We start from the raw sequence: 61,733 nt of genomic DNA on the forward strand, positions 1-61,733 counted from the left end.
CTCGAGACTTGAGTGATCTTACTGGAGAAGGAAACATTGAGAGTATGCTTTCGGTTGAAATGGGATTGAGAGAGCTAGCTTCTTTGAAGGTTCCCTTCAGATTTCATTTATTGTTTCTAACCATGCATCCTGAGCGCATTTTGCCTACTTCTATTGTTTTTATAGTTTAAAGATCGATGCTTGGATTGCAACTGACAATCTCTAACCACCTTTTCAATATCAACAATGTTGTGTTGAGTTAAATCAACTTTATAGAACAAGCTAGATGTGTGATTTGCAACTCTGGCATTTTTTTTAATCTTTCGTCTGTGATGACTTTATTAGTACGAATGTTTTAACAATTACATGTTCTTGGCCCTTTTGGGTCATTTATTTTCACCTATGATATATATTTAGCTACTGATTATCTTTGGTGTGATTGAAATTTTAGGTTGAGGATGCTGTTGTACTTGCACAGTCTCAACATAGACGCCAGTTTTCACTTCGTCAGTCATCCATGGGTTGCCTTCTTTGTCTGCAACTTGTACAATCTTAATGCTCTTTCCCTCGATGCTTGTTGTTTTAGCTTCTTCTTCTTCTTTCTTTCAGATTCCAAGGCACCTGGTGAACCAAAGTTCCTGGAAGCATTTGGTAAGCAACATAGTGATGTTCTTTTTTCTGGTGATGATGACATATTTGTCAGGTGTACGGATGGCTTATAATAAATCCTTTTGTTTGGTAGAAAATTAATGACAATGGAGGTGGTTGAGAAGAAGCTCGTGGGGCTTAAATTTTTAGGCCATACATATATTTCTTCCGTTTTCTACCACAATTATTTTCCTATCTCCTAGCTTTTTTTCTGTACCAACAAACTTAGTATACAAGTAGAATTGTTCTTTCTTTTTTTGGTAACATCGCCTGATTCTAACAAAAAAAATAAAAAAAAATAACGAAATGGATTTTATGCCCAGTGAAAAATGAGGAACTTGGTGTAATTACATTAGAGAATTGAATGTGCATTTGTTATATCGTCCGAATCTGAAGGTGCAAGTTTTTAATGCAGAACTAGGTGAAGAGGAAGCAGAAGATGCACTTTTCAAAGAGGTGAAATGATAGTTGGTTTTGAGTTTCTGAATATGGGCACGTAGGATGTGATTTTTGATGTGTATTGGTTGGTGCTTAGGCGTGGCTTACTTACTTTTGGAGGAGAGCAAAAGAACACGGTGTGGAAGAGGATGTCGCAGAAGAGCGATTACAGTTTTGGATAAGCCGCATCGGACAAACCCCGACGTCACACGACGCCGTGGATGGTGAGTGATTAACACATCTCTGATGATGATCTCTATGATTATGATGATAATGGTCTCTGATCTCTAATGCAGTGGAGCGTGGTCTATTGGAGCTGAGGAAGCTCGGAATCGAACAACTACTTTGGGAAGCTTCTCGTAAGGAAATCGTCGACATTGCTAATCACAAACCTTTTACGGATTCTGAGATTTCTCCCTGATCCTTCTTCACTATCTCTCTCTCTCTCTGTCCATATATATTTATTCTTTTCTTATCTGTCATCGTTCATAAATTTATATATATACTGAGAGAATTCACAGGGTACATTTTATCATCGTCGAGTATCGGTTTGAATTGTAATTTTGATTGTAGATGATCCTTTTTGGTAGAGATTTTGTTTTTGTTTATGCATACAAGATGTACGGTAAAGATATATATAACTCGATTGTTCACATCTTTCATGGTACTCTGTAAAGTACGAGTGCAAGTGTATAACGGGACTTATGCATTGATCGTAAGGAAAGAGAAGTTGGTGACAACAGAGCCACCTACGGTAGACGTTACTCATGAGAAGACGAGAAGAAAAAATTAGAAGAGAATAAGGATGGTTTGGGTTAAACTTTATCTCATTTTGATTGGTAATTATTTGGTTGTGTAAATATATCTCAATGTGCTTTTTTTTTACCAAAACTACAGTACTCTATTTAACTACGTGTGTAAACAGAAGAAAAGTATGTAAAACACTTCGAAATGAGGAGATCGTCGAAACATAGAACATCAAGAGGTATAAAGGTCTACTTTTTCCAATATGGTACTTTGTTAATGTGACTAAGTTCTAACAAAGAGGAACTCAATTTGGGATGTTAAAAAAAAAAAAAAAAAAAAAAAAAACTGAACTTCACCACCGGTTTTTATAAATTGTCCATTCAGTATAAAACGGATTGCCTTTAAATGATCCGGTTCGATATTTTTGAGCAATCTAAAATTGTCTGATCTGGTTTTTGAAACCACTGTTTTTTTTTTCCTTCCATAATTCTCAGACATTAGAATATCTATTCATTTGAGTTTAACATCTTAATTGATAGAATGTTTGTGTTAATATTTGTTTAGATGATCTCTTAATAAACTTTTAAAAAAATTGTTTAACCGGACTTATCTAAAACGGTTTGGTCTGATTTCGTTTGTTTTCATAAAGGGTCCTGTCCAACCTCAATTTTTACAAATCATTTAAAATGATATGGTCCAGCCTCGCAATGCACCGATAACTCATCTTAATGATCGGGAATGCTCCAACACAATGATCTAGCCTTTATGGTCCGTCCTTTCTTAAGTATTACATGTACTCTTGAGCATTTTTTATGAGAACCTGAAAATAAATGTTTCTCTGAACTTGATTTTTATTAATATGGAACGTACATATATATAGAGATACAAGTATTGACTATACATAAAAGTAGCAACTAATGAAAAACTGATTTACGTAAATAAAGCAACAAACTAACAGTATAAGAAAGAGATATTCTAGCCACTGGATAATTTAAATATCCATAAATGCTGGTAGCTAAGATTACGGTTCCGTAATATGTTGGCGGTCAAGATTACGGTTCCGTAATATGAGGCTGATTGACTAGCGTGTTTTGAATGAGTCGTGCAGTCATCTAACACCCCCCGTCAAGTTGGAGCTGGGATTGAGAGATCAATTACACCCAACTTGCTAAGTATGCGACGAAAAACCTCTGCTCCAAGCGGTTTAGTAAAAATATCAGCTAGCTGGTCATGGGATCGTATGAAGGATGGAGTAATAAGACCTGATTGTATTTTTTCGCGAACGAAATGACAATCAAGCTCAATGTGCTTGGTACGCTCGTGAAATACCGGATTAGAAGCAATGTGTATAGCGGCTTGATTATCACAATGGACACAAATTGGATGTGAGTGGTCGATGCCAAGATCATGAAGAAGATAACGTAACCATTGCAATTCTGATGTTAAAGCAGCTAGAGACCTATATTCTGCCTCAGCGGAGGACCGAGATACAGTCGGTTGTTTCCGAGTTTTCCAAGAAACCGGACTAGAACCAAGCATGACAAAATAACCAGTTGTCGAACGTCGAGTTGTGGGACAACCAGCCCAATCGGAGTCAGAATAACCGACTAGAGAAAGAGACCCAGAAGACGGAAGGAAAAGTCCATGACCAATAGTACCTTTAAGGTAGCGGAGGACCCGATTAGCAACATCTTAATTGTGTTTGGTAGTTAACTCAAAAAGTTTTTTGTTTTCTGTTTTCTAATTTTTGTAGTTGTATTGAAAAACTGTTTTGTAGTTGTTTTCAAAAAGTTGTTTGGTACAGTTTTCATTTTTGTTTTTGAGAAAGTGAAAAAAGTGTTTGGTATAGTTTTCATTTTTGTTTTTGAAAGAATGAAAAGAGAAGATGAGGAGAAAGAGGAGACAAGAGAAGAAATTTTTTTTCAAAAACACATTTTATTTGTTTTCAGTTTTCTTTACTTTTTTCCAAAACAACTTCAAAATTTTTTGAAATTTTTTTCCGAAAACACTTTACCAAACATGTTTTCAATTTTTGTTTTCAATTTTTTCAACTCAAAAACTAAAAAACAGTTTTTGAGTTGCTTACCAAACATGCCAGTGTTTTGAATGAGGATTTTGCATAAATTGACTCAATGTATTGACTGAATATTGTATGTCAGGACGGGTGACCGTTAGATATAGGAGGCGGCCGACGAGACGACGATAAACGGCTGGGTCAGGGAGAGGAGTTTCATCAGCGGGGCGAAGTTGAAGGTTTTGCTCCATCGGAAAATTTGATGATCGAGAGCCAAGCGTACCTGAATCAGATAGGATATCAAGGACGTATTTCCTTTGACAAAGAAATATGCCGCGTTTTGATCTAGAGACTTCGATGCCTAAGAAATAACGAAAAGGCCCAAGATCCTTGATTGAAAAAGCAGTGGCTAAAAAATCTTTAACCTTTGAGATGGGAATATCATCATTACCAGTGATGATAATATCATCAACATAAACAAGGACAAATACATGAGTTTTCTTATGGATATAAGTAAAAAGACTATAGTCGGAGATAGATTGACGAAAGCCTTGACGAATGAGAGTAGATGAAAATTTTGAGAACCATTGACGAGAAGCTTGTTTGAGGCCATAAAGCGATTTGTGTAACTTGCAAACACGAGATTCTCCATTGGTTGAGAAGCCAGGAGGTAGTTTCATGTAGACATCTTCATCAAGATCACCTTGAAGAAATGCATTATTTACATCGAGTTGATGTAACGACCAACCTTTAATAGATGCAATAGAGAGAATGAGACGTACCGTGACAAGTTTGGCTACGGGTGCAAAAGTATCGTGATAATCAATACCTTCAATTTGATTATATCCTTTTGCAACTAAGCGTGCCTTATAACGCTCAATCGAACCATCAGACTGATATTTAATTTTATACACCCATTTACACCCAATGGGTGACTTATTTGGAGGAAGTGGACAAAGGGTCCAAGTTTTATTTGATTCAAGAGCTTTTATCTCATTTGACATAGCCTCACGCCAATCTGCAGATTTCATGGCTTGAGAGAAAGATTGAGGTTCTGATTGTGAAATGATTTTTGTAAGAAATGCTCTATGAGAGTGACTAAAACATGATAAAGAAAATGAACGACCAAGAGGAAAGTTGGTAGAATTAGAAACCTGATTACAAATATAATCTTGAAGACGGATCGGTGGTCGACGGTTTCGCGGAAGGCTGGTTGATACTACTGGAGTAGTAACTGTAGAAGAAGAAGATACATCAACAATGCTTTCTAGAATTGGAGAATTGTTTGAAGTTGGATCATGGACTATATTATTTTCAGCGGAAACAATATTGTTGGACAAATTATCCTCTTGAAGTATATTTTCAATTGGAATATGAGAATCATTAAGATCTGTGATGGAGATTGGTTGTAGTGATAATGTAGGACTGTGATCCTTGTAAGGAAAAATAGACTCGTGGAACAAAACATCACGTGATACGTATATTTTTCGTGAATCCAAATCATATACACGATACCCTTTTTGTCCAAAAGGATATCCGATGAATATTTCGGGCTTTGCACGTTGATCAAATTTGTGCTTAATGTGCATATTCTTGGCGAAACATAAACAGCCAAAAACACGTAGAGAGGAATAAGATGGAGCAGTGTTGAGCACTACCTCATGAGGTGATTTGTAATTAAGAAGTGGGGTTGGTAATTTATTTATGAGAAATGTAGCAGTAAGAATGCATTCACCCCAAAAAGAAAGCGGCAATCCCGGTTGAAATCGTAAGGCACGAGCGACGTCAAGTAAGTGACGGTGCTTCCGTTCCACTACCCCATTTTGTTGAGGTGTTGCTACACAACTTCCTTGATGAGAAATTCCATTATTATGCATCCAAAGTTGTATTTCTTTTGATAGAAATTCAGTTCCATTATCAGAACGAATTGTTTGAAGTTGTGGAAGAAAGACACCTCCATTTCCATAATTTATTTTTGAAATTTTCATGTTAAACTTGCGATTGGTATGGTTGAAAAAATGAGTTAACATGGAAAATGTGTCTGATTTATTTTTCATCAAATAGACCCAAGTGCATATTGAATAATCGTCCACAATGGTTAAAAAATAACGAGAGCCATCACATGATGGTGTAGAAAAAACACCCCAAATGTCAACATGGATTAATTCAAAACAATGAGAAGATTTAGACACACTGATTGGAAAAGGAAAGCGTGATTGTTTTGCTTGTGGACAGACCTCACAAACAAAAAATTTATTTGCATTAATGTTGGGAGATTTTTGCATAATAAAATTAAAACGAGATTTTGACGGATGTCCTAGGCGAGCATGCCAGACGTCAAACTTATTACATTGCTGGAAAGACAAAGCAGAAGAGAAAACATAATATTTTATTGGATGTGCATCAAGATAGTAGAGTCCATCCCGAGAACTACCCCGACGAATCATCTTCTTTGTTGGTTGGTCCTGAAAATAACAATAATCGTGTGAGAATATGACATCACAATGATTATATTTTGTTATTTGTGAAATAGATAAGAGATTGAATTTGAAAGAGGGAATATGAAAAACATTTGATAATTTTAATGTGTTTGAACAACACACTGTTCCTATGTGAGTGACATGAGCCTGTGAACCATCAGGTAATTGAACAAATATATTTTTAGTTACAGCCATATAGGAAGAAAAAAGTGAAAGAGATGTGCATATATGATTGGAAGCACCAGAATCAATAATCCACTTAAAAGAGAAACAAGTTAGTGTTGTACCAGCTAGATTGGCAGATAGGCTGGTGGATTCTTCTTTGGCAAGAAGTGTGAGCAGCTTCTTGTATTGATCTGAAGTCAGACCTGTTGAAGGAGCATTGGATGTTGACATATGCTTCTTCTCTTGCTTTGGAGGAAATCCATGGATCTGGAAACATGTTGCAAGTGTGTGGCCATGCTTATTGCAATGGTCACAGAATGGACACTGACGCTTTCCAGATGAGCGGGGAATATGCTTTGACGCCTGAAGTGCAGCGGAATCGATAGTCGGAGTCGAGCGGATATTTATTTCTTGCTGTTTTTCTTCTTGACAAACCAGATTATATATCCGTTGAACAGTTGGAAAGGGTTCCATCAGAAGAATTTGGCTTCGAATAGCCGAGAAATTATCATGGAGTCCTTGAAGAAATTCCATGGAACGATCTTGATTTTGTTGATCGATGATACTCTTGGCATTGGCACAGATACAAGGATGAATGGGAATAATAGAATTGAGCTCATCCCACAATGCTTTGAGCTGTGTGAAATAAGAAGACACAGACATACCCTCTTGCTTGAGAGCAGAGATGGATTGCTTCAATTGGTAAATCTTGGGTGCATTTGATTGAGAATATCTCTCCTTCAAGACTGACCAGATCTGTGCTGCAGTATCAGCGTACAGAATGCTAGGACGAATGTCCAGTGAAACAGAGTTGAGAATCCAACTTCCGACCAAGTCATTGCATCTTTCCCAATTAGAAATATCATTTTTATCAGAAGGAATCGTGATGCTTCCATCGACGAATCCGAGTTTGCTCTTGGCACAAAGAGCCATAGTGATGGCTCTTCTCCATGAGCCATAATTATCTCCAGATAGGAGAGGAGTGACAAGGGTGGATGAAGGACTATCGGAATGATGTATCAAGAACGGATCTGTTTTGGGTGAAAAGGAAGTTGGGTTTGTTTCTGAGACTGACGTGGTGTTGGTCATATTGAAGGAATTTTGAGAATTACCGTGAAGCTCTGATACCATGAAAATAAATGTTTCTTTGAACTTGATTTTTATTGATATGGAACGTACATATATATAGAGATACAAGTATTGACTATACATAAAAGTAGCAACTAATGAAAAACTGATTTACGTAAATAAAGCAACAAACTAACAGTATAAGAAAGAGATATTCTAGCCACTGGATAATTTAAATATCCATAAATGCTGGTAGCTGAGATTACGGTTCCGTAATATGTTGGCGGTCAAGATTACGGTTCCGTAATATGAGGCTGATTGACTAGCGTGTTTTGAATGAGTCGTGCAGTCATCTAACAGAACCATTAGATTAACAACACCTTTGAGCATTCTTAGGAATCTCTCAAAAGAATATAAAAATTAGTTGTGCATGTAGTATTTTGAACCAATCTGTATATGTTGTGCTTTGAATGTTGATCAAGAAAACAACATTATGCTTACACCTTACTAAGACAAGACATGCTTGTATATGTCAAGGTTTTAAATAGTAAGCATCGATTATGTTGGGTCCTTTGGTTTTGTTATGAATAAGTTTTGCAAAACAAATTTTAACAGTTGTTCAAGTCAAAGCTGCGAGAAATTGTTCAACTCGTTTCAAGACCCGAGTTACTTCAGTCACTTTCCTCCCGCGAGAATATATCTGGAATATTTTTCAGTTGCGATCTTTATGGACAGATAAGTATCGGATATTTTAATTATATTATGACTTATTAGATTTCGTGGGAGATTAGAAATTGTATCATACAAAACCCACATAGGGTTTGTTTCGATCAATTCACTTTTCTGTTTGGTCAAATTCACATCGACCTTAACCTAGAACCAATCTCTGCTAAGAGATCTTCATCGACAACTGGTTCAAGGAACTTGTTACTGCTGTGCTTTATTTGTACAGAGTTTTGTGAGTGCGTGTTTTCTGTTGATTCGCTAAGAAGATCTTCTTGAGAGGATCGTGCGATCTTCGGGAGAAAGAGTCGCGTGAAAAAAGAGAGGGAGTCTTCTGATCTAAGGGGAGGTTAGATTGTCATTCAGTCTAGACGTAAAAAAAGTTAAGCGTTTGAGAGTGAGTCTACAAACCTAAGTATTGTACATTTGATTATTGAGATAGTGAATTATTTTTCATCACCAGACGTATCAATTCTCCTAAGTAATTCTCCTTAGTAGGTGATTTATCACTTAACATTAATATTTGCTTCATGTTTTATTGATTATTTATATGTTGATTTAATTAATCTTTTTAAAATCAACCGTTTGTTCAACAAGTAACAAACAGTTCTACAATATAGTTGAACAACATTCAAGTAAATGTTTAGTAATTTCAGATTACTCATTGGTAATTTATGTACCACTACGACAATCGAGTTTCAAGTCGACCTTTATAATCGATTTGCATTATTTTTGTGTTAATATTGTTAATCTGAACTTCTTTTTTTTTTAGGGGTAAATAATCTGAACTATTGTTAAGATGTATATATGTGTGTAAGGCAAGCTTATAGAGCATCTTTAATGGTGCAAAAAGAGGGACTTACTAGCAATTTTGAAAAGTTTAAGCTATTAGCTTAACCATTGTTGCACATTTTAGCTATTTGCTTGGTAGAGCAAATTAGCTCTATTAAGCAAATTGGCTCTAAACTAAGCTAATGGGTCCCACTTATTTTTCAACCAATGAGAATGCAATAAAATGTAAAAAAAAAATATATGGTTAATGTTTAAGCAATAAGATGGAGATTGGCTTACCACTAAAGAGCAATTTTGCTTAAAAAAATTATACCTTAAAAAATTGATTTGACAAATTAAGTTAATGTACCATTAAATGCTCTAATCTCAACAGTCAGTATATCCTAATCGATAAACAGTAAACTGTTTATTTGTCGGTTTCATTTTCAAAAAGGAGAGAGAGAGAGAGAGAGAGAGCAGTTATTTACTAAACTGACTCGCTATATTTATACACTTGTTATTATCATCATTACGTATAATAGTAATCATTAGCAGTACGAATTGGAACAGTAACGGCAGTGCAGTAATTACAAGTGTCATGTTGTTGAGTTCAAGCGAATGATCAGATCAGAAGACCAAAAAGCATCCGCTCCGCCTTTTTGGTATTTTTGAAATATATAGAATTGTAGATTCTCTCTTTTGCAGAGATCTGATGGAAAACGAGGAAGGAGCAATGATGAAGCCCATTCAGATTCAGGTGCAAACACTTGAACTCGAATCGCTGGTATTTCTTAATTTGGAGGGTCAGTTTCGTGAACTTATTCGTGTGTACAGGATAAAGACGAAGACATCGGATCGGAGGAGGCTGAGCCCCATTTCCCCTTGACGGTCACTTCCAGGGTATAGTGAATGAATGTTTTTTTTTTGGTTGAATACACAGTATTGATAATGTCAATAATAATTACAATAGTTATTATCATGATGATGATGTTTGGTTCAGGTTTTGCACATGTTGGGAGATATTGCGGCCTGCAAGTTGACGCAGTGGCTTGAACTGGTTCGCAGCCGAACCCACGCAATGCCTTCTTGGTCTCTCTCTCTCTCTCCTCTCTCTCTTTTTCTCTATATATATAGAAAGACAAAATTGTGAATTTGGTGAGTTCAGTGCAGGAGAGTCCAATGAGGAGATAGGCATTGACAGTGTGAGTGTGTGGGATAGGCTTGGCAAAGCTTCGGTTCTGGACATCGAATCCTCGGCTTTCTCTTGGGACGCGCTCGCATCGCTTCACCACTCACAACACACCGCCACCGCCGAACACTCCGAGGACGAGTTCACGAAGCCTCTCGAGGTCTGCTCTGCTCTCCTCTCCTCTCCTCTGATCTTCCTGTTCAATGGCCTGAAGTGTCCACGTTGATTTTGTTTGTTTCAATTGTGTTATTTAGGTGACTGTGAACTCAGGGGGGGTCGTCTTCTTTGCTTTCTTCGGCAATGGAATTGGGAACGAGGAAGCCGCGGCTGTTATAAAGTTTTCGTCTTCGAGGATGGCCACTCAATCCGAGCGTCTCGGGTACGAATTCGCAAAGTGGGTCGGCGTCCGAACTCCTCAGGCGAGAGTCATTCACAACTCTAGCCCCGAGTGGCAACACATCAAGGAAGCCGCCGAAAAGGCAAGAGATTCCGCCATTTCCCGGGGAGACCAAGTCGGCGAATTCACTTGCTCTCAGCTTTTGGAAGCTCTCGAACTAAGTAGATGCCTGTTCCTCATGAGGTAACTCTTTTTTCGGTTCGCAAAATGAAAAATGAAGATGGTTTGATCAAACGAGGGCTTGCTTTCTCTTGTTGCAGCTATGTGCATGGATCGCCCCTGCTAGAAAGTTGTAAAGCGTTCGAGGCAAGAGAGATTGCAGAAAAAACAGCAGCCGATCTGGGAAGGGTTTTGCTCTTGGATTTGGTCATCAGGAACGAAGACAGGCTTCCTTGTCGTGTACTAAGGTGGCGTGGAAATTTCGCCAATTTGTTATTGGCCGATAGAATAGACGAGGCCGTGGATTCTCCGATGAAGGAACACAGGCCAAGGGTGACGAAGAGTCTTCCAAAGGAAAGAAGAGCATCTTCCGTAGACAGCCGATTCTCCTCCCACAATTCATCAGCGTCAGTGTCGCAGGCGTCGGATCTCTGTGATATCACCGAATCACCAAAATCGAGTGACACGAGCTCGAAGAGCCGATTGTCGGACGTGTCGACATTTTACGAGTCGCGCATCGTGGCTATTGATTCTGGTGTTCCTCGTCGACCTCCGGCGGGGAAGCGAGCCAACGACCAGGCAACGTATCCCAAGTTGGTCGAGTTGCTTCTCAACAGCCCTGACTACGCTGCTAATCTCTTGTCTGACATTACAGGAGGAAAATTAGGGTGCCCTTTATCAGAAGACGATGAGTTGAGGCCTGATATCGGCGGTTCGTCCGTTCAAGATTTCCGAAACGGGTTCCGAGCTGCTCTCAGGGACATGCAGGGATTTCACATATTCCTGCTAACTCTTCACCAAAAACTAGAGAGCTTGTTGCGAGCATTTATGAACATCATAGCCAAAAATTCTTCACCCGAGTCCGACAAAGAGGATTTGGGAGTTTTGGAGCCTTGGAATTGTCCTTCTCCGCCGAGTAAGGAACGGTTTATAAACGAGAATCATCTGGACTTGAGTGATTCGGAGCAGAGAAGTGCTCCTAGATCTGGTAACAAAGATAGCCCTGACTCTAGCTCCCCAGCGTCACGTGATAATTGGCATGGTAAATATAGTAAAGGCAGTAGCGAGCACCTTCGTAATTTGCGCTTGACAGCAAAGCTCCGCGACTTTCACAAATTTGCAAAGGTCTGGAATATGCTCGGTAACTATGTGTGGCTTTTCTAGGATCATTAAATCTGTATCTTGTGCTATTCAGCTTACGCCCCGATTGTTTTCTGCGTAATTCCCAGGTTGATGCAGAGTTGAACAAAGAATTGGAACAATGGAATGAGACGCTGAAGAACGAGGCTGTCAAACTGTGTCTGGATAACAATTTTAATACTGGATTTTTCGAGGGAAGCGACAACAATTGTGTTATTGATGCTTATGAAATGAAGGTGATTTATGCATCACTGCGTGTGTCCTCACAAGGTGTGTTTTTGTAAATAATACATAACAAAATTTAGTAAAAACTGCAGGTGAGGCTAGAACACATTCTAGAGAGGATTGTGTTAATATCTGAGGCTGCAAACACAGAGAGGCCCTCAAAAATAACGAGCAGCCTATTCATTGGCGGTGCCTTGGCTGCAAGATCTGTGTACACGTTGCAGAATTTAGGAATCACTCATATATTGTGCTTGTGTTCCAATGAAATTGGACAGTCTGATTCTCAGTATCCGGACCTGTTTGAATACATAAATTTTTCGGTGAGTAAGAGACAAATTAAAACAGTTTGTGTGTGTGTACTAAGGTAAGGTGGTTATATTTGTTGAGCAGATAAACGATAGAGAGGATGCGGATATCAGTAGCATCTTCGAGGAAGCGTCGGGATTTGTGGAAAGTGTGGACAAAAGTGGGGGCAAGGTTTTAGTTCACTGTTTCGAGGGAAGAAGCAGAAGTGCCACTGTGGTCATTGCGTACCTCATGCTCATCAAGTGAGGACAACAAGAGAAGAAAGTTGTAGTCTGTTATCTGTTGTAAATATTTGATTGATTGATTGATTGATTGGTGCAGAAAAATGAGTTTAGCGGAGGCTTGGAAGAGTCTGAAGAGGGTCCACCGGAGAGCGCAGCCAAACGACGGGTTTGCAAAGATGCTGGTGGATTTGGACAGGAAAGTGCACGGAAATGTGTCAATGGAGTGGCAAAAGAGGAAACCGACAATGAAAGTGTGTCCGATATGCGCCAAAAACGCAGGGCTCAGCACAAGCTCCCTCAAACTCCATCTCCAAAAGTGGCACAAGAAAGTGTCTTCCGGGAGCGTCGACAGCGCAATGACAGTCGAAATTCACAAAGCACTCTTGGCTCTCAACATCGCCAGATCCCGATCCCAATCCCAAACCCAATCCGATGTTGATAACTAGACTAGACCCATTTTGCTTTTACTTTTTTTTTTTCACCAACTACCCCATATGTATATCATGACAAGGCTGCAACTCTATATATTAATTATTAGCTTTCTCCCATATATGACACAATTACACAATAGCATTGTTCATCATGTTTTCCACAAACCCAAAGCTACTAAAATAAATTAAAAGTAAAAAGCAACACCTCCAAAAATTGACTAGAGTGCCAGAGAGGTGATCAACTTGTTTTACTTTACATTAAACAGATTGGAGACGAGGATGAAGACGAAAACAAGCTGGTATTTACAACATAGAATCGTTTTGACGATGGAATGGGAACACATTTCTATGTATATTATATTTTAAAAAAATACGACTTCAAATACTAACTCCAGTACATGTCAAAAACTGGATATATATATAACATATATATTGCACCCGAACCATTCTAAATACTTTCTATATACGAGTCCCGACGAAGGCTCACATCCAACTTGGTTAGTCCATAATCCAAATTAGAATGGCTCAATAGCAGTCCCTAATTTTGCACCATAACCCTGAAAAATAAATGGTAAAATTCAAATCAACATAATATATCATTTGATGCTGAGCAAAAACAAAAACTCATACGAAGGCATATATCAATTGATGAGAAAAAATGGTATTAGTGTTGAACTTAGTGGGGGAATTGGAAAAGAATAATATAATTACCTTTCATATATACCTAATATGTAATTATGTTGCGCAGTAGAGCTAACAGTTCTCAGTTTGGTAAGGCTTCTCCTTCAATTCCATAACCTCGACAATTGTGTGATTTCCGTCTCCATGCGAATTTAGCGTCCCGGGGCTCATCCTCTGGACCTCTTCTCTCGTGTATATGAATATCTTCCGAACCATGCAACAGAACTCCCTACACACCAAATATTTGACATTATCACCATTTCATCTCGATTTAAAGCAACACAAACACCGACACCAACACTTACTGCCACGGATCATCTCCAACGAGCATCATATCGCCCTCATCATCAGTGTACACAATCAACCAATTCTTTTTGGGAGCCATTAGCTCCCCATCAAATTCAAATAGCTGGTCCAACTCTGCTATCAGTTCATCGTAGTTGTTGAACTTTGTGAGATCTACAGATCTGCCTAGTGCAATCCCCTGCTTGTGAACCTGAAACCAAACACCAAATCAATCTCATCAATAACTTCCCTCTGAACTTTTCTTGTTTATATTTTTTTCTTTCGGAAAGACTAGTATACCTTTGTGCAACTCCTCATCGACCCGCTCTGTGGCTTTCCTTGAACCTCTCTCAGATTCAATTGCACCGGCTTATCCTGGTCAGTAGCAGCGACTGGTTGTTCCAGCTTGTGAGCTTGGTTTGTGATGAGGTGTATATGAGTGTCAGCCACGGGATCGGGCCTCATGAGAGGAATACCAAAGAGCTTGCAGTTTGCATCTTTGGACTCGTTCTTCGGGCAAAGTGCGGGCTTTGAAATAGGAGACGAGGGTGGTGGCATATACCAGTTCCCATGAGGCTGGCCATGCACGATCGTGTAGTCGCCGTATCTCACGCTACCCTGAGGCTGGTATGACATGTTCCCACTCTGGCCCTTCGCATTGGGGTCCAAGCTTAGGGACAGCGACGAAGGCATGATGGAGCGCGGGCTGCTATGCAAGTTGAACCTGCCTTCCTGATCCAAGGCATGCTTTCTCATTGACTGCTCGGAGAACGATGCAAAAATGCCCCTCGGGGACTCTGAAGTGGCCCCGAAACCTGACAACAAATCGGTATAAGCTGTTTCGTGCCTACCAGATCCAGATGACGCCATCCAGTTCTCATTCCCAAATCTTCTAGAAGCAGACACCACGTCCATCTTCTCCTCGTCAACACTCGAGGTCCACATCACGGACTTGTCTGCAGCATCAGACTCGTTGCTCTCCGCCAGATTCCCTTTCAAGGTCGGGAATTCTTGACCTTGCAAGACCCTCGTATACCCAGTTGGCGCTGAAGGGTCTGCATTTACTTTTGACGATCCTAAATAAACTATGTCATTAACAATGAAAATGATAAAGCATTAGAATAATATATAAACATACATATATATAAATGTGTGCTCTATATCTACAATCATGGCTACCTTCTCTAGTGAGAACAGACGAGTCGGGAGATGAGGGAACAATGTTTGATCGAGGTCTCTTTGACCTGGGAACTGGAAGAGGATTTAGCGCCGGAGGAGCAAGAGCAGGTTCAATTTTCCAAGGTGAAACTCTCTCCGGGCGCGGTACAGAAGAGTTTTCATCCCATCTCACCTACAAAATATAAGGCATCTCATTTAGCATGCTAGCAAATAGGAGAAACATGTATCGTATACAACACTTGATTGTACCTTCAGGTATCTCCATCTGGAATCTTTCCATCTCGTTGGTTCGGCATCTTCAATTCCAATTATAGTACCAGTAAACCTAGGAAATGAAAATAAACACTTAGCTGTAAAACTAGGACATGAAAATAAACAATTTGCAGAAAACTACATCGATAAGTCCTTTAACAAACCACAATAAGATACCTCTGCTCTGGGGCTTCCTCGCCCTCAAAGCGCATTTTGAACCTCATTCCGATAGAGTAGTTGTTCTTGACAGATTCCATATACTGATCAAAGGGAACGATGAACTCGGAAGGGCTGGTCCTGGGCTTGTAGTAGACAGTGAACATGGTCCTTGTGGAATGAGCGTGCCACGCAGTTGCGAGGACCCCGAGATGCATGCTGTGACTGGATATGACCGAGGAAGGGACGTTGTCCTGCTTTCTCATGGCCCGCCTCACTCCCACGCGAAGCTCTCCGTTCTCGCCTCTCAGGAAAATGAAGGCATCTCCGGCCACAAGCCGCTTCGAGCTCACAAACACGCTCCACCCGCTCTGAAGCAAGTGCCTCCGCGGCTGCCCTCTGAATATGTGCCTGAAACGCCACTCGCTTCCGTGCAAGTCCTTGGCCACCAGCTCCTGCGTCGGTGGCTGCCGTGACATATCCTTTTGAACAACAACACATCACACAAATGATTCGAGTATACATACATACATGCATACATACACGATGGCTGTACTGATATATATATATATATATATATATATATATATAAGACAAAGGGGATTGAAGCAAACCAGTGGCGGAAGGCACTCGTCGGCATGTCGCCTCAGCACAGAGAAACCTCCGTGAGTGCTTGTGTCTGACGCGGTGAGAGTCTTACAAAACGAATGAACTTGGAACCGCGCTGGCGGCTCTACGGGAGGACTGTTCTTCTCCCCAGCGTTCTCGTCTTGCTGAAATCAAACACAATTATAACTCTACACAAAAATCACATCCATCCAATCCCACAACAACAACACAAACTTACGTTCTGTTCGGGAAGCAGAGTGATCTGGGCATAAACCTCATCCGTATCAGGCTCAGCCTGAAACACACACGCATATATATATATATATATATATATATATATATATATATTGTTGTTAGTTGAATAATCAGAGACAGACGTTATTAAAATAAAATAATAATTATACCTTCAGCTCAACGTTGATGACGCGGCAGAGGATCTTGGAGGGAAGACTGTAGTGCGGCATCTGCTGACTGGCCACCTGATTGGTGGAAGCCTCAACCTGAGAATAACAACAACAACAACAATAATTGAGTGACCGAGTTGATGGATGACTCGGAGATCGACTCAGTGAGTCGCTTGACTAACCTGTTCGATGTGTCCTTGGGGGAAATAGAAGACCCTCTCGTTCTCACTCGGCACCGTCACCAGAGGCCCAGCGCACGCGTGCCAAAGCTCCTTGTACAGCGCCGCTGCCTCGCCATCTACACACAGAAACATCAATTCATTTCATTTCAATTCCGATTTCGATTTGATTCACAAATCCAAACCGATCAAATCAAATCCGCACACACACACACACCTTTTCGTGTCTCTGAATTCGCCATTTATTTTCTTCCTCGTGACTCAATAGCACAGATCTCTCATGCCTCGAAAACCCTAACCCTAATTCACCAACGCAAACCCACCTCTCTTCTTTCTATCTCTTAAGACCAGATGAGCAAAAGCAAAAGCAAAAGCTTCTTTTCTTTCTTTTTTCTCTCTCTCTCTCTTCTTTGAGCGTGTGTCTGTGTGTATGTCTGAAGTGAACCAACCAAACAAAGAGAGAGAAAGAAAGAAAGAAAGAGTGGATGAGTTAACCAGAGTCGTCAAAACTGAGTGCAATCATTTCAACCGCGGTCAATTTCTAACCCCGTAAACTGGCACTCACCGGTCTTCCAAACCGGCTACGCCCGGTCACGCTGACGTGGTGTTGACGGAACTGAGATTGTCGTGCTATTGACGAGCAAAGGTGCGCAGGTTAAGGCCACAGGCGTAGGATAGCATTGGGTCCACTGGTCAGTGGCCACAGCACCACACAAATGGTGTTGGACTGTAGGGCTCGCCTTGTGCCCTACCATTAGGTGACATTAATATTTTATCATTCTATTCTAAAGTCTAAACAAAACACAACAACTATATAATAAGATACTTTAGACCACATAAATGTTGGCATTCACTTTTTCTCTCCGGGACTTGTTAATTTTATTTCATTTCTCTTTAAATAAGATACCAAAACGTAAACCCCTCAAATAAAAATTCTCAAAATTACTCGTACTAATATTATATTCATTTCGAATATCTACTATAAAGTATAAACTCAGTGTTGATAGTAATACAAATTCGAACTAAAAAAATATCATTTATGTAGTATCATCAACTATACAGCTGTCAATCTTTCAGCCATGTTCAATTTATACATTAATGATTAATGTTTAAACTTCCAATGAATTGAAGATAAAAAAAAAACTCCAAAATTTCTTATTATTTTATTTATTGATTTTCATAAATAAAAAAATGGAAATGTGGTTCCAGTAGATTTCCCGAAAAAATTATGGATATCGGAGTTTAAGTATTAATTGAGATAAAGAAAATAAATATATCATAAATTAGAGCTACATCAAATTAAAATTTGTAAGACCGTCAACGTCATTTAAAAAATATAATTGAATTATATATCCATGATAGTTTCAAAAATATATAATACCAAATTTATCTTTTAAGAAATCTTGTTTTCATTGTATGCAAAAATAGAGCCAACAAGTCCAGCAGCGACAATCCCTCCAAGGTGGTTGACGGAAAATTACCGCCACTGTTCTTGGGGATGTCACTATCAGAGGGCTATAAACTAATGTATCGTTATATACTATCCAACCGTCTATTATGTTTCCATATATCCACAATAGCTACAGAGTTCATCGAGCGAACTTCGGACCCTCGTAACACTTCACAATACTTTATTTTTTTACTTCGGATGATTATCGCACGGTGCCATGAGTTTTTTAATTTTAAAGACAATTTGATACAAATAAACATAATTTTAAATTTATGCAATTTAGATTCATTTGAACTATTCTAACAAGAATTAAATTAAATTTCTATTTGTAAAAAAAAAAATTAAAGATAAATGAATGTACTAATAATACATTCAATGATCATACGATAAGTAGGGTATAATATTATATTGTAGAAAAATGTTTGCCAATAAAAATAGTAATCGACCATAAAAAAAAGTGAAATTTGTTGTAATTAGTCAAGTTTGTCATTCTTATTAGGGGAATAGCCCAAGTTTCATTTTAGGGAAAATAACACATGTATACCCTGTGTTTTAGTGAAATGTCGAGTTTAACCCTTGGTTTTCAAAAATGTCGAGTTCATACCCTCTGTTTAACTAAAATGACGAAATTATACCATCTGTTTAACTAAAATGACGAAATTATACCCTGAAATGAATAACAACGTCACAAATCTCCCTTTCATTGATATTAACTCTTATATAAGAAAAACCGAATCAAATCTAAATCAGTACCCTAATTTCCAAATTCTCAATGTTGAAATAAAAATAGTCTTAAATTGAAATTAAATAATAAAACTCATACCGCCTAAGAAATGACTTCATTCCGTGTTCGAATTGTAACTCTAAATCTTGGATTCTCTGTTCGAATATGCGATTTTGATGACTATCAACTATCGATGTTTACCCCTTTGCATCTTTCTGTGTTCTTCACGATTAAGAGACTGTTGTTTATTTTTTAGTTTTTGAATAAATTACATATATGGCGCGAATGAATAAAGATAATTGGTGTTTATATTATAAATATTATAGTCAACGTCAATGAAAAGTCAATAAAAAGAATATTTGTGACACTGTTGTCTATTTCAGGGTATAATTTCGTCATTTTAGTTAAACAGAAGGTATAATTTCGTCATTTTAGTTAAACAGAGGGTATGAACTCGACATTTTTAAAAACCGAGGGTTAAACTCGACATTTCACTAAAACACAGGGTATAAATGTGTTATTTTCCCTTCATTTTATTAAGTAAATAGCCCATATTTTCGGCTCAGACCATAACGCCATTGGTAAATTCGCGAATAGGTTAATTTAATTAACTTACTGGAGTGAGTTAGATGAATTAATTAACTTATTGGTTGAATATTAGTTTAAGTTCTGATTTTTTTTGTGAGTAAAGTTAATTTACTAAATGATTGAATTCAGAATTATGATAATTAATTGAATGCTTTGAATATCAATTGACTTAAGTTATGATTTTTGTAAATTTTTTGTGAATTTCAAATCCTTCACGAATCAGTTAATTAATTAACTTAACTCACTCCAGTAGGTTAATTAAATTAACCGATTCGCAAATTTACAAAGTGCATCTCCTCAATCCCCTCCATCGCCGCCGATTCCTCTCCCCCCGCCGATTTTCGAGTCAATCTGAGCCATCGATTCTCCGAGCATCGCCGCCGCCGGAGCTCGACGGAATCGACGCCGTCTATGGCGGATCTTGACGGCGTCTATGGCGGATCTCGCCGACGACGTTAGAGATCAGCAACGAGGATGGACGACGATTGGCGACGACGCGGCGGCGTGAAATGGATCGACGGCGATCGGTGGCTTGAAGTGGATTGGTGGCGTGAAATGTGGACGAAGATGAGAACGAGTTTAGGTTTAGATTTTGGGAAAATTGAGTTTTGCTCTTATATATGAGGGTAATTTAGGTAGTGAAATATTAATTGACCTATTCACTTAATTTATTCAAACTAGAGTTATTCTCCTAATATTTGTGGGTTGATTGAGCTAGTATGCTCACTCTCCCAAAATAAAAAGATAACATGGTTGAAATAATTACCGACTAGTATTTGTAGTGATAAGTTTCAATTAAAATAATGTTTTGAAGGAAACCAATATTTTTTTAACGAGTTTTAAATGTTTCATTGTACTTAATATTGTAATTTAAGTTTTTTTTTATCTATGTATTTATTTGAGGAGACCTTTTATAATAATAAAAAAAATGGGCATACGGATATAAATCAAAACTAAAAATCTCTATGAATACTAATTACTCGTGACGCGTGAGGGCAAAGATTCACAGGTAAAGAAACTCTATTCTTTACCAGAAAGTCTCGTGCTATCTGTGATAGCGAATGAAATATGTTCATAATAAGGGAGAGGCAAACATGTGAGGAACGTGTTTACATTGGATTGAAATAACACCTACTTTTTCTTCTTCTTCGTATTTTATGTTTGTGAAAAGTGGGACATGGCTTGAAAACTAGAACAAATCAACAATGTCGCAAATGTGAGTTTAATAAATTTAAGACGCAAAAAGAAAACCAAATTCCATGCGAATTGAGAAAGAACTATTAAAAACAATAGAATAAAGATTAAATTTTAATAAAGTAAAAGAGCGTCGGCAGAGGAGGAAACCCGAAATCCAAGTGTCTCTAATCCGAGCAACCAATCTTTATCTCTCTTTGGGATAATTAAATAGTTGATTAATAAAATTAATGAATGCATTAAGCGTCAGGTGGTGCGGGACCTACCAAGGAAGTGTCTCCCCATGTCCTAACAAAAATCCAAACCAGTGGGTCCCACACCCCTCTGCCTCCATTCCGCTGGTATTTGGCCCAATCGTCTCCCATAATTTATAACTATTATTAAAAAAAAGTATTTTTTTAATTGTTGGGATAGAAAATAAAGGGTGTGTTTGGTATTCCTCTCAAAAACAATTTTTTAGTTTTTTAGTTGAAAAAATTGAAAACAAAAATTGAAAACAAAAATTGAAAACATGTTTGGTTTAAGTTTTTGGAAAAAAATTTCAAAAAATTTTGAAGTTGTTTTGTAAAAGAGTAAAGAAAACTGAAAACAAATAAAATGTGTTTTTGGAAAAAAATTTCTTCTCTTCTCTCCTCATTCTCCTCATATTCTCTTTTCATTTTTTCAAAAACAAAAATAAAAACTATACCAAACACTTTTTTCAATTTTTTCAATTTCTCAAAAACAAAAATGAAAACTCTACCAAACAGCTTTTTGAAAACAACTGCAAAATAATTTTTCAATACAACTACAAAAATTAAAAAATAGAAAACAAAAACTTTTTGAGTTAACTACCAAACACAACCAAAGTTTCTTGAAAACGGGGTTTAATTAACACTACCCGTAAACTTTGCTTCATTTCTCACTCATTCTCGTAATTTTCTTAATGATGCACTGAAATTAACCCCTTAATATATCGAAAATGATATTTATCAACATGATGATGATGTGAGATAGGAAGTGGAACTCACATTTCAAGTGGATCTCACTTGTATTAGAATAAAATTATCGATTAGCCACCGCTGTTCTATATCAATCCTCTTAATATGTTGTATTCATATTTCAGAGCAACTCCGTCATTTATAAACTTCATTAAAAATAGAATACATTATTAAATATTATTTTCAAATTACTAATGAAAAATATTTTTTTCAAAATATATCAAGATGCCTACTTTGATATTATTTTATTTCTATATTATGTTTATTTATCTATAAAATACTAGTTAGCGTTGGTATTATATGCAAACACTATTGCCGTAATGATTGTGAAAGTTTTATATTACTCATAATGTAATAGCAACTCATCCGCCTAAACTTTACTTAAGCATGAACAAGATATTTATATATATATATATATATATATATATATATATATATATGTGTGTGTGTGTGTGTGTATGGCCTCAAGTTGTTTATGTATCTGAGTGTCTTTTTCCATAACAAAAATTAGTTTATTGATGTAGAGTATGTGGCACGTTTACAAGTGCCCTTCTTTTACAATCAAAATACTAATGTCGAAAAATAGATCAACACTTATAGTCCACGTGGTTCGATTTAGGGTCGGATCATATGATCTTACATGAGATAAACAGTGCTAAAATCCTATAACTCATCTTTTCCTCACCGAAAAGTACCTAAAATTGGTAAAGAATTCTTTTAGTGGGGATTCAATGGAGCTGTTGTCGCTGAAAATCGGACAACGTGGAAGACTTCGAGCGGTTTGACCCAATGTCAAACCAAGTGGTTACGCTTGAGCCAGGTTTGTAGAACTCGAAAGTCACGAGTTCCCTCCCCTAGTTCAAGAACGTTGAAGAAGAAGAAGAAGAAAACAAGTTAGAATGAAAACAGAGATAGTGCCTTTAGCGCCCCCTCGACGCTCAACATTAGTCTGATTGCTATGCATGAGGTGAGAGCGTCGTTAATCGTAGAGAATATTTAAGAGAATCAAGCCCGATCGAAGTGAAAGCGTGTCCGGGGAGTCCTTGGCAACGTTTCATGACTCTGGAATCGAGTGATAGTGTTGAGAGAGAATTGACTACCTTTTTTCCTCTTAGGAAAGAGGTTTTTTTTTTGTTAGAGGCTGAAAAAGCCCTAAAATTCGAATTGGGCAAAGGCAAAGCGTGCGGAAGGCTCGTTGCGCGCACATGAAAATACAAGCGCGCGCTCCTTTTTTCACATTGGTGTGGCGCGCCTGACCATGGCGCGGTGCGCTAGATGTCTGGCGCGGCAAGCCAAGGCCTTTTTCTTTGTGGGCTCGTCTTGGGTGGACTTTTTAGCCTTTGTGGGTTCGGATCGGAATTTTTTGTGGGTCTCATTTGGACTTTGGCGTGAAATTCCGTATAAGTCACAAGGAATTTAATATTTCCTAAAATGACCGAAAATATTAGTCACCAAAGTTCGTTACTTGGAGGACTTTGAGCGGCGAACTTTCATACTATTCCCAATTGTTTGAGGGAATTTTGCTCTCTTGAGTCTTTGTCTTTTAGCGAGTACGTCGTGTTTTGTCTCGTTGAAGTGGACGGCTTTGTTGCGTCTCGTAAGCGTCTTTAATGCCCCACTTGGATGTCTTTGATGCACCACCTTGCTTTTTCTGTAAACCATGTGTTGGCTTGTTCAACAGTCATTGATTTGATTGTATCTTAGAGGACAACCTTTATTGCACCTTGTCAGGGTCTTTAGTGTACCTCAAGAGATGACTTTCGTGCGCCTTGCGGACGACATTGGTGCGTCATAAAAGTACGACTTTGGTGTGCCACTTGGAGCATCTTAAGTGCGCTTACGTGAAGCGTCTATGTACACCACTTGGGGCGTCTTAGGTGCGCATAGAGAACGGCTTTGGTGCGCCACTCGGGGCATATTTTTCATCGCGAGGTAGAGAAGTGCAACCATACAAGCTACCGAACAAAATTGTGCAACCTTCTGTAAACATGGTATCAAATTTTATTTATTCGTACAGATTTCTACCTAATTTCCATGCGGGGATAATAATGGTCTTGTCCCAAACCATTGATTTATTGAAAGCGAGAAAATAAAATAAAACCATCGAGGTGTTTAGGTGATAACATGGATGGGTTGTGTGCAATCGCCGTTATTTTCCTGCTGAGCCGCAGCGACCTATCGGTCTGCGGGAGCATTGGATAAGGTATTCGATTTGCCTCCTTAGGTGTTTGCATTCGAATGTCAAGTGACTGTGGTCCCTGTGGAACGTGCAGTACTTGATCATATCGTGAGGCGTGTTAGCTCTCAAATGCGCGGGGTCACGGAATTTTTTGCGTCTTAGAGCGAGAATCGTTTATGGCCGTGTGTTCGGCGGTGTGAAGCTCGCATATTTGCGGAACTTATATGGTAGTTGATGCTTTTATTCCGGAGGAGCACGAGAGATGTCATCAAACTTTGCTCTTTTTCTCCGCGAGTCGCGATTTTCAGAGTCTTCCTCCTCCCTACGATGATCGTCGTGAAATTTTTGTGCCACGACCCACGAGCGTCGTCAACTCACCCGCAAGCCGTGACTCATCGAATCCAACATCAACGTATCGCGAGCATGTCATTGTATAAGCAATAATATTTAAATAAAATATTCAAGGCAAATATATAATCTATTAAACATATAATAAATAAGATACAACATAATTTAAAGTGCAGAAACATCTAACGTAAAAATGGTTATCGAAAATCCCAGGAAATTTTTTCGTTTTTCGTTTAGAACTTTAAAGTCGTATATCAACTCTTATATATATATATATATATGTACATAGAAGTTCTCAAACTTACTCATGTACACGGGATATTATTTTAGGAAGAATTGATAATATACATATTATTACATAGTAGATTACTTCCCGAGTCAGAACCCATAGCCTGTAGGTCAAGAGATACTCGTCCGGTCTCGGTTTCGCATCCTTTCTGCTTAAATTTTCGTTTTCTATTTATCTACATTACCAAGGGACATAGAATTATGAGTCGAGTGACTCATCAAGCGAGAGTCTAACATAGGAAAGAAAAACAGTCTAATGCAAAACATATGATGTGCGAACAAGCGTACAAGACTGCAAGATGCAGCTATCACCTAAAAGTGATGCGCGCATCCTAAATAACACTTGCCGTTCCAAAAGGTTATGCACTCTTCACTGCTATAACCTCCGGTCCGACCAAAGACCAGCTTCAGACCTCGAGCAGCAGTCATCAGCTGAACTAAATTTTAACACTTGTCTGGGATCCACTAGTGGTACTTTCTTTGTCATGACGTCAGCGCCATTGGTCTCTGCCACAGTGAGCTCGCGATCGCGATCTTCACCCACTGTGCCCCGGGGCACCCAATGCAGCTCTCGTCGAGTTTTCCAGCCAGCAATGAGCTCGCGATGCGCGACCTTCACCCATTGCTTTGAGTACTCGGCGCACGGACCGGCATGGCCCACCAAGCATAAGTCGTTGACTTGTGGGTACCACCGACATCAGCTTAATTAAGGTTTTGGTACTCTACAGCTAGCAGCGTGCTTATTTCATATACGGAAGAGCATATCGGGATAAACCCCGAAAGAGCTTATTGTTTCCCTTTTATTGCTCGTTAAATATTTTAGGCTGAATGCTCGAAATGTGACTTCCGATTCTTCTACCCTCGATTGAATTCGAGGGTCTATTGCTCTTCTGTCACCTTGATTCTATCATACTTCTTAGAATTAGAAGAGGAGTCTAACTATACACATTGTAAACATCGCTGGTTCAAGTGGCGTACCCGAACTAAGTTTTCAAGAAATAGTGGCCAAAACCTTAATTTTTAAGTTTTTATACATTTTAGGGCTTTCACTTACTCTTGTTTACTAACAAATAAGTGCACAAACAAACAAGGTTATCCCCTTGGTAAGTAGTTGACTTATGTCTCCTCACTTACCCGGAATAGTTCGACAGAAAGCTTGATGACTTCCGGAGTTGTCTTGCTTCTCACGCTCTACGAGATATTTGGCACATGTCGAAGTGTCGGAAGAACTAGAATCTGGAATTGAAAGTTCGTTAGCTATTGGATTCGAAATTACTTGAAGAGGATACGGTTCGTTGTCGGGATTTGATTCGAGTCGGTTCGGGATTCGAGAATTTAATTTATTATTCCCCGACTTTTTGGAAGTCAAACTTATTTAAGACTTGCATACTTTCGTATAAAAAATTATACGAAATAAAATCCAACAATATGATTAATGAGTCTTAAATAAATTTATTAATCCGAAGCAATATAAACCAAGAATTCCAAAGCGAATAATTAAAATTAAATTCATGAACGTTTTTAAATAAATAATCATAAATTATTTACTTAAATAAAAGAATAAACCAAATAAAGAAATTTATGATCTAATCAAGAGTTTTAAACACTACAAGCGATTAATACACTCATGAGTTAAATCGAGCTTTAACTTTGATAACTCTTTTCTTGAAGACTTTAAATCCCGGTTTCGTTGCCTTCGACTTTGCCGGTTTCCGCTTGTCCGCCTAAATCTGTAAATAAGTTGCGGAATCCGATAACGAGTCAATCACAATACCATATTCATAACAAATCTTGAAATCCAATTTCCCTACGTATTGACCCAAAAACCCGAACCCAATCCAAACAATTAACAAACCAAATCGGATTCAAGCTTACTAAAGCAGTTCCAAATCAATAACGACCATAAAATTATTCCCGAGGCTCAGAATTAACTTCACAAAACATAAATGGCCAAAGCACTTCACGCGGCCCAAAACAAGGCACTCGGCCAAGACAACGCTGCAACTCAAATTTCCAGAATCTCACAAAGACATCCTAGCCTCAATAATAACTATATCCAGAATTCTTAATCAAAACACAAAAATTCACACGGCCAAGAGTCAAATTACACTGAAATTCATCAAAAAACAATCACGATTCCAAACAACGATTCTCAATCGACACCCGAACACCAAACACAATAAAAAAAACATCTCAGAAACATCAATCATCACGCATAAATTAAAAGCCCCAAATCAAAATTCATAAACCGCAGGCTATCCAATTTTCGGCCAAATTCATACAAAATCAAAGAAATCCGAATTCAAATCTTCAAATTGAAGTTATAGACACCACAATCCGAGCTCAATGACCAATTAAACCCAACCAATTTCTCACGAATCCATCACGAAATCAAAACCCCAAAAAATGAACCATGAACCCTAAATCCAAAATCAATTCGGGTAAGTAATTTCTTACCTTGATTTCGTGAAATTTCTTGTTCCCGATGCTCTCTCGTCCTTTTCCCGGCGATTTTCTCTTGGGCCGGCGGCTCACGGCGATTGTTGTTCGTCCCGGTCGGAGCGATCACGGTGAAGGAGGTCGTGTGGGTGATGACGCGCGAAGAGAAGAAAAGAAGAATGAAAGAAAAGATTTATGGTGGTGATGGTGATAATCGGTGATGTGAAGATCACAATTTTTTTTTGCAGGTGTGTGTGTGTGTGTTGCGCGCGGGAAGAGATGTAGCGACTCGAAGTTTTAAGATTAATCTTGTAAATTAAGTTAATCAAAAGGACGAGAAAATTATGTAAATTAATTTTCTAAGAATTATTCTCATCATTTTGGGTTGGAGTAATAAGTGTATCGAGTGATTTAAGATATTTTCAGGTAATGGAAAATCTCGGAATGAATAAAGGATTTAACGAGTTATCTAATTATTATTACCTTGTAATTATAAAGTTTAAGGTTTTTGTAAGAATTGTTCCGAGCTAGTACGTTAGCACATTTAATTTGTTTTAAACTCCGCTTCGATGTAGATTGGAAAGAAAAAAAATAGATTATTCGTTATTGTTATTAAGCTCGTTTAAGGATGTTGAGAGAATTAAGACTCGATTCTTTTTTGGTGTTCGATTTTCCGGTCATGCGAGCTAAATAATAATAATAAGTTTAATATCTCGGTTACTCGAGCGTCGCAATAAGAAGTTTATTTACGTTTTTTGGAATTCGGAAAGGAAGAAACGATACGTGTTTTACTAGAGTTATTCTCAGTTTTCGTTATAGAAATGAGATTAGATTCGTTCAAAGGAGAACGAACTTGCTTATTAGAATTATTTCTCGGTTTTGAGATTTATCGTAGTTTCTCGTTCGAGTTTACACTTTCTCGAATCATTTGGAGTTTTATTCCGAGGACTTAGTTTCCTTATAATTGGATATGTCTTTGGGTTCTACGAGTATTAAATCGTACGTTTGAATTCGAGTATTATGGATTACTCATAGAATTCTGATTCATGATCGGTTTGATTTACCGTGATAGGACTCAAGACTGAATGTCGTTTAGAGGGTTCACGAAGTAAGTGAACGTCTGGATTCTCGGTTTTAGTGAATGTTCGGGTTCACAGGACGAGCGACATAGACGATTACTCTCGAGGTAGGTTATTATAACCCTTCTCTCTTGATTTTATGGTTTGGCCTCAAGTATATATTATTTTCGAAATGAAAATGTTTGTGAACGTGCCACGAAACCTAGAACCATTTTTAGAAAATGTGGCGGAACTTCAACTCGGGATATCCGATAATGAAGTTGAGAATATTTTCGATATTATACATATATCCCGTATTTACGAAAGAAAAGTTTCGTATATCCTGGATAAGCCGGTTTCACACGCACATGTATACGGTGCGGAGAGTGCACCTTGCTCTGATCAGAGGACTGCCACGGGTTAAGTTGGCAGGGCGGCTCATGAGATAGTACACGTTTAGAAGTATCTAGAGATACAATTTAAATTTCTGTCATTTACATTTCTGCAATTTACATTTCTGCAAGGTATACTTGTACGTGTATGGTGATTTACACGTGACAAGAATATTATTATTATACAGTAAGTATTATTTTCGAAAATCTTTTTAAAAATCAAACCATTACTATAGCACCTACTGAGCCTCAGGCTCACCCCTATTTTCCTCAAATTTTTCTTATAATCAGGATGTGAGAAGGAGAAGGGTTAGGAAGACCTCGGAGTTAAGTGTGGTCGAGAGTTTGGAGGTTTTCGCTGGATAGTATATCAAGTGTCGAAGGTTTGTTTTATTTTCGTTTTCTTTCTTTTATCTTTGGACTTGTAAAGTAAACAACTGAGTATGCACCGTGGGTTAGTTATGAAAAGTTGATTAGTGCTGTTTGATTATATTCTAATCACACCCCATCTTTCCCGGGGCGTGACAAGAGAAGAAGAAAAGAAGAGGAATCAGAAGAAAAAGAAGAGAGAGAGAGAGAAAGAGAGAGAAAAGAAGATCCACGTGGCACACTCTCCTTAAGCCACGTGTGGACAGGTGGGCCACCATGTGATAGACACGTTAATTTCCAAACGACCCATCTGTAAGTTTTTCTTTCAATCTCGTCCCTCATTTTGTTGCACATAAGTCCCTCCAAAATAAAACTTCACGACTTTGTCCTTAAATAATTAAAAATATTCTTGAAAAATATACTGAGAAAATTTTCATTAATTAGCGTTACCTTGAATATATAAGGGATTTTGGAATTTTATTTACTCTAGAGATTTTTAAATCTCCGAGTATGTACGAATAATTTTATTCGGAAAAATAAGAATTATATCGAGTTTACTCGAATATTCTTATTCCGAAATTTCTTCAACCTTAAATATTATTTTTTTCAAGATACTTAAAATCTTAAAGACGTCTCATATGCAACAAGAATTTGATTCAAAATAAAACTAGTTTGTTTTATTCAAATTCACAAATCAAGCGTTTACAAAAGTTCATTCATTACATTTTGGCTTTGAATGAAGTCCTCTAGGGACATGTATTTTCTGCGCGAGCCGAGAAATCGACCATTGTTTGCGGCTCTCGCTTGGCAATGGAACTGAGGAAGTCCCCCATTTGTAGCTCATGGAGGATAGCCGCGATGGCGTCTTCATCATTGAATTGGTATTTTGTTAGACTTTTCTGTGAATCTAACCAAGTATGCGCAGATGTATTCTTCTTTTATTTGCTTGAGGGATCGCAAGTGAGCTTTCCCTAGCATTCTTTTGCGAGAACCGTTAATGCGAGTGAGGAAGGATCGTTGTAGCTTCTCAAATGATTTAGTTGACCTAGGCCTCGGGTTTTTAAACCATTTGAAGGCGAGTCCGCCTAGCATGAGGTTTAATGTCTGGCACAAGATTGACACGCGAGTGCTTCTTCACGGCCATCCACATACGGGATTGTTGGATATGGTGAAGTAGGTCTGCTTTTGCTTCGAAACACGGGAGATTCGGCATACGAAAGTCGGCTGGGAATTCCTCAATGAGGATGTCTGCCGAAAACGGGGAAGCTGTAAGTTCCATCATTCCTCGGACCTCTTGGGTCATGGTTTGAATGGCTACGAGGTTGGGGACCACATTTCTGAAGTCGTCAAGCATGATGGCCATGTCTTCATGTGTTACAAAGAGACCGGTCTGGACGAGCGGGGTGCATTACCCTCTTTTGTTAGAAGCTTGGTCAACGAGAGTTGTACGGGGGGAGCGACGTTGTTTCGACCGTCGTCTGTGCGGCCCCATTTCCAGGCAGAAGCTAGTTTGACAAGCTTCTTCGACAGACGTTGAGGTGCTGCCTCAAGTCTTCTGTGCGGCAATGGGATAGTTTTCGATTGCCGTTTTGTTGCTGTGAGGTTGCAGTGTCGTTGTGGCCGTGGGTTGCGGTTCGAGCCTAGTTCATCTGTGTCCCTGAGCGGGAGCGAGATGTTTGCGATGTAGTTGCGGGGCTTTGGAATTCACGCTAAGTGGAGTTCGTTTGTGCCTTCCTCAATTTTTGGGCATGTCATGATGTGTGTCAGGATTATGAGTGTCATCATTCTCATCTGCGTGAGAATGGGTGTGATCACCTTCGTTGTCATTCACGTGAACATTGTTACGTTCATCCTCGGAGCCCCCCGACTGAGTGAAACTACCAACCTGCCTAGTCGGGGCGAAAAGGTTCTCGATGGTGGCTTTGTTGTTTTCTTGTCTCACGAGGTGATCCGTTAGTCGACAGACATTTTCCTCAAGCTCAACATTGCGGGAGTCCCGTCGGTCTTGCCCCGGAATCAGACTTCCGACCTCGTTTGGAGGCAAGTTTTGGCTCCTCTGTGTCAGGCGGTGCAATTTGTATCGACACTTTCTAAGCGAGAGTTCTCGCCTCTGTCAGATTTGTTGGGAATTTGATCGTTCATGTTTTCTCAAGTATGAAAAAATATAAATTTTAGAAGAAGAAAATAAGGTGTTTGGAAGATATTCGAGTTGTTTAAGTCGGGAAGTTCCCTCCTTCTAGGGCCAAAATGTTGTCGCTGAAAATTGGACAACGTCAAAGACTTCAGACAGTTTGACCCAAGGCCAGAACAAGTGGCTGCGCCCGAGCTGGGTTTGTAGAAACTCGAAAGTCACGAGTTTCCTCCCCAAACTCACGAAAGTTCTTTGTTTGTCGCGGAGACTTAAGAATAAGAAGAAGAAGAAAATAAGCTAGACGGGCGCAGAGATGGTGCCTTCGACGCTCAACATTAGTTTAATTGCTATGTGTGAGGCAGAGACGTTGTTATTCGTAGAGAATATTTGAGAGATCATGCTCGATCCGAGTGAAAACATGTGCGGAGAGTCCTTGAAAACGTTTTACGACTTTAGAATCGAGTAATAGTGTTGGGAAAGAATTGTCTACATTTTTCCCCTTTGATGATAGAGGTATTTATAGAGAATATTTGCGAGAATCGGGCTCGATCACAGTGAAAGTGTGGGCGGAGAGTCATCCGCAGCGTTTTACGATTCTGGAATCGAGTGATAGTGTTGAGAGAGAATTGTCTACTTTTTTTCCCTCTGAGGAGAGAGGTATTTATAGTGGTTGGAGGACCGAAAAGAGCCCTGACAGTCGGATTAGGCGAAGGCAATGCGCGCGCGGAAGGTTCGTCGCGCGTGCATGGAAATATAAGAGAGCGCGTTTGTTTTCACATTGGTGCGGCGTGCTGATTATATGTTTTTTTTTTTTGCCTTTTTCGGCATATTTCTTTGTGGGCTCGTCTTGGATGGACGTTTTAGCCTTTGTGAACTCGGATCGGGCTTCTTCGTGGGCCTCATTTGGTGTAGCGCATACTTTTATTTAATATTTTAATAAAAATTACAATACCGTTTAAAATTTAAAATCATAAATTTGTACAAAATATAATTTTTTTTTCTTTTCAAAATGCTAAAATTCAACTATTAGAAGTCTAAAAATAAAAGGACAATAATTATACATCTTCAAACATAATATTGGCGTAAGTGCGGAAATTGAAAACATAGGCTTAGATAATTAGAAAGTCATAATTAGTACTAAAATAGATAACTAATTTTATATTTGCCACTAGCTACGTCGCATGTCGTCTCATCGTCTTCGTTTGGTAATGTACTATTCGTCTCCTGAAAAAGAGTTAGGGAAAAATGGGTGAGCTATAAAGCTCAGTAAGTAAATCTCATGCAGGTAAATGATGACATGATAATGAAACTTATACCTCTTAAATTATTTTGCATTTCGTTAATTTAAATCTTTCTTTGTGATTCGAGCGCTCGTTGTGTGTCTACGCTTTCGGTACCAATGGACTGTGGTTAAAGAACCTGTTAAACATTCAGTGGATCCATTGTTCTATGCTAGAGGGAGCAGAGTACGAATTTAACCATTGAATAGTACACCACTCAATACTACCGCCGAAACGGGCTCATTGTCCCCTTAATGAAACGAAAAATAAGGGACCTTCCCTAGAATAGTCATTCATTTCATCAAAAATATTTTCAATCTGTGGGTATGGCGGTCCTCTGACCCTTTGCCATTACGCTCTTCAGACATAAACACACCCTTTACATTAAAAGCATTTCTCATATCATTACGAGTGTTTTATTCATTGAAAACTTGGTATCCATCAATTTTACATACTTTTAACATTTTGTCACGATATGATATGCATGAGACTTAAATTCATGTATAATATATCTACATGACATGAAGAAATCAATCAAGCATATAATAGATAAATCACATAAACACATAACTATACATAAATTAAGCCTATTAACTAATGCAAGTAAGAAATGTTTACTTACCCGATAGATGTTAATTAAGTGAAACTCTCCTCCGACCGCCTACAATATAGGTGGCCCAAAATCTTCTATAATTATTATTTGGTTATCATTAATTAAAATAAATATAAAAATATTAATTGGTTTTGTAAAAAGTACACACAGTCAAATATATATATATATATATATATATATATATATATATATATATATATAATCAGTATATTATTGAAAGTATGATTATGAGTAGCAAAAATGAATAAAGGCATATAAACATTAAATAACTAGTTAGGAAGATAAATAATAATATTTATATCGTATAAGGTTCGATATAATTATAATAATTTCGAAAGGTTCAATATGTATTTTAGTAGAATTTCACTGTCATTTGACGGAATGATAGTAAGAGATGTAAAAGTGTTCAAGTTTGTCTCGGGTTTGAGATATTAGCTCCATCATTCCCTAGTCCACTCATACGAGATAGACAATGATACTTTAGTAGTAAATAATTGATTTAAATAGGAGTTCAGCATTGGAGTTAGAAAATGAGTTATCACGAAAAAGTTACGGATAGATAACTTGAAAAATATCAGTATATATTTGAGCTTGAGAAGAGCATTTTAAATCATCCTATATGATCAAGTGAAGCTCATGGTAGGCGAGTACAACCATTATTTATTCGAATGTTTTGAAGATATTATGTATCATTTCATAAATTAATATATCATATAATAAAAAATATAAAATTAATATTAGATTCGATTTTATTATATTATTTGTTATTTTATTTTATTCTTAGAATAATATCTCGTATTTATTCTAAATACTATAATTAGATCAAATAAAATAAAGAAAGTGAATATTTGATAACCATTTACTCTAGTCAACGAAAAAGCTATAAATAAGACTAGTACATCAAGGAAAACTCGACTAAGCTAATTAGAGCAACAAGGTGGAAAAATTTGTCTCTCTCCTCATTAAGAAAATTTGTGTACCACCTTTTATGAGAAAGGAGTGAAAATTATTCCAATACCCCGTTGGAATGATAGTGAGGCAATAAAGTTGATTCACGCCTTCGTTTTTGTGCATCCGGATAACGGTTCGAAAGACTTATTATCGATCCATCACAAATAACGTGAAGAATTGTAAGACCACAAATAACGGGATCGATTGTAAGTAATTGTAAACCGCTTAAATTTAGTCTTATCATTGTGTTTTTATTAGATAATCGCCGTAATTAAAATTAGAAACCATATTTGTTTATTGTGTTTTTATATATTTAAATTGTATAGGATACTCTCACTCACCTTTGTGATTCACGATAATTCTCAACAACGAGGTAGACGTTAAAGTTGCGCGCGACGTGTGTTGGAGCCGTTGTACGTCCGTACGTGAACATGTGCCAAGGCCTTGGATTTGGCGTGCTATGGACTAGTATGGCCATAAACTCTTTCCTTGGTCGTGGACTCCCCTCATAGCCATTGAGTCACTTGGCTGTGGACTATCCTTCTCTCCTTGGACTCATTTTGTCACGGACTAGAGCCAAGGCCAGAGACTCGGCGCCCTAGACTCACATGTCTTGGATATGAGGATTTTGCTTGAGGACTTTATTTGAGGACTCGACTCGAGGATTCGACCCGAATATTGTGAATTCGTTCCTCGTCAAAGGTTCAATTTTTTGCTTCCGACTACGGTCTTTTAGCAAGATCTCAACCAAGATCTCGCTTCATGGTCTTGTGCCGACGTGATTAGGTCAACCTGAGGTTAATGAGACTAGTACTTGCGAAGGTGGCCTGGCGGGCTGTCACTTTTGTATCGTGAAAAAATGATGCCATATCATTAACCGCATATAAACTATGTTATGGTTACATGTATATGTTTGTTAATTAAATATTTTTTTTGAAAGCAATAGTTATGTTGAGTTAAAAAAGATGACAAAGAGTGAATTGTGTTAATGTCGTTTTTTATCAACATTTAATTTTCCACGTTGCAGGCGTAAAGGTAAAGCCGAACTTGGTCCTGAGGTCGAGGTTGGCCTTCTCGTGAAGGAAAGGCACACGGCCGGTATGAGCCGCGAAGCCGGTCCTCTTGTTGGCGAGGTTGATTCTTTGCGCAACTCGCTGGTCCTCGGCATAACTTGAGACTAAAGCTGGAAATTTGGTTAACCGAAGTTAACTGTGAACCAAAATTCTCGGTCATAGGTTAACCTTTAACCTAAAAAAAAATCAACTCAATTAATTGCAATTAACCGAATTAACCGTTGTGCATTAAGTGCCCAAAACGGTAATATTACCCAAGCGGATAGCAATAAATGCTCAGACTTTGTGCATTAAATGCTCAGACTTTAATAAAGTAGTTAACCGAAAAAAAAGAAAAAAACTTTAAAATATTAAACACTTACTCTGCCATAAACTGCCACAATTTGACCATGTGAGTGTGTACAAGAGATAAATATTTACAGCATGCCGAATTTGACCAAAATCCACAAAACAAAACTGAGACTAGAAAACAAAACAAAAAAAAAAGTGTTATAGTGGCTAAATTTAATAGTGGCACATAAGAATGTTACAAACAATGTTACAACTTACAATAAATGTTGCAAGTGACTTTCAAATGGTGTAGACATTAAAAATTCAAATGACTTCTTAAATTTATATTGAAATTTCTCTTAAAAAAAGTTGCACACTAACACTTTAAAAAGAAAAAATTACACAATTAAAACATGGACATGAAAACATCAACATTTATCATAGTTCTATAAATCAAAATACAATTAAACACAATCACAATCTTCTTCAAAATTATTCGTTGAGACCCCAATCGTTGAATGCTTCAACAAAATCTTCGTGATCTTGCGATAGCTCAGACGGCATCTTTAGCTTGGCACGTTCCCAATCCTTGACGCACGTAAGAATCTTCACTAATTTTGGCCTAAGTCGCGCACGTCGGTCATCCATAATTCTTCCGGCGGTGCTAAAAGCGGCTTCGGACGAGACGCTAGACACCGGTACGGTGAGTACATCTCGAGCAAAGATGGATAAGATCGGAAATTGTGTTTGATGCGTCTTCCACCAATTGAGCAAGTCGAGGTTGGCTCGTTGAATGTCAATGAATTGTGCGTTGATGTACAGGTTCAATTCGTTAGTATCGGTGGGAGTAGTTGGTGACGTAGAGGTTGTGGACGAAGATGCCTCAGCTCGATAACGGTTGAAATCGGTCCAACTCTTCCCCGCCGGTGAATTTGAGAAGTTTGGTATCTCTTGTACCGGTCCTCCATACTTGTTTTCGTAATAACTGTAACATTGAACAATACTCTCCCAGACACCATCATAACTAGAATTATAATCAAATCCTATATTATTGCTAAGCATTTGAAACCATAATTTAAGACCTCTAAATCTAATGCGTGGATCTAAAATGAATGCATAACAATATAAGTTTGGCATGGGAACAAAATATTTTTTCCATACCTCCTTCATTTTTGCGACGACGGGGCCTAACAGTTCATCTACTTTGTATTTTTTGAAAATGACACTCATCTCGTACAGTTTGTGTATGGCGAGAGGAGACGTAGGATGTTCGTAAGCGGAGAGGTAGTTTGTGGCATCAAAAAAGCCTTTTAAAAATTCACGAACGGCCTTAGCCAGATCCCAATCATCGTTTGTGATCACTTGACGTCCGATCTCAGCATGATAAAACGAAGTGAAAAAATCTTTGTATGGAATGACTCTTTCCAACATCACATACGTCGAGTTCCATCGGACGGGCATGTCTTGCGCAATGATGCGTGGCTCGACACCACAACCTCTGCAATATGCCTTCCATCGGTCACATCGTGTGTTTGGGTTGTTCATTTCCGCCACGGCTTCTCGGATACGTGAAATGTGCGGCTTGAGAAGGGCAAGACCGGCTTGAACCATCAAGTTGAAAATATGAGTCGCACATCTTTGGTGGAGAATTACTCCTCCGGCATGGTTCCCAAGATGATTCTTCAACTCCGTTATTGCCGTGGTGTTGGCCGATGCATTGTCCATCGTAATAGCAACAATACGGTTCACGAGACCCCACTCTTCCAATACCTCGTTGATGCGATCGCTAATATTTTTCCGGTATGGCGCATGTTCATATGCTCAAATCCTATAATTTTTTTATGCAAATACCAATCTCTATCGACATAATGAATGACAACACTCAAATAATCATTTTTGTTAGATGAGTTCCATATATCACTAGTGCATGCAATGTTGTTTTCGGGCATACTAGCTAATGTTGCCATATATATTTTCCTATCATGTTCATATAAATTCATTAAATCTAAAGTAGCCGTAGGACGAGACACGGGTTTGTAATTAGCATTGAAACCGTCTCTAACCATTTGTACAAAGTGGGGGTTAGAGCCTATCCCTAGTGGTTGATCGGTAGATGCAATAAATTTAGCTATAGCTCGTCTACCCTTTGCTTCATCATATGAAATTGTACTTACTTGATCGATTGACTCTCCTCGTTTCTCATGTGAATTGATATGGTAGCGTAGTGATGACGTGCCTCCACCGGAGTAAGCAAGGGTATGCGTACAAATTTTGCACTTCACTTCATGGACATACGAAGAACCATCGGGGTACGTCGTGACGACCTTCTCAAAGACTTCCCAAACATCGGACTGTTGACTTCCGCTAATTTTACTCTTTTTACGGCGAGAGCTTGTTGGAGCGGTGGTGTCGATTTGATGAGATCCCGTTGAAGAGGGTGGTGTGGGTTGTTCTTGAGGTTGTTGTTGAGGCGGTTGTTGTCGAAGAGAATGTTGTGATTCCGGCGCCAAGGTTGGTTGTGATACCGGAGTGGAGATTGGTGGAAACAATTGTGCCCTTGCCTTTCGAGAACGACTACGTTGAAATATGCCTTGTGCCAATGCTTCTTGCTCTTGGGTATTGGCAAGGTGAGGAAAATTTCGCATAGTGGTATTGATATCATCAACGGTGTTCATAAATTGTAAAGGGTCTTGGAAAATAGGAGCATTGACGTCAAAATTATCAACATCATAGCCATCGGGTGGTTGAGTTTCGGAATCGGAATGGTAAGACATATTTAGTATTGTGTAAAAGAGGAAGAAAATAATTGATGATATTTGGCTTTGTGAGTTTGTGTAAAATGGATATGTGTATGTGTTTATTTATAGACGTGTGTTTGTGTGGAGTTGTAAAAAAAAAAATTGACCGTTTTATATTTTGAACGGTAATATTACCGTTTGATTTGGTAAAGAACAAAGATTTTTACATTAAAAAAAAATTGAAAAGGGAATTGAGTATGAACATGGCAGAGTAAAAGTTGTGGTCTTGTGGATTTTGGTCAAATTCGGCATGCTGTAAATATTTATCTCTTGTACACACTCACATGGTCAAATTGTGACAGTTTATGACAGAGTAAGTGTAAAATATTTTAAAGTTTTTTTTCTTTTTTTTTCGGTTAACTTCGGTTAACTTATAACTTAACCGGTTAAAATTAACCGAAAATTCGGTTAATTTTAACCGAATATTTTCGGTTAAAAAATAAATCAAAATTATTTATTTAACCGAAATTTCATCTTTACTTGAGACTGACTATCGTTCAAAGGCCGACATGGATTTATTGGTCGATGCGGGGCATTCTTCTTCATTTAAGGCATAAGGCTTGATTTTTTTTGGACTTGGACCTCTAGTGTTGACTTGATTCTTGGATCTTGCGGTGCTAGCTCGTTCCCTTTGTCTTTTGGCTTGTGTCTTCCGACCTTATTCTTGAGCCCGAGCTATAATTTCGTTGGCCTAACATGTTGATTTCGAGACATTTGGTGTACTTTTTGCATAGGAGTCTCGTTTTTCCACGAAAGAAAAACTATAACATTAACCCCTAATTTCACGTGCGACTATCGTGCATGAAATTCTATTGCTTTTGAAATGCTTGGTTGGGACTTTGGTCTTGTCTTTTTAATACATCATCTTCGAGGGACATAATTTTATGCTCTTTCGCGCTTGATCGAGCTCATGATATTGCGACGTGCCGCAACTTATTCTCGAAGCACTAGATTTTATACCCTTTCTTTATGCCGAAATTCTGGTCTTGTGGACTCAGAACGTCTATTTTGAGTCCTTTAATGTTGTTTTCGCAGTTGCGTGAAGTTGTCATTTTTCATGATAAAAAAAAAGGATGACGTAACAAAGAAGCCATCAATTGTAAACAGGTCACATCCTAAGAACTTGATCATAGAAACAAGTAAAAAAAAAAAACTGGATACAAATATATATATTAATCCAGTGAGTGAATCAGATTTGTAGACGAAAAGTAGTTGGTTGAGAAAGAGAGGTGATGGTTTTGGGCGTGAATGACGATAATTGATTTGGTAACAGTTTTTACTTTCTTGAAATGATCACATTTTGCATGTGTTTTCATGTTTGGCTCGGCCTTCTTTCGGAAAATAAAATAAAGCAAAAGCACTTAAGGTGGTTGTGGTAGAATACCTGTGCCCAAATGTAACCAACCTCAGATTAAAAAAAAGAAACCGCCCATTATTTTCTTGTGTTTTATTTAATGGCAGGCGATAAGATAAGATTAAGTAATAGAGTGGAATATGTAATGTCTCACCCGAACCCCAGTTGTTAGATATCTTAAAAAAACAAAATTAATATTAGTTGCAATCCAGTTCATGTGGGATTACAAATCTGACTATATTAATTGGTCAACTCAACCCATAAATAGTTTTAGCGGGCAAATCATTTATTAACGTTGACGAGGCGTGTGAAACTGATTTGGGGTAATGTAAAGGTCCGCACCCTTAATCAGTTAAACCTCTTGCTATTTTGAACATTAACTTTAATTGTTCAAAATAATTAATAATTTGTAATAATATTTTTTTTTCCGGTAATTGATTAACTACGGTTTACTAATCGATTAAAATTAAAAGCTCATTAAGTTAATAGTCACATTTACAGTTTGACATTACTATATAGTCAACGTTTCGTAAATTTTAAATAAATAATCAATTTTATATATTTACAGACGTACATCTTAACTAAATAAACACTTCCATTTATTAGCCCGCGTCATTTTGATGACTGTTTCCTTAAAACTTACGAAACGTTGGTTATATAGCAATTACAAACGTTTTAGTCGGATATAAACCTTTTTTTTTAATTAGAGACTTAAATTAATTTTGAGCAAAATGAGGATCCTTAGCGAATGTAAGAAGTGTAATGAACAATTGAGGATCCTCAGAGACGAAACAAGCAGGAGAGTAGACATTAAAGACGAGATTACATTACATTGGCACGGCCTCGACGAGTCTGGCGAAGTAGAACTGCGTGGTGATGAGCCCCCGCTTGGAGATCTTCCAGCCGACGGATCTCAGCGCAGCTTCAACGTCAGCCTCGGAGTGAAGGTAAGCGCGCGTGGCCTTGGAAGGTCCCGGGAAAAGCTCCCCGACCCGCTTGAGGATGTCGTAGTAAAACGTCTTGGGCGCAAAGCTAAGCACAACTCTGTCGTTGGCGAGGGACACCAAATGCGCTATCATCCCGTCGGCCTTGCTCTGCGGGTAGTGGATGAGCACGTCGAGGCACACCACGGTGTCGAATTTCCCCTCGAGGCTCTCCAAGTCCTTGACGGCGAACTCGGGGAGATTGCCGTTTTCGGGGCCGAGCTCCTGTCGGGCCTTGGATTGGGCCTCTTGGACCATGGCGGCGGAGATGTCGGCGGCATACACTCGGGCGCCTTCCTTGGCGAGGGGGACGGAGAGGGAGCCGGTGCCGCAGCCGGCGTCGCAGACCGACATTCCTGCGAGAGGGGTGCCGCAGTCCTTGAGCATGGCCATGGTGTTCTCCACGGTCTTGGCGTGCCCGACCCGGATGTCGCGCTGGACCCGGTTCACGTCGTCGGTGTCGCCGTAGATCTTGCGCCACCGTTGGAACCCCGAGTTGTTGAAGTACTCGCGGACTACTTCCTTGTCTCCGCCGCCGACCTCCGAGGCTTGCTGACTCCGCCGCCGTTCCGGGTCTGTCAGGGACAGTACCGCCGCCACCGCCGCCAGAGAGCCGCCGCCCAGGGCTGCGATCGCTGTTCCGTCCATCTCCACCGCCGGCAACGCGTTCACCCGGACGGGCCGGCTTGAGGTTCGTCTCTGAGTGGCTATCGGACCTGTGGAGGAGAGCAGCGCGTTTGCTGAGGAACCCCAAACCGACGACGCCATGGTTTTCTTCTTCTTCTATCTATATCGATCTATCTACTAGTCTGTTTTGCCTTGTTGCCTTATCGCACTATCACTCTTTTTTTTTCTTTTCTTTTCCCCTTCTGTCTTTGTTTCCATTGGAATGGATTGGATTGGATTCTGGCGGGCCCCACACGCTCGCGCAATCTGCTCGTTCAAAACGGTGAGTTTTAGGAATAAGTAAATAAAAGCCCTAAATTCACCTAAGCCATAGAAGAAGAAGAAGATGGAGAGGCAACAAGAAGACGAGGACGAAGAAAATTCCATACTACGAGACCGGTTCAGACTCTCCGCCATCTCCATTGCTAATGCGCAAGGTCTTCTTCTTCATCATCATCTTCTTCGTCTACTTGGATATGATTTTTGATTTGTGTTGGAATGTTGATATTGAGACAGCGAAGAGCATCGAGATGGAAGTGTCGGAAACTGTGGTGGCTTGCATTTCGGAGATGGCCTTCAAATTCACGGGTGAGATTGATTCGATTTTCTATTCCTCTGGTTGTTTTTGGTGGCGATGATTCATATTAGATCGGATTATGATAAGTGGTGGAGTGTAATGGGCAGAGCAATTGGGGAAAGATGTGGAGATGTTTGCACAGCACGGAGGTCGAGTATCAGTGAACATGGAAGACGTCATACTCTCCGGTATTCAATTTCATACTCTTTTTCTTACGTATTATATTATGTACTAACTTGCCACTGCTATTGTGTTATTGCCATCACACAGCGCACAGAAACGAACATCTATCGGCATCGCTGCGGTGCTTCGCGGATGAGCTCAAATCCCATTCCCAACAACCCCAAAGGAAGCGCAAGAAGGCCAGCAATAGCGTCACCACCAAAGAATAACCACAGACATCACAAAGTCTGTCATTTTTAACAAGCCCAAGCCCAATTTCAAGCCCAATCCCAGCTCATAAGGGAGCTGATTCGATTCGCACGTGCCCCTAAAATGATGGGCTCGGTGAGAAAGTCAAGAGGAAAATGGCCTGCCCATCCTTGTACTCATCTTCAAGTCGCTTTCAAACACAACCCAACCCACGTGAACCTTCTCTTTTTTTTTTTTATCCTTAACTCTCTCTCTCTCTCTCTCTCTCTCTCTCTCTCCACTTTAGCCGAACGAACTACTTTCCTCCCCTTTTTTATGCATATGACACCTCTTACCAATAAAAAAAACATATATTGCCACCGTTTCTTTTGTTTTTTACTTTTATTAAGCCGACTGCTCTTATATCACCACTCTCTCTCACTCTCTCTCTATCACGCGCATTTTTCATGTTCCATAGTTGGTTTTATAAAAAAAAAACTCTATAACGCTCGCGCGTCATGTAACATGCAATTTTATTATTATTATTATTATAAATAATACGTTTATGGTAAGTAAAGTAAATAACAATCGTCTCCTCTGTCTGTCACAGAATTAATAACTAGCTAATTATCACAATGATAAATTTAAGAAATGATAGAAGAATAGATAACAACATATCTCCAATTTGATCCTATGATTATAAATATGTCATGTAGCGCCGAGGCCTTGTCACTTCACATGGATCATGACCCATAACCCTCCCCTCCCATTTCCCCTTCCCCTCTCTAATTTTAATTTCATAATTTACCAAATAAATCAATATAATATAAAATTGGTGTCCAGTCCACATGGCAATATTAGGCAGATGCCTGAGATTTTCGTCTTTCTGTGGATAATAATTCAGATTTCTATTTATTATATAATATCATATCGTATACATGGTGGGCCCTTGTATTATTATTAATTAACTAAGCATTATTATTATTATTATTGTAAGTTTGTATTGTACACATGATTCGGGTGGACACTAGCTTTTTCACCTTCCTCATCTTGGTTCGCAAATGCTTCACTTTATTTTTTTTCCCATATAAATTAAAACAAATAAAGAAAAGAAAAAAAATAAAGAATTATGGCATTGGTGATTTCGGAAGGAAAAGCATTGATTAAGTTGATAATTATACCATTCTTGCTTGGCGTAGTAAACGAGGGGGAGAGAGAGAATCTTCCATTCTTGTATGAATTGCAATTGTTTTATAATATTATAGGGAAAGTTTTTTTGTTGTTTCATCTTTAAATATCTCTCTATATATATGTGTGTGTAAATAAATAATGCGATTTTTATAACATAACGCAACGCAATGCATTTCGTATACGACACGTAGTCCAAGGTATATTCCAATTTAAGGCATCATCGCCAACGCTCTCTGCTTCGTTTGGTTTGATTACCATACCATCTATTCCTTCCTTGTACTTTAGCTTTACATACATATATCTCCCTCTCTTTTAGCTTTTACATTTTGCCTAATTTTAATTTTATTATATATACCCACTCATAAATAATGCTGCAACACATTTCGTTTCTCACATAATTAATACAGGTTCGCACCAGCAATTATTTTGATTACCGCAAATTTTCATGTCCATGTGTCCTTTTTAGCTTTTTATATTCTATAATTAGAAATTGAAATTCGTTCAGTTTCATTCATCAACCATACTTTACAATTAAAACTGTGTATGGTTCAAGGTGCCAAACTTCTATGCCGCTTTTCGATTTTTCATGCTCAAAATTTAAAGCAGTATAATATCATAAATAAATACCTCCTGATAAGGATAACGTATCTGTAATTTGATTTGGCAATTACGCTAATTACTCAATTTACAGTGAATAAATTGATTTTAGATATAGTTTTTATTTTCTTTTTCGAACTCAAATATTTATTAATAGATTCTCAACACAAGCTATTATTTTCTAAATTAATCCAAGATGTTGACTTGTATGAAGAAGAAGCGTAGGGTAGTCGTTTTTAAATGTAAATAAATCTTGTAACTTAAAATCATGATGAAAGAGATCATATATATTAATTTAAGTTGGAGCAGTTTGAGTTTGATTTTGAGTTTTTTTTTTTGGATCAGAAGTTTGATTTTGAGTTTGAGTTTGAGCTGCAAACTTTTCCTACAGAAACCCACGAACCACGAGCCGCGCCAATTTCCCATATTATTCTCTTTCTCTCTCTCTCTCTCTCTCTCTCTTCTTATTTTATTTCCTTTTTCTTTTCTTTTTCTATTTTAAATATTTTATTTTGTTTTTCCAATCAAATTCAAAGCCCAACTAACTCCTCTTCTCTCTCTCCCTCTCTCACCAAAGAAAAAAAAATTAGAAAACCTCTGAGCTTTTGCATTTTGTATTCATTTCTCTCTCTATCTCCGGCGAGATTACGATTCCGATCTCGCCGGAATTAGCGTGCATCGCCGGAATCTCCATTCTTCCCGACTCAAAGTGTCCGTAGAGAAACGCTGTGACCATCAAAATTTTCCAAAATAAGAGTGAATTGTTAGATTAGAGCCGAACAGAAAGAGAGAGAGAGAGAGAGACAATAATACGTTGCCAGTTTTTGAAATAATAGCCATCCTCTCCTCGTTGAACTGAAAATGTCCACACCAGAGACGATTAGCCTTTAAGAAGAAGATTCCTCACCACTGTATGTCATAATTCTCTTTTTCTTCTTCATCTTTCTCTGAGAATTCGGTCTCTCGCTGTGTTTTATGTCTTTCTCGTCGATTTTTCCACCGACGGAGAGCGAGAAAGGTCGGAATTTGATGGAATTCTGGTCGATTTGCTGATGACTGTCTAGGGTTGCTCTCTGTTGCATTAGGGCTAGATCTTATAATATATCCGTCTCTTAAACTTGTTTATATTTTTTATTTGTGAAAATTTTCAAACTTTGATCCCGAATTCTGAATTCTGTTTATAGTCAAATTTGGACTCCTGTTTTACATTTTATGTTTTCCTCATAATTTCTTCTTTCTCTTTCTTAGTTTTGGTTTTATTTTCATAACCGACTACAAACGAAAAAAAAGGCCATTTCATTTCGCTGATTTTATCGGCATCCAAGCGGGGATATATGTTTGGTAGTTGGTAGGTAAACAAGCGGTTTTCTTTCTCACGAAATCCTCGCCTTAAACAACGAAGAAAAAAAGGAAAAAAAGAAGAAGGTTTTTTTTAACACGTTTTGCAAACATATGTGATGATTTTTAACCCTTCAAAATTTATTTTCTCTATCTTATGTGTGATCTTAATTTTGGTTCTGCTGTCTGCAGAGGAGAGGCACTGTTTCATAGATGAAGTAAAGCAAATTTGGTACATATATATATATATATATATATAAAAAAAAGGTTGAAATTTTGTGATTAAATTACAATGCCATCGGAAGTAATGGAACAGAGTGGCGTCTCAGCCTCATCCCACTTGTTTGAAGACATCCGTTTTTCTTCTGAGGTAATTCTGAGTCCCTTTTGTGTTTTGTTTCTTATTCCAGAACTTCGACCTTTATTTCTGGTTTGTAATTTGTTCTCCCCCTTGTTTTTCATTTGGCAGAAACAAGCTCGGAAACTGAAACTCATGCCTGATCACCTGGGTAAGAATAATTGTAGTTTGTTCTCGCCTTTCTTTTATGCACACAGTTGTTCGTGACTTTTTTGTTTCTTCGAGTAAATCCGTAAAACGCAATACCCAGCCAGTACCTGAACTCATTCCTTTTCTCGTTAGTTGTTAGTGTTATGCTTATTTTTGGATGAAGTCAATGTCATTTAAATTACTTGTGAGGAAAACTCCAGAAAATTTATAAGTGAAAACGAAATGTTCAAGTGAAGCAGCTGGCCAAACTTTCTTACGAGTTTACTATATGTCCTATTGTCACTGGGTAGTTTATCTGTTTTTTCATTTTTGGAATTACATCCTCATTGCCTAAAAAATTCAACTTTTAGACAGATGTTTTTCTAGCAGTTTGTTAATCCACCTCCAGTCAATTAGAAAATGGCTGCTCTTAAATCTGATTAGGGACATAATAAGAAGTCCTAGTTCTTTACGCTTTATATCTGCTGACCAGATACAATGGGTCATGAATACTTGATGATTTCACATGAAGATATGGCTGATTGAAGGTGTTATAATGTCACAAAACTTATGATTGTTTAGGTGGAATGGATGGTCCTGGTGGAAAATTGGATACTTTGTCACCCGCACAGAAGTTTTCGACAATTGTTGGACAATCCAGTCCTGCAGCGTCATCGGAGATGAGTATCGGAGCAGACAGAGGTGCATGGAAGCCTATGAATAATGATATGAAGTTGTGGTCAGATTTGGGTATGAAGCCATCATCGTACAGCTCCAACAATATGATCCAGCATGAAAGCAGTCTCTTCTCGAGCTCATTGTCTGAAGTATTTTGTCGAAAGTGTAAGTTTCTTCGCATTTACTTAACACTCATTTTCTTATAATTCTACCACATACCATATATGCCCCTCTTTCCCAGTTCTCATTCTCGGTTTATTATCATTCAGTGCAGCTGTCAGGAAATGATGCCCTACGACATCAGCCTGTCAGTAAAAACAAAGATTCCTTGGACTGCCTTGAAGATATCGAGGGGAAAACTATTGGGAATCTTCTTCCCGATGAAGATGATCTTTTTTCTGGTATGACAGATGTGCTGGGATACAGTGCTCAAGCAAACGGAGCTGACGATTTTGAAGACTTTGATCTGTTCAGCAACGGTGGAGGCTTGGAGTTAGGAGAGGATCGTTCATCTATGGTCCACAGAAAGTATGATCTATTGAATTCTCAAGCGGGTACGAATGGATCTGTTGTTGGTGAACAGCCTTCTAGAACACTTTTTGTCAGGAATATCAACAGCAATATCGAAGATTCCGAGTTAAAAGCTCTCTTCGAGGTGCTCATATTTGCATCTATCTACATCTCTAGTTTCATACTTATTTACCTTGTTGTCTTGATTTTACAATGCATTTTGTTCTTCCTTCTGTCAGCAATATGGAGATATAAGGACTCTATACACAGCCTGCAAGCACCGTGGTTTTGTCATGATTACTTACTATGATATAAGGGCAGCTCGTAATGCCATGAGAGCGCTTCAAAATAAGCCGATGAAGCATAGGAATCTAGACATACATTATTCACTGCCTAAGGTTTATATACTGGCCGCCTCTTTGTCTGAAATCTCTGGAAATCTAGTTGCCATTTATTTTGGCTCAACTAATGCTCTTTCACATTCGCATCTTGCCCCCATTTCAGGACAATCTTTCTGGTAAAGATGTTAACCAGGGCATTTTGGTGATATCTAACCTTGATTCTTCTGTTTCAAATAACGAGCTTCATCAAATATTCGGGATTTATGGAGAAATAAAACAGGCAAGTGGATTGCTTCCCTCCATATCCGAATTCTATCATTCCAGTAATGACAGGCCTTTGATATTGTTTTTTTTTCCTTTTTTTTTTTATGTTGCTTCCAGATTCACGAAACACCGGACAAGCTACGTGCTAGGTTCATAGAATTTTATGATTGTAGAGCAGCAGAAATTGCTTCTCGAGCATTGAATAAGCTGAACATATCGGGGAAGCAGATCAAGCTTGAACCTGGCTTCAATGGTGGTGTTAGGCAGAGGTATGCTATTGTTTGTTTAAGATCACTTCTCATTCTAACGCATGGTATGTACTGGTAGAAGATTTTAGGTTGATTTGGATCATTATATTCTGTACACGGATTACTGACGAAATCGGGGGTTACTTATTATGTCTCACAATGTGGCTTATATACTACTCGTTTAACCTGTATCCACTATGTTTCTGTTTTCCAATCTCTTATGTGGTGGTTTCATTATACTGGTATTACTTTTGTGAAACGTAAAGTATTATCTGCTTTGTAGTTTGGTACAATTGTCGAACTCGGAGCAAGACGAGCAGGAGCCAAATATTTATCGCGGGTTTGGGGGAAACTTATCAAGTGGACAAAAAGGTATGAAAAATACTTCCGAATGTTTTTTGCAACTTTGATTCGAGTGCTAATTATATCTGGAAAAGTAGGTCATGGAGGATTAGCGTCTGGTTCCAACCAGGAGCACATTCACTCGGCCATGAGAATGGCATCGGTTCAAGATGCTTTCACTCATCAGAGTTCAAGCCTCCCTAATAATACCCTGAGAATGATGTCAGCCGTTAAACAGTTTGGTTTTTGCGAGTCCAGTAACTCTATGGATGAAATGAAGTTTGCTAGCCAAGGGGTACAAAACTTCCAACCCCACTCATTGCCCGAACACCATGATGGTTTAGCCCACGGTATTCCATGTAATCTTGGTCTAGGAGTGACAGAAGGATATGCCAGTCATCTTCATGGCGTGAACATAAATAGGCGCCCGGGTGATCTTAAAGGAGGTAGGTTCCATTTATTATCCTCCTTATATGGATTTGTTGGTTAAATTATTTTTTTGAACAATTTCCCTTCTAGTACTGAAATCACGTACTCATAGAATAGAATTGGTGCCTAATTCCTCATGACTTATTTAGCATTCGTTGAATAAATGGGGAGTATACCATCTTAGTCGATCTATATGAGGTGTATGTGTTGTTGTCTGATACTTGTATTAGTAGATTAGAAAACCACATAACCATTAGTAAAAAAAGGTGATTGTGTTTATTCTATCCGAGGGTTTTTCTAGAATCTATTAAGTATATGGTGCCTCGTTTCCATGGGGGATTTTGGCTGTGAGTACTGATGAGCCAATAATTGCAGTTTACGGATCTTTTGGAAGTGGGAACAATCCAACACATGATCAGCAATTTGGGTGGAATAATAGCTCGTACCAGCAACTTTCTTCGAGTTCAATGGCGTTGCGGAATTCACCGTCGTTTGTGAATGGTGTTCACGAACATCGGTTTCCACAGACCCCGGGACTTCCTCGGCCCCACATGTTGAGCTCTTCACCTCTGCCGCAGCCGCACCACATTGGGTCCGCACCAGCTATGAATCCATCGCTGTGGGAAAGGCACGCCTTTTCTCCTGGAAACTCGGGTCTCCATCTCGGCAGTCCTCAGTTGCATCTCATGGATATTGCTGCTGCTTCTCAGAAAATGTTTTCTCAGACTGGCATGGAACACTCTCCTCACCACATGTTTCCCGCGAGGAATCAAATCTCGATGCCTTCTTCCTCTATCGATTCTCTCCGTGAAAGTGCCAGAAACTTTTCCCACAGAAGAAACGAAGCGAATCCTAATAATAATATGGACAAGAGACAGTATGACCTTGATGTTGATCGAATAATGCACGGGGATGACCGCCGCACGACTTTGATGATCAAGAACATCCCCAACAAGTACAGTTTACAAACCAAGATCTTATTGTGATTTTAATATAGAATTGTGAAAACTTTGAATTAAACCGGATGAGGTGTTTGTTTTCAGGTATACGTCAAAGATGCTTCTTGCGGCAATCGATGAGTACTGCCGGGGAACTTACGACTTCCTTTACCTGCCCATCGACTTCAAGGCGAGTATTTTTTGTTATTTATTTATTAATTTACGAGCTGGAAAATAGTTGATATATTCTGACATAATTTTACGAACAGAACAAGTGCAACGTGGGGTATGCATTCATCAACATGATTGACCCGACTCAAATAATCCCATTCCATCAGGTTAATAAGCCTTTGCCTTTTTGAGTTTGAGAGATGTTTTTTTTTGTTCCGAGTCCTCTTACGTGAAAGCTGGTTGATGATGCTTGTTTAGGCGTTCAACGGAAAGAAGTGGGAAAAGTTCAACAGTGAAAAGGTGGCAACTCTTGCGTACGCTCGCATCCAAGGCAAAACGGCTCTGATTGCGCATTTCCAAAACTCAAGCCTGATGAACGAGGACAAACGATGCCGCCCTATTCTCTTTCACACAGAAGGCCCCAATGCTGGGGACCCAGTAAGACGATACAAGAACAATAATAATTTTGGCTTTCTATGTGATCAATAAATAATTAAAGCAACTTTGTGATTGGTCTCAGGAGCCATTTCCGATGGGTACAAACATCCGATCGAGGCCCGGAAGAAACCGAGTGAACGGAGGCAGCGACGACAACCTTCTCCTCGTCCCCATGACTGCAAGAGAAGAGTCGTATGATTCTGGATCAGGTTCCTCAAAGGACAACTCTGATTGACAACTCACTCACACCCAAACCCATATACTATAATACTACTATATTTGGCGTCTCGTCTTTAATTTTGGCATAGAGAAACTGCTGCTGCAATTTTTGGATTATTTGAAAGCTGGAGCACAGGAGGGTATCTCTAAAATTTTCTAATTGTCTAAACAAAAATCCATCGTTTTGAGACCAAAGAAAAGGTCCGAGTTTTGCGGATTTTGTCATCCTTGGACTCTTTTAACTCTCTGCTCCTTCCGGGCTCTGTTTTTGTTTGGTTAAGGAGAGGAGAGGAGAGAGGACTATCACAATTTTTGTACCTCTAATGTATTATTATTACTATGATTATTTTTATGTTATTTTCTCATTTTATTATATGACCCAACCAATCTGTCTTTGTATGTCATAACAAGCTTATCAAATACTTGTTTATTTACATTTTGTACTTGTAATGTATGTCCCTAATATTATATGGACTTGCGAAGCTGTCGATTGTTGAGTCCATCTGACTGACCGATACTATATTATTAGATTTATACGGACTACTTATGCAACGCCACGTACGAAAGAATTTTCGGACTAAGAGTTCAGAACTTGATGTCGCATATTTTATTTATTATACTTGAAACACCATCACAGAGACAGAGGTATGTCTGTCAATGACCAATGGAACCAATACATGCATTTGTTGACGTAAATTATGGGACTATTACTTTATTCGGATAACCAGTGGGGGTGAGTGACTAGCATTTATCAACATGGAACGATTGAGCCAGCGATTTGGATATTAATATATTGCCAACACTACTATGATTTAATCATTTTTTTAGTCGAAGATCACCATTTAGTTAGATCAAAAAGTTATTACTGGAGAAACAATAGATTTGTTATTTGGTCTTGCATATGAGTTTTCAAACGCTGTTAGAATAGTCCTTCTCTTAGAATAGTTTGACCCAAGATTTGAGATACCGTTTATCATTATCGTATCATGATTCAGATTTTATGAGTATACCCTTTACCGTAAAAAATTACCATGGGTTTTCTGGAAAAAAAAAATTGGTAAATTTTCCATAATAAATATAAAAATAAGTTTTCATAATTTTTTTTTAATTTTTTTTTTATCTACATTTATTCTACTTATATTTTTATTTAGAGTTGCGGTAAATCCCGATTTTCTCACGATGAACCCCATTTTTTATAAATTTTTTAACTGGGTTGGGTTGATTTTCTCTATCACGAGATTCTTTATCGGTACCGGCGCGATAAACCCCGATTTTACGGGTATTTCATGATTTTGTACATTTTGCTACCGAGATCTGGCGGTAAGCGGTATACCACGCGAAAACCCACCGGTCACCTCGGTAACTCAAACCTTGGTTTGGCCTAACTCACTCTTGCTGAGAGGTGACATAAGGGTCAACCACAAGAAAATTAATTTAATCAACCCTACGGTCAAACGGTTTTTGTTTTGGTTTTTTTTCTCGTTTTTTTTTTATTTTTATTTATTAATAATAAATCAAGGCTCCTGTTAGAAAAATGATATGACACTTAAAAGTACATATATTACACGTCTTCTAACAATAAAAGATGAGATCTCAAGGCAATAATAGCTCAAGACTAAAATTCGATGGATGTTCATCGTGTGTAAGTTTCTGATGAACAAAAGATAGACACTAAGTTTTGAGCAACTCAATGACTCTTTCAAAATACTCTCAGATGTTAATGGATGAACTAAAATGCTCGAAAATCACCAATTGTAGAGAAAGATGTTCAAGTGCTCGCACTACTAAAATATCAATAAAGAACTCGAACGTAAACTCAAAAGTTGACTATATCATCATCTCCGGTTCCGTTTAGAATCCTAAAATATGGCCAGAATTTCAAAAAAAAAATGGAAACAAAAAAGTACTCATTCTAAGACTATTTACGATGCGGGAAATAATATTCCAATTTGAACTGGAACGAAAAATTATAGTTTAACAAAACTTGACATGGAAATAAGATTACCGATTCCGTTTCATTTGGTTCCAGATGTCTTGGTATAATCTTGCATAAGATTTCACAAAACTAGTAGAGTAGGTGTTCTCTTAAAAGTGCAAGGTAGGCTCCAAAACTATTGAGTTCATGATATTCATTATTACCAAAAAAAAATATTAATCTTCAATCAAATTTATCTCTTGAAAACTTAAATACATATTGATGTCGTTTCCGAGCTTCAACAATCACGAGAAAACAAAGGAGAAAAGTGTTTGTGTCGTTTTATATTTAGAGTGTAGATCCCAGAAAGTCGCCGTATAGAAACAAGGTTGAACTTATAAACGAAAACTTGATCGAAATGAGAGTAAGAGAGATTGTATTAATGAAGAGATTGTATTAATGATGTGATCTCAATTGCAAATGCTGAGCTCAACAATCACAAAGTTGGATGAGGAGCTTGAAGATACAATTGAGCAGAAGGAAAATAAACAACATGGAAAAAAAAAGGTGTGTTTCTTCACGCAAGGCATGAATTTATAGGGTGATGAAGTACGCAATTTTCATCCTTCATCGCTTCTCGTCCTACCACGCCACGTCGCCTGGTCGAAGAGCTTGGTGGGAATCGTCAACAACTCCGGATCTCGAGGCGGAATGGTGCGTCTCATGCTGACTTCGACTTTGTGATTGCTCGTTGTAGAAGAAGGCCGAACACGTGAAGTAGGATTTGGGTCAGGCCCAATTAACTAATATATCATGTGTAACAACAAACAACAAACTACAACTCCATCGTTGTTATATTAATTCTCATGTTGTTTGGATCGCATGAGCTTTCAAGGATTACTAGACCGTTCGGCCCATTGACGATTTATTTAGGGGATCGAACTCTACACCCACACATATTTCCTAACACGAATAGTTGTTAATTTTATAAAAATTACTAAATTATATTTTACCAAATCCTAAACAAAAACTAAATAATCTTGAATCTTTATATTAAGATTTATAATCGTAATGATATATTTTTTATGTGAACATTTTCATTAGAGACTTCTTGCTATTTAAAAAAAAATAGGGAAATGGTCACAAGTAGTAGCAACTTTGATATTTTGGACCAAAATAAATCAAACAATGTTTTATGACACTTCTACTGGTAACTGTAGACATGAAAATATACAGTTGTCATAAACTATAGACTTATAAGTCTACAAATAATAACAATTGTAGATATATAAGTCTATAGTTACTAGTAGAAGTGTTAAAAAACATAGTAGAAGTAGAAGAAGGAAACCTGTGCGATTTAGACCCAATAAAACACAGCTAAGTTAAACAAGGAAAATTAACTCAGGGCATTTATAAAAAAATAGTTTTAGCTCTATATCCTCCTTATATTTTATTTTATTTATTTTTTCAGTCCACGTTAGCAAAAAAAAATTCAAAATTACATATATACCCATCATTTTACCCTCTTTAATAAAAAAAAAAAACCAAAACTCTTCGTTCCCGCTCTTCTCTCACGGTTTCCTCCTCGTCTCCAACCCTCTCTAAACGCCAAACGCAGAAAAAAAAAACCCAACTCTTCTCTCCCTCCAAACGAGTCTCTCTCTTCTCTCGAGTCAAGTCAGCCATAAATGCAATCAATACACTCAGTCTCCGACGAAGCTAGCTCTGACTGATCCGAATCAAGAGCCTAGGAGGTGTCCAACCCAACAAAAGAAACAACGCCGTTCTAGCTCCGACTGAAATTTCGCTTTTTTGCCACCAAAGATAAAAGAGAAGTCAGGTGGGTTTTTTTTCTTGTTTTTGTATTAATACAGAATAAAGACACATAATTTAGAGCTCCGGGCTTTTATAGCAGAGAGGATTTGGTTGGGATTTAGGTAATTTATATATTTAGTTTTTTTTCCTCTTCATTTTTTTTCCACTGTAATTTACATATTTATGTCATTGTTTCTACCCATATAGCTGGACTTAGAGTTTCAGACAAGGGTATGGATCTATTTATACATATGTTTATATAAATTGTAGCTTCAACAATGTGGGTATGAAATATTCTGATCTTAGGGTCATAAACTCATGTGCTTGATGCTTGATGTTGCTTGTATTTAGTTGTGTGTGGCTGTATGAACCTTGAGGACACAGTGTAAATATTTTGTTAATTTGTGTCATGGTTGTTTAGGTACTCCAATGAGTTTTAGATTCAACAATAAAAAACCCGAAGAGAATGATGAAGAGTCCAAGAACGAAGAGAATTTGGAGTCCACGAACGAAGAAGAGAATGGAAGTGATAATGGTTCGAATGCATCGGAAGAAAAACATGGAAGTGATGATGATAAAGAGTCCTCAACTGATCAGATCATTCACATAAAAAAAGTTCTTTTTCAAATGAAGCATTACTCACCAGTAGAGCACAATTTATCGGTCAGTATAGTATAATTGTGCTCGGCTCCTCTGCTTGGTACACTACTCTACTAACAAGTAGAGTAAACAATATTAATAAAATTTATCATCTACATCGAGGATTCAAGTATTGTATATGTCACTAATCTGATCCATTGCTTTGTAGGAACTACCCGTAATAACGAACTTGCAAAAGGAATCTCTTTATCATAAAGATATTCGTTGTTCCTGACCCTGCTTCACCTTAATTGTTACAAATAATTGGCTGCATAGCCATCTAAAACACTAGCAATTTGGTTTTAGCCAACCTTTCGTTAATTTTCTGTAAATAGCCATATTGCTTACGTGGCAGCTTATTAATTGAATTAGTTTTACATTTTTACAATTTGGTTTTAATTAGGCAGTTTTTATTTTAATTTTGAATCAAATATTGAAACCGAATAGGGAAGTTTTCAAATTTGAAATTTGAATTTTCCAGCAGATTTTCAAATTTGAATTTTCCAAAATATTTCCAGAATTTTTTTTCCGTTTATTTACACGAATATACTGTAAATATGTTTTGTATTTACAGTGAACATACTGTAAATATGCTTTGTATTTACAATGAATAAACTGTAAATATGCTTCGTATTTACACGAATATACTGTAAATATGTTTTCTATTTACACGAACATACTATTAATGTGAGCAACAACCAAAAAAAAAATTGTTCTTCGCGGAGTCCATGATTCCGACGACGAGGCTGGAGTTTTTCCCGGCGACTAGACTGTTCTTCATGGTGTGAAAGGACAAAACTGAAAGAAAATAAAGAGAAAAAGGTTTATTTGTAAATTTGGAAGATAAGCATTACCATTGCCACGTCATCAATGCACTATAGACTTCATCTCCTTCATTGAGTAATACACTTGCCGAGTCCTTCATACGCACGCGAACCTGGAGAAAAAAAAAAGAGAAGGAAGGAAGAAAGAAAAGAAAAGAAAGAAAGAAGAAGAAGAAGAAACTCGAGAGAGAGAGAGAGAGAGAGAGAGAGAGAGAGAGAGTTTCAACCGGAGAAAGAGCAAGAAAGAGAGCGAGATGTGGAGTTGAGGGAGTCGACGGAGAGGCCGATGAGGGGCGAAGCTTTGCCGCCGCCGCGATGCGAGAAAGTTTCGCCGGAGAACGGGAACAGAAAAAAGACCAGAGATATACAAAGGTAATAATCTTTATATTCCTCCTCGTTTTGCCCGGATTTGAAAGGAATCACATGACTAGGGTTCTGGAATTAGGGTTTTGGATTTGTGAAATTGGGGCTTTTGTGAAATCCGGTTTGAATATCTTGTTTTACGTATGGGTTTTGCTCGTTGCGTGTTGGTGATGGATTTCGATGATGACAAGGTTGTTCTTCGTGGCTTCTTAGTCGATCTTCCACGAATCCTTGACTCCGACGGTACGGCTGGCCAAGCACGAACCTTGGTATCCGTTACCCGTGTTGTGGCCATCGGAGATCTGCACGGCCTGGAGATCTGCGCATGAACAGAGAGAGGTGAGGGAAGATTTGATTTTTCTTTTTCTTAATTTGAAATTTATGGTAATTAATTAATGACGTTTAGTTTCCTTCCTCGAATAGCGCGAACAGTTATTATGACCGAATTAATGTAATAATTTTTTAATTATTCTGCTTCAAAATGGGCGGGATATTTTTGAGGTCTGTTTGGTCTTTTAACTTCTTTTTAATTGATGGGTGTGGCTATTTACGGAAAATTAACTAAATGTTGACTAAAACCAAAACCTATATAACGGTGTGGTCTATATACCTATATAACCCAAATTGTTATTTGAACAAGTAAAAATTATGTCTAACTATAACTTGTTTGCTACTGTTCTTACCTTTTTTAGTTGAGCTTGGCGACAATTTAATATAGTAATTTCATTTATATTTCATATCTAGTGATCTCTATTCTACGTTCTATTATTCTATTGATTTAACTCTACCAATCTTTTGCATAAATAAACTCTACCACTTTACTGTTCTACTGCCAGTTACCCGATATTAGCAGAGTTTTACGTTCATCTTCAACATATGAAAATAATTACTAATCAAGTTTTCATTGAATAAGATACATATATTTTTACGGTTCAAATCTAACACAACGATAAGAAGTATCAAATCCTAAAATATAAGAGACAATACTTAATTTCATTGAATTATTTACCTAAAACACCAAGCACTAGTTGGTTTAGAATTTGAGTTTCTATGATGTCAATCTCCAGCCGTCGTCCGAAAATACTCCGATCGTTGTGTTCCGGCTAGTTCCCGACATCATCTTCGTCAAAAACGACGGTCAGTTGTCATAAGGGTGAATAGCTGAAAATGGGCACGATGGCTACATGAGTGGTTTTTATTTGTATTTTATTTATTTTTTAGTTTTTATTTATAATAAAAGAAAAGTGTTTTTGTGAATGAGGTAATATTTGTTAGAAGAGAGATATTCACCGACAACTTAAACTTTTAAAGACTTTTAAGGATACGGAGAAAAGAGTCAACTTCCAAGGGCAGAAACCGAAATAACCTAGTTAAACATATAAAGAGAAATTTTATTAATTGGACTCAATAATTGATTAAATATCAAGATTAGACCTTAATTTTGAAAAATATATAAAATCGGACTTTTAACCCAAAATCGGACAAAAATACCCTTTTGAACGCTATACATCTCTTCATTTCTCTTCATTTTTATCACTTCAATCTTCTCTCCCACACTCAAATCCACTCAAATCCTCTCTATTTAAGCGGATTTCAAAAGAATCATGGGTAAGATTACTAACTTAATCATTTTTACAAAGTTTATGATTGTATACGATAGAATGTAGCAATAAAAATCGATCGGATCTAAAAACATAGTCCAAAATCTGAGTTTTAATTTTTTGGTACGATGGTATAAGATATGGTAGGATGGGATTTAACTTTTTTGTACGATGAAAATTGATAAAAAAAAAAATTATGGTCTGTACGATCACTAGGACAAATATAGTCATCCGGTGCGACGATTGTCGCACCAAATTGGTTATTTTAATTAAAAAAAATAGAAAGAGAGAGAAAGAGAGAGAGAGAGAGAGAGAGAGAGAGAGAGAGAGAGAGAGAGAGAGAGAGATGTAGGCGGCGGCGGAGCGGGGGAGGCTGGTCACGGCCGGCGGGGCGCGGGGCGGTGGGCTGGCTGAGAGAGAGAGAGTTAGATTGAGAGACGGTGAGTCAGAGAGAGAGAGAGGGGGGGGGGACGTACCGGAGCGGGCGGCGGGCTGGTCCAGGCGGCGGGGCGGGGGAGGTTAGTCACGGCCGGCGGGACGTGGGGCGGGGGGCTGGCTGAGAGAGACAGAGAGAGCGCGGGGCGGGGGAGGCTGGTCACGGTCGGCGGGGCACGTGGCGGGGGGCTGGCTGAGATAGAGAGAGAGTGAGATTGAGAGACGGCAAGATGGAGAGAGAGAGAGAGAGAGAGAGAGAGAGAGAGAGAGAGAGAGAGAGAGAGAGAGAGAGAGAGAGATAGAGAGAGAGAGAGTGCGGGGCGGGGCTGGCTGAGAGAGGGAGAGCGCGGGGCGGGGCTGGCTGAGAGAGATAGAGCGAATGAGTGAAAGAGAAGAAGAGGCTAGGGGTTAAAACCCCTATGTCGCACCTAATAATCATATTGGGTGCGACTAAGTCGCACCCAATATGAAATCCCAGATCTGAAAAATTTCGGAGGGATTTGGCGGGAAAGTTTAAATTTGAAACCCATTGAGTGCGACATTTGTCGCACCTAAAGGTATTAGGCGCGACAAATATCACACCTAAAGGTATTAGGTGCGACAAATTCGTATTAGGTGCGACATTGTCGCACCGAATAACACTAAACATTAGCGAAACTTTTAGTCATCCGGATGAGTATCCGGTGCGACATGTCGCACCTAATATGGACTTAGGTGCGACTATTAGGTGCGACTTCCGCACCCAATATGTTAATTTGTAGTAGTGGATGTTGTACGATAGATAAGCTAATTTTGTGTAGTTTGACTTTTTTTTGCAGTTTTTGTCATGGTTAACGACACTTGGAGAAGGAAGGACACCTATGGAGGTTCACCAATGCAGATACGCCTGCATTCAAAGTTCCGAAGAGGTAACATACATGGAGTTAGTAGATTTTTTATACGAGAAGCTCGAGTTAGACAGATTCGTGTTCGACTTAAAACTCAAAGTCCCATACACAATCGGTACAATTCCGCTGGGTCCTGCCGTTTTGAAGGACTATGGTGATGTTTCGCATTTTATAAAGCACACATATCGTAATAGATTTCCACTTTGTGTAAGTTTAGTACCGAAACAGATCATTGCGCCTATTGCGTATCGAGGAGTATGTAAATGGAAAGATGTGGAAGTTGGAATGGTGTCTGCAATGAACCGAAGAAGAGACAGAATACTCTTGTTATCGCAGATCGACAAAATAATCCTATAATTGAAAACAAAGGCGGTGGCTATGACGATGACTTGTTTAACGAGTACAAGGGTGCTGAAAACTATGATGAACTATACAGGCGTGATAGAGATTGTAATCACAACAATGAAGAATATGATGGACACAATAGTGACGAAGGTGATGAATACGAAGGTGGCGAAGGTGATGAATACGAAAGTGGCGAAGGTGATGAAGAGAATAGTGACGGATATGATGGAGATAATATTGGTGGTGGTGAAGAATTTGAAGAATTCGCCAATCCAGAAGAATATGAAGAGTTTGTGGAAACGTTACAGTACCAACGGGTCATTGTGAACCATCGGGTCGATGTCAGCGTGAGCCTCCGAGTACTTTCCATGAATAAGGAACCATATATCCGGTTGGCAATGAAGATCAGTGGGATGTCCTGGATGAGATAAAAAACATGAAAGTTTCGGAACCCGTTGAAAAGAAGCAAGCCGGTCGACCGAAGAAAAGTAAACAAGGAAGAAAAAGGATTAATCGATACGCATCTCAAGGCGAAAATGTTGTTATCCAACAAAAATGCGGGAAATGTGGTGGTAGGGGACATAACAGAAAAAACATGCACTTGGAGGGATTGACACTTTAGACTTGGTGTTATTTTTATTTTTAAGTTTAAAACTTTAACGTTTATTTGAGTTACATATTTATTTTCTTTAAAAACTTTAGACGTGGTGTTATTTTTATTTTTAAGTTTAAAACTTTAATGTTTATTTGAGTTACATGTTTATAATAATGAATGAATCTTGTAACTCTCAGATTTAAATGACGCACTCAATAAATATTCATCATGCATGGGAGTATTTTTTATTTTTTTTTTATTTCTTAATAAAAAGTTGTATAAAATAACTTGTCAATAAATAAAAACTTGTATAAAAAACACATTCAATCAATAGTCAATAAACCATCTCGATAATATGTTTATAAGGTCTAATTTACATACAAAATAAAAAAGATTTAAAAAAAAACATCCGAAAATACAAAATCACGGGATAAGGCGGTTGTAAAATAAGTCCACGCACCATTTCTTCATGAACGTTCTCATATTGACATTTTGAAGAGTGTCAAATGATTCGTTTAGTACTATGTGCTCGACATACTTCACTGCGAACATCCTGCAATCACCGCTACAACACAAAAAAACTTGTCAAAAAAACAAACTTGTGAAAAAACTTGTCAAAAAAACAAACTTGTCAACAAAAACAACCTTGTAAAAAGACTTGTCAAAGAAAAGTCGAAAAAAATAACTTGTAAAAAAAAAGGCAGTGTAGCAAAATAGCCAAAATGAAACTATGAAATTTGTTTATAGCCTATGTTTCACAACTTTTAGGGAAATAACCAACAGGTTTATGTGGCAATAATTAAGGTCTGATTTGCCCTTATTTATTAACAAATTCGTCATTTTCTCTCTCTTACTTTTTTTCTACACTTTTTTTACATAAAAACTTCAAAAAACCATATCTATCTCATATGAACTCGAAATTGAGTGATTTCAAATCCTACGGATTTGTGACGGTGAGATATTCAAAAATAGATCTATTGTGTTTGATGAAAAATCATATTTAATACAATAGATGTAGAAAAATCACGTTATTACATTAAATATGGAACTAATTGAAATTTTTTAAAATTATTGACATAAATATAATTTTTCATCAAACACAATGGGTTTATTTTTGAAGATCTCGACGCCACGAATTTGTAGGATTTGAAATCACTCAATTTCAAGTTCGTATGAGAAAGTTACGAATTTTTGAAGTTTTGATGAAAAAAAAAAATTATTTGAAAAAAAATTGGAGAGAGAAAGTTACGAATTTGTTAATAAATAAGGGCAAATCAGACCTTAATTATTGCTACATAAGCCACTTGGCTATATCCCTAAAAATTGTCAAACATAGGTTAGATCCAAAATCACATGTTTAAAGTGGCGTAGTTAGTTACAAATCTAAAAAAAAAAAAACAAACTTGTAAAATAACTTGTCAAAAAAAAGTTCAATTAACTTGTTTTTTTTTGTTTTTTTTAAATAGCCGGTACAACGCAAAAAGTTGTAAGAAAAACTTGACAAAAAACAAACTTGTAATAAAACTTGTAAAAAAAACAAACTTGTCAACAAAAACAACCTTGTAAAAAGACTTGTAAAAAAAACAAACTTGTAAAAAAAAAAACAACCTTGTAAATCGACTTGTCAAAGAAAAGTTGAAAAAAAAAAACTTGTAAAAAAAAACTTGTAAAATAACTTGTCAATAAAAACAAATTTGTAAAAAAAAGTTCAATTAACTTGTCAAACATAACTTGGAAAAAAATATATACATGTTTACCTGTATGCACATTGTGGGACATTTTGATCAACTAGCCATGTCGAGTATGTGAACTTAGTTTCACCGTGCTCAGTCTCCCGGTAAGACATGCGATGGTTCTTGAAGAATCCACATATGACCACAATCCTAGCAAATGCTCGAGTCCAAGTCTGAATAATAAACATTTTAACAACGATAAATAACCCTTATAATTATTTTATTAACCACAAATAAAACTAATAATTGTGAATAACATTTTACGTACCTCCATCATCTCCGTAAAGGCCTTTTGATTATTCGACGATTGCATGAGATCCTTTTGGCAATCGAGGACGGTAATGGTCCAGGCCTCGATGTCGATCCGAAATGTGAACCAATCAACGTTGTTGACGTTCAGGACGAACAAGATCTCGCGAGCACCATCCCACGGCAAAATATCAGTGTCCCTATACCCAGTCATCGGGGTAATAATTGCCTTCATG

At 38.0% G+C, this 61,733-nt stretch overlaps 6 protein-coding genes across 6 annotated transcripts in view; 4 read left to right on the plus strand and 2 right to left on the minus strand.

Moving 5' to 3' along the window:
• Positions 1 to 1,722, plus strand: part of LOC149401031 (coiled-coil domain-containing protein SCD2-like) — a 4,443-nt gene extending 2,721 nt beyond the window's left edge. Inside the window, exons 12-17 of the mRNA XM_089611881.1 lie at positions 1 to 89; positions 431 to 500; positions 589 to 630; positions 1,043 to 1,083; positions 1,163 to 1,289; positions 1,362 to 1,722. The exon at positions 1 to 89 is cut by the window's left edge and continues 30 nt beyond it. Coding sequence (XP_089468007.1) covers positions 1 to 89; positions 431 to 500; positions 589 to 630; positions 1,043 to 1,083; positions 1,163 to 1,289; positions 1,362 to 1,486 — 494 coding nt within the window. The 3' untranslated portion in view covers positions 1,487 to 1,722. The remainder of the gene's footprint in view (positions 90 to 430; positions 501 to 588; positions 631 to 1,042; positions 1,084 to 1,162; positions 1,290 to 1,361) is intronic.
• A 7,792-nt stretch (positions 1,723 to 9,514) lies between these two features.
• Positions 9,515 to 13,221, plus strand: LOC149401032 (dual specificity protein phosphatase family protein). Its single transcript, XM_089611590.1, has 10 exons — positions 9,515 to 9,790; positions 9,868 to 9,933; positions 10,034 to 10,122; positions 10,199 to 10,382; positions 10,477 to 10,802; positions 10,880 to 11,903; positions 12,008 to 12,154; positions 12,236 to 12,463; positions 12,534 to 12,691; positions 12,771 to 13,221. The coding sequence occupies exons 1-10, from the start codon at positions 9,746 to 9,748 to the stop codon at positions 13,117 to 13,119; spliced, it is 2,616 nt and encodes an 871-aa protein (XP_089467716.1). The 5' UTR covers positions 9,515 to 9,745; the 3' UTR covers positions 13,120 to 13,221.
• Positions 13,222 to 13,384: 163 nt separating this feature from the next.
• Positions 13,385 to 17,329, minus strand: ARF2 (auxin response factor 2). Its single transcript, XM_089611592.1, has 12 exons — positions 17,067 to 17,329; positions 16,853 to 16,968; positions 16,671 to 16,766; positions 16,505 to 16,561; positions 16,272 to 16,430; positions 15,679 to 16,139; positions 15,499 to 15,574; positions 15,250 to 15,421; positions 14,371 to 15,155; positions 14,091 to 14,281; positions 13,816 to 14,014; positions 13,385 to 13,661 (listed from the first exon to the last, which is right to left on the minus strand). The coding sequence occupies exons 1-11, from the start codon at positions 17,089 to 17,091 to the stop codon at positions 13,858 to 13,860; spliced, it is 2,295 nt and encodes a 764-aa protein (XP_089467718.1). The 5' UTR covers positions 17,092 to 17,329; the 3' UTR covers positions 13,385 to 13,661; positions 13,816 to 13,857.
• A 22,574-nt stretch (positions 17,330 to 39,903) lies between these two features.
• Positions 39,904 to 41,409, minus strand: CHLM (magnesium-protoporphyrin IX methyltransferase). Its single transcript, XM_089612158.1, has one exon. The coding sequence runs from the start codon at positions 41,077 to 41,079 to the stop codon at positions 40,156 to 40,158; it is 924 nt and encodes a 307-aa protein (XP_089468284.1). The 5' UTR covers positions 41,080 to 41,409; the 3' UTR covers positions 39,904 to 40,155.
• Positions 41,324 to 41,946, plus strand: LOC149401035 (Histone superfamily protein). The gene is made up of 4 exons (XM_089610586.1): positions 41,324 to 41,414; positions 41,494 to 41,565; positions 41,662 to 41,742; positions 41,825 to 41,946. Exons 1-4 carry the CDS (start codon positions 41,324 to 41,326, stop codon positions 41,944 to 41,946), a joined length of 366 nt encoding a protein of 121 aa, XP_089466712.1.
• A 2,233-nt stretch (positions 41,947 to 44,179) lies between these two features.
• Positions 44,180 to 50,530, plus strand: ML1 (MEI2-like protein 1). Its single transcript, XM_089612157.1, has 15 exons — positions 44,180 to 44,604; positions 45,224 to 45,401; positions 45,501 to 45,540; positions 46,101 to 46,361; positions 46,466 to 46,851; positions 46,946 to 47,104; positions 47,211 to 47,327; positions 47,429 to 47,580; positions 47,843 to 47,931; positions 48,000 to 48,347; positions 48,706 to 49,285; positions 49,374 to 49,458; positions 49,538 to 49,606; positions 49,698 to 49,877; positions 49,960 to 50,530. Exons 2-15 carry the CDS (start codon positions 45,324 to 45,326, stop codon positions 50,110 to 50,112), a joined length of 2,697 nt encoding a protein of 898 aa, XP_089468283.1. The 5' UTR covers positions 44,180 to 44,604; positions 45,224 to 45,323; the 3' UTR covers positions 50,113 to 50,530.
• Positions 50,531 to 61,733: the final 11,203 nt, after the last annotated feature.

The sequence above is a fragment of the Urtica dioica genome, chromosome 4, assembly GCF_054948205.1.
Source record: "Urtica dioica subsp. dioica isolate 48M chromosome 4, U.dioica_male_clone48M_v1_H2, whole genome shotgun sequence".
Lineage (NCBI taxonomy): Eukaryota > Viridiplantae > Streptophyta > Magnoliopsida > Rosales > Urticaceae > Urtica > Urtica dioica.

Bases quoted from the DNA above. Each gene is read 5' to 3' on its own strand.
- LOC149401032 (XM_089611590.1), top strand. From the start codon at position 9,746: ATGGAAAACGAGGAAGGAGCAATGATGAAGCCCATTCAGATTCAG. The intron at 10,803-10,879 runs GTAACTCTTTTT...CTCTTGTTGCAG, and splicing joins AGATGCCTGTTCCTCATGAG to CTATGTGCATGGATCGCCCC. The intron at 12,464-12,533 runs GTGAGTAAGAGA...TTTGTTGAGCAG, and splicing joins TTGAATACATAAATTTTTCG to ATAAACGATAGAGAGGATGC.
- ARF2 (XM_089611592.1), bottom strand. From the start codon at position 17,091: ATGGCGAATTCAGAGACACGAAAAG. The intron at 16,140-16,271 runs GTTTGCTTCAAT...GTTGTTCAAAAG, and splicing joins ACGAGTGCCTTCCGCCACTG to GATATGTCACGGCAGCCACC. The intron at 15,156-15,249 runs GTAGCCATGATT...TTAATGACATAG, and splicing joins GTCTGTTCTCACTAGAGAAG to TTTATTTAGGATCGTCAAAA.
- CHLM (XM_089612158.1), bottom strand. From the start codon at position 41,079: ATGGCGTCGTCGGTTTGGGGTTCCTCAGCAAACGCGCTGCTCTCCTCC.
- LOC149401035 (XM_089610586.1), top strand. From the start codon at position 41,324: ATGGAGAGGCAACAAGAAGACGAGGACGAAGAAAATTCCATACTACGA. The intron at 41,415-41,493 runs GTCTTCTTCTTC...ATATTGAGACAG, and splicing joins CTCCATTGCTAATGCGCAAG to CGAAGAGCATCGAGATGGAA. The intron at 41,566-41,661 runs GTGAGATTGATT...TGTAATGGGCAG, and splicing joins GATGGCCTTCAAATTCACGG to AGCAATTGGGGAAAGATGTG.
- ML1 (XM_089612157.1), top strand. From the start codon at position 45,324: ATGCCATCGGAAGTAATGGAACAGAGTGGCGTCTCAGCCTCATCCCAC. The intron at 49,286-49,373 runs GTACAGTTTACA...GTTTGTTTTCAG, and splicing joins ATCAAGAACATCCCCAACAA to GTATACGTCAAAGATGCTTC. The intron at 49,607-49,697 runs GTTAATAAGCCT...ATGCTTGTTTAG, and splicing joins AAATAATCCCATTCCATCAG to GCGTTCAACGGAAAGAAGTG.